Here is a 60,754-nt window from a genome sequence, read left to right as displayed (position 1 = left end):
ATAAATGTGCCGAAAATCCCTTGATCTGGGAGGAGTCACAGCTCTTATTCCAGTCTTTCCTGCTGCTGTGGGTGGTACCTCCACCCAGTCCCAGCCTGATGCTTAGCTGTGGGGCCAGCATGTTGCAGCTTGTTCCAGGCTGACATGCAGGGAACATTCTGGGGAGATACACACACATACACAGAGGCTTTATTCTGAAGCCCTATTTGTGCCCCCCTGCTCCACCAGGCTCTTCCACCTCTCTGTCATCAACCAGCCTGTATGCAGAGAGAGGAAGAGAGGAAGGAAAGAGTGAAGTCAGGCTCCAGTCTGGGAAGTATGTGCGTCTATGGGCAGGGCTGGGGGTGGGGAAATGGGCAGGGGATGGGGAGAGTAGGGAGAGGGAGGAAGTGAAACCCTAGGGCTGGGAGCTCTATTCCTCCTAAGCTGAGGGCTGGCCACTGTACAGCCTGGCTGGGGGTTGGGGGGAGCAGGTGGAGGGGTGGGCAAGGATAAGGTAGGGAGGAAGATACTCAGAAAAGCAAGAGGAGGGGGAGTCAAGGAAACTAAGTGAAGGGCAGTGGCCCTGGCATGTGGGATGGTACCTGGTTAAGGATGTTGATGTCTCCCTGGCCCCCTCCAGGAAAGCTTCCTGGATGGCACAAGCCTCAGAAGTGAGACTGTTTGGGCCATCACTCCTTTCTCTGGTGGGAAAGTGGTCAAGTATACTGCTGGGGTGCTAGCTTTGGGACTACAGATCTTGTTTGAGGGAGGACCTTTTCATGACAACCACTCCCCCAATTACCACACACCCAGAGTGGCTAAGATGACCTGTTTACACTTAGCTCTCCGGGAACCCTTCGAGGGTTGGGATCCTTGTGGTTTTCTGTGTTACCAGAGTCCAATCTGGTGCCTTGAATGAATGTCTGTAGTAAGCTCAGCGGACTGTACATCCACGAGAGCGGGCACCCATTTCATTAACCAACAGGACGGAAAGGCCCTTGTCTTCTTAACTCGCTTGCCTATTGGGAAGTTCTTTTTGATCACCGACCCACAGTCTTCCACCACTGAGGGGGCTGCTGCCCCATTTCTTTTATGCTAGTGTTGATTTCCTTTAGATCCGATGCCTGTTTTTTTTCCCAAACCCACCACTACTTTCCCTTTGTCCCAAATCTTTGTTCTTCTGTCTCTGCCCAGAATATTTGCTTTTGCCTTTCCCGCCACCCCTCCCCGCTGCTTTTGACATTTTATGTCTAAGCTATTATTCCACCAGGGGCGCATGCGTTTGGTGGGCCTTGAAATTAGAAGAAAGGGGTGCTAGTGGAGGATATGCCACTTTGTTGTTTTGTGACTTCTCTGAATTTCAGCTTCCCCATCGTTGAAATGAGGCTCGTTTTGTTGTCCTAAATTTTTTTCAGAATTGTCGTGAGAATTAAAAAACAAAACAAAAACCCTCCATATCTTTAAATTCTAACATTTAGCGGTTGTCCAAATGATTTCACAAACCTTAATTTTATTCCCGCACCCCCCATGAGACCTACAGCTAATGTACCCATTTTACAGATGAAGAAAAACAGGATGAAAGATGAGGTAACTGGCTGAGATCATACAGCTACTAAGTGGCAGAACCCAAACCCAGGCCTTCTAATTCGAAATCTCACGAGCACTCTTGTCTTTGGGGGAAAAATCCCAACCTAGAAAAAAAAAGCCTATGAAATGCTATACAAATATGTTATTATCCCTCTGTGGCAAGGGTGAATAAGCCCAAAGAAGCATCATGCCTGACGCTGAGTTGGCTGGCCTGTAAAGGCGTCTGTCCTTTCCCATGGCGCCTCCTGACTCACCTGTTGGACAGGTAGGGGGAAGGGGAGAGTAATGAGTCTCACCTGCTCAGAGTTAGGGTGGGGCAAGACACACCCCATCCTTCCCATTGGTTCTTTCCTTAGTCTTACTGACAATCCCTTGCCCAATCAGGAGGAAGTAACCTTCTATCTGCCAATAGGTGCGGAGTGAGGATGGAACCTCAAGTTGGAGGCCGTCCCCAGAGCCGACTAGCAGTCCCTGGGGCCAATGGCCAGCGGATAAACAGAGGCGGCGGTGGAAGAGGACTGGGCGCGAGGCTCCGCCCCTCGATGGGACAGTCAGGAGAGGCAGCCAGTGAACCCTCATCAGCGGGTGGGCGTTTCCCTCGGGGGCGGAGCTTCGAGGGGGCGAGAGGCGTGGCTTGGCTGTCAGGTCCTTTCGCCTTTTGTTCGGTTACTGAGTTGCTGCCTTGGCCAGAGTTCGGAGCAGCCGCCGACCGAGCGCGCCGAGCTCAGTTCGCTGCCCGCGCCGGCTCCCAGCCCGGCCCGACCCCTACAGCCAGCCCGGCCAGGCTCCACAAGCAGGTGCGGACGATCGGGGCGGGGATCGCTGGGGCGAGGGAAGGGCGGCGAGCGGCCGAGAGGCCGATCCCCGCCGTCTCCGGGCAGGTGAGGGAGCGAGCCAGGGAGCGCCACCCTGCACCGGCGGCAGGGGGCGCGCTGGGGTCCTTGGGCGCGGCGACTCAGGGGGCGCGAGGTTCCGGCCTTGTGCGCTGGGGGCTGCGTGAGCTGGAGATCAGAGAAGGGCGGGGAGGGATGAGGGCAGGTGCCTCTGGGGTCGCGCCTGACCTGCGGCCGGTGGAGCTCGCCCGACGCCGCATCCCCGACTCTTCGCCCTGACTCTTGTGAGGGAGACTTTGCCCTGCTCCTCTGCGTCCCAGGGCTCACTCTGTAGTCAGGAATGTACAGTTCGGGAAACTTGCTGCCGCTGCTGTCTTTGGGGCCACCCTCACCCCATCTCACGCGTCATCTTCGCTTTCCCTCCCTCTCTACTCCCCCAGGCTTGGGTGGGGCCCTATTGTCTGCGCCCGGCTTGCCCGACCGTGGGGGCCGAGCGCACATTTTCCCAGCGTCGCGGGCCCCACCTGCGGAGCAGGTGAGCACTCGGAGTGCAGAGGCCCAGCCCTCCAGCGCCCCGGTCTCGTCGGTACTGTACCTGCGGCGCCTCTCTCCGCCCCGGTGGGTGCCGGGCTAGGGCTCCGCCATCCGAGGTGGGATGGGATGACAGCGGGACTGGCGCAGGGCCCGGCTGCGCGCCCAGCTGGTGTCTGGCACCCGTGGCTCGGACTGGGGTCTGAGCGGAGGGGTCGTGCCTGGTTGGAGAATTCCCTGGCCCAGTTTCCAGTAGCTGCTGCTTCCAGAACGTCGACAGGGGAACAGGACTACTCTTCTTCTCTAACCTCTTATTGTCGAAAAAATCACCCCAAACAAACTTTCTAGGAGGAAGTATTCACGGCAGCTTTCTCTGCGGGTTTAACTGCCTCCTTGCCCAAGGGCTTTCCCCCCAGGCTTAGGGGGTCCGTCTTGGGACAAAGCCCCCTCCCCCAGTTGGCCCGGCTGAGCCCGGGCCAGTGCCTGCGCTCTGACCCTATCCTCCCTGCCCCCACCTCCATCCTGTTTGCTGGGCCCCTGGGGCCCGGGGTGGGGGCAGGGGTGGGGGGGTGGGCCAAAGGGGAAGCAGCTTCTTCCTTCTCTTCCTGCCTCCGGGGACCACCACACCCCCTCGCTTGAGGCCTGCGCCAGTGGCTCTCTCCCAAGCTTTGCCCCCTCCCCAGGAATGGGGGTGGGGCGGCCAAACTGAAGAGGGTGGGGGGAGCGATTGTTCTGGCCTTTTCCCCCCTCTGCCCCATCCCCCACCTTATATAGCTGGCTGGTCTTTGAGGCCGGAGAGTGTGGAGCTTGGGGTTTGGTTTCCATTTGATTTCTGGGTTTTGAAGGTGCATTCCTTCGGGAGGCTTTTGCAGTCAGTCTCCCAGCCACCTCTTTCTGAGAGAGCTGGGTGGGGTGAGTGGGACAGGCTATGCGGCAGAAGGTTTCGGGAGAGCTGCAGGAGGGCTCCCTTCACCCCAATTTCCTGAGAGCCCCTTCCCTGGGCAGAGTTGGAGATCACCAGGCTTTCAGCACTGGTTTTTAAAAATCTGAAGTGTGGTCTTTCTGCAGGGATTTGGACGCCAGCCTCCTTGGGGACCAGAGGGGAAATATAAGAGCCAGGCTCTCCCTTAGTTCGGGGGTGAAGGGAGTATGGAGGGAATCAGGGTTGCTTGGCCTGACTCAGTTGGGAAGACCCTACCACCTCTTTCCTGGTTGTAGTTGGGGGAGTGGGCAGGGGTCAGACCCGTCCCCGTGGAGTGCCCTGAGTTAGGGGGAGGCTGAGGAGGGAACCCCATCCTTCTTCTCTAATGGGTAGTGTACCTCTGGGGAGCCAAAAGGTCATGGAATTTGGGCAAAAATAACCTGTTTTCCCTCTTCTGTGTGCCAAAGTGGAGGAGGGGAAGGCATTGTAATTACATTGGTTAAATGATTAGTTTAGCTAATCTGGTCTGTGACTGTGATCAAAAGATAATACTGAGGAAGTATTGCTAGGAGGTGCCTGGTGGCAGCTGGTGGTTCTCGGACGGGAGGTAGAAGGGGGAAAAGGTAGGATCCAATGAGTCATTTCTTGCTAGATCAAGCACCAGCTTGGGTGACAGGAGCCCTCTCCACCCTGCCCCACCCCCATTCCCTCTGGAACCTCTGTTCTGGCTGCCAGCGCTGAGGCTCCCCGCTGAGGCTCCCCGCTGGAGGCTGGAGGGGCAGGTCCTGATGAGGGGTTGGGGAGAAGAGCCACCTGAGAATGAGATGGGGTGATTGACTGTCAGTGGAAGGGCCGTGGGCCAATTCTGAGCACAGTGAAATGGGCGTGGACTGAGCTGGGTTTGAATCTCAGCTCTGCCACTCATTACCTGTGTGGCCTTGGTCAGGTCCCTTCATCTCTCTGAGCCTCAGTGACCTCTGCAAAATGGGAGTAATACCCACGACCCAATAAGTGCTTGACAAATGGTAACTAAAAATGCACGGGAGGACTTTACAGATACCAGCACTTTTCTTTTTTTGAGTGTTTTCACTTATTCCTGACGACAATCCCTAGAGGCAGGTATCATTACCCCATTTGGCAGATGAGGAAACTGAAACTCAGGGGAGTTAAGTAACTTGCCCAAAGTTGCACATCGAGACCCAAGCAGGGTCAAGACTAGCCTTTGGGTCCTCTGGTTCCAAGCCCAGAGCCCATCCTGCTGTATCATGTATGACCCAACTGCAGCTCTGGGAAGAACCTGCTCCTGCTCTTTGAGAGCCTCTGCCTGGGAGTTTGGGGAGAAGAGAATTCTAAATGACCCAGCCAGGTTTGTGTGGGTGGTGAAGGTGGGGGCAGGTTGGTCAGGAGGGGGTGACTCATGTCCTAGCCTCCAGCCCTCTGAAACTTCCATGGCTTGGATTTTAGTTCCTGGGGGAGGGGGCCATCTCCCCAGGGCCAGGGGCTGTGGCCATGTGTGGAGGAGGCTGGTGGGGCAGAGGAGGGCAGGGGTCAAAGCTGCTGCTGCCTCCTGGCTTGCGCCGGGCCAGATCCTGAGCTGTTCTGGGCTTGTCCCTGTATAGGGAGTGGGGCTTTCTGCTTTGCCTGGGGCTGGGGCTGTGCCAACATAAAGGGGAGCCTGGTCCCTGGGGAGGAGAGAGAAATGAGAGTCAGATTTAGGACTGGGCCACTGGGCTATAGGATTGTGCCAGTCAGTACTGCTTGGCTGCTCTGGGGCCGAGAGCTGGCTGTCCTCTGCTTGGGGGCCTGGGAGCCTGCAAGCCTGGGAGACTAGGAGACTGGGAGCCCGGGAGCCTGGGAGACTGGGAACCCGGGAGCCCCGGAGCCTGGGAGCCTGGGAGGGCCTTTCTGGTGATGGGGTGGGGTCATCCAGAGCCTTGGTCCCTGAGGGAGGGGCTGGTGTCACTGCCCTCTGAGACCTGTCACCTCTGCCAACCGGGCACCTGACACCAGATGGGCCTGGAAAATGGGGCTTCTCTCTGTGTGGGTGCAGCCTGGGCACTGAGCCTGTCAGCACTGGGCTTTTGGATCCCTTGAGGTCAAGAGGGGCCCCTGGGCATGGGGATTATTGATCCTGGAGAAGAGAAGGCTGAGGGGACTTGATGTGACAGAGAAGGAAAGAGAATGATCTCAGTCCTGACTGATGCTATAAAGAGGGTGCTGAGCTTGTGGTTTTCCATCACCCTTGGGGACACAAGAGCCATGGGGACTGATGCTCTTAGGGAACGAATGGAGGCTAGACAGGAGGAAGGACTTCCTGTCTGTTAGAGATGAGCTCTTGCATTGCTGAGTAAGAGGGAGAGATGGAAAAAAAAAAACAAACAAACAAACAAAAAAAAAAGAGGGAGAGATGGAAGGTCAGAGGCGACTCTTCTCTGAAGAGGAGGAAGCAGGGTTCTGTCTGCGGGAGTTGGAGGAGGGCCATCGTGCCCGGGAGAGAGGGCAGGCAGGAGTCAGTACCTTTGGTGCCAGTCTGAGGTTTGTTGGGGTCCCTGGGAAAACACGCAGGGTGTGTCTTCTGGGAGAAGAGAGTCCTGGCGGTAAGAGGGACAGGTATCTATGAGCCGGCTGGCCCAGTGACCCCTGTGAAGAGAAAGAGAGGTGTGGCTGGGGCAGGCCACCCAGCTTTGTGTCCCTGCAAGTGACATTTTGAGGCCTCTCTCCTGGGACATGGTTGAATCTGATGGCAGTCTGGGGGCATGGACTGCCCCAGTTTCTAGCAACTTCCTTGGCCAGGCCTGAAGAGAAAGCTCTTTGCTCAGCCTCCTGGCACCTCAGCCTTTGGGGCCCTCAGGACAAGAAGCTCAGCTCTCTGTGACCTGCAGAGTGTGGGTTCACAGGTCTGCTTTCCTTCTCCACTGTAGGGACACTGGGCTGAGTGTCTGGGACAGGCAGAGTTGGGATGGGGCTGGGCAATCAGTATGCTTATTTGGGGGATGCTGAGGAGGCTGGACTCTCTGACACCTCCTCCCTGTTGATTGAAAAAGTAACATCTGATCATTGTAAAAAATAACTGGAAAGTTTAGAAAAGTTTACAAGAGAAGAAAAAAAAAATCATCCATAATCCCAACACTAACATTTCTTTCCCTCTCTTTTCTTGTTTCTTTCTTTCTTTTTTTTTTTTTTTAAAGATTGTATTTATTTGACAGACAGAGACACAGCGAGAGAGGGAACACAAGCAGGGGGAGTGGGAGAGGGAGAAGCAGGGTTCCCGCTGAGCAGGGAGCCCGATGCGGGGCTCGATGCAGGGCTTGATGCAGGGCTTGATCCCAGAACCCTGGGATCACGACCTGAGCCGAAGGCAGACGCTTAACGACTGAGCCACCCAGGCGCCCCTCTTTTCTTGTTTCTTAGCCTCTATCTTGATGATCTCACGCTCTGTAGACAATAACAAATTTTAACCAAACCTTTATCCAAATCCTAGTTTTCTCCAGCAAATGCAGAACAGGGAACTCAGGGTTGGTTCTTCCCTGTACTTCCGGGAGAGGGTCAGGCAGATCCCTGCAGAATGAAACCCTGGGGGATCACCCCCTAAGGAGAGGATGCCAGCTGGGGTCAGGGCTGCCCAGCCCCCCCGGAGGCCCTGGTGTGTGAGGCCCCACTGACACAAGTCACCCTTTGCTGTTTCTTGAGGCTGGGTGCGGTGTGTTTCCACTCTCAGGAGCCCTGGTGTGGGGTGATCCGCCAGTTTGGGTTTTTGCCCACAGAGGGTCACCAGCAGAGACGGGAGCTCCAGCTGGAGTCCTCCGCAGGGGAGCCCGGAGGTCCTCAGGGTCGAGCCACCTGGCCCTGCATTTCCCTCTCCTCCAAGTCCCCTTCATTTTCCCACCCTGGTTTGTTTGCTTTGGGAAGGAGCCCAGAAGGAAGAAAACAAACAGCAGCTGGGATGGCCTGACCTGAGCCTCCCCCACCCCCAGCCAGTCCTGGGCCGCAGCTTGGGCTGTCCTCCAGACCGGAAGTGAGGGTTTTCCTCTGGAAGCATCCAGGAGGATGGGCTCCTCTGTCTTCTCCTGTCCCCAGGGCCCTGGCCATATGTAGTGCCCATTTCAGTCTCTGCTTGGAATGACCATTCTGAAAGGAGAGACTACGGAATTCTGTCAAGGAACCTCTCGTCTGTGGGGTGTTTGCTGCTGAGGCCACCAGTCTGAGGGGAGAGGCCTAGCTGGGAAGCCCCAGCCTGATGGGGGAGACAGGGCTCTCAAGGGAAGCAGTCACGTCTGTCTCTACTTTTCTAGGGTCTGTTTCTGTCTGTTCTTGGGACCGCTGGCCAAAGCTCTGCTGGAGTCAGAGGCAGTGCGGAAGGGTGGGGGCTGGTGACCCTGCTCAGCCCAGCCTCTCTCCTGGGACTGCTATGTGGGGAATGTCCCGGCCTGACTGGCCTGGCCACCCCTGGATGCAGGAAGCAGCTCATGTGACTGGGGAGAGAGGAGAGAGCAGAGGGCAGTGGGAGAGCAGTGTCTCCCCTCCTGGACCGGACATAACTCCTTCTCCCCAGCCACACCCCACCCCACTCCTGGGGCTCGGGCCTGGGGCTGGGAGGCAGACACCCTCCCTGGTCCTGGGTCCCAAAAAGCAGGCTGGCTGCTCGCCCCCTTGCCAGGCCCGACTCTGCCGGCCTCCTCCTCTGCCATGTCTTGGCTTGGCTAATAGAAGAAAGCTGGCCTGGGCCTTTACTGTGGACAGAGGGCTTCCGTGGTCACGGCTGTGTGAGATCCACGAACCACACGTGGTTTCAAGAAAGGAGTGCTTGATCATCTCTACTTTGCAGATGAGGAACATGAGGCTTAAGGAAATCGGGTGACTTGTCCGAGAGCACATAGCCAGTGAGTGGCGGGGCTGGAAGGATCCTCTCCCCTGACTCCCAGGCTCTCCTGCCCTGCCCACAGGCCCCCTCCTCTGTCACTGAGCCCGTGTCACTGAGCGTCTGCATGGCTGCTGGCCTCTGGCCCAGGGAACTTCTGGAGGGCCCTGCCTGCTCTTCTAGCTCCCTCGTGCAGTGTGTCTAAGCCTCCTTCCAGCAGGCCTCCTGGGCGGCCCATTCCGGCCCTTGTTTCTAGGTGTTTTACTGACCCTGTTTTACTGACAGCGGTGCTGGTGGGGGGCAGGTGCCGGCGGTAGGTTGGTGGCAGGGTGTTTTTTTTTTGTTTATTTAGTTTTTAAAAAAGATTTTATTTTTAAGCAATGGCTACACCCAACATGGGGTTAGAAGCTACAACCCCGGGGTCAAGAGTTGCTCGCTGCTCCGACTGAGCCGGCCAGCCCGCCCCGCCCCACCCCGTGGCAGTAATTTTGAGTGTCAGGACTGGACCACACTGTCCCGGGACCATCTTGGACTTAGGGTGCCCAGGGGCAGCCTGCTGAGGTGGCCACGCTGGGGAGGAAGCAGGAATGAAGGGCAGGGTGTGTCCAAAGCTCGCCTGCACACTCCTACCCAGTTGTGGACCTCTGTGGGGAGGCTCCTCGGCGCGCCTTCTCCAGGGCCCAGGCTCCTCTTCCTGTCGCCGGTGCTGTCCCCACCCCACGCTGTGATCTTGTTGCCCACAGTAGAGCATGCTGCTAAACAAAGGCCCCCCGTGTCTGGCTCTGCCCGGCTCTGGCCGGAGCGCGTGGGCAGGGCCCGTGCCTGTCTCGCCTGCTTCCACCCTGGCTCTGTCCGGGGGGCATTGGGGCAGGTCCCGCGCCGGGTCCAGGGTGGAGAGGGGTGAGACCAAGCTGGGCGCGGCCCCCTCCACCCTGGGAACTGCCCAAACAGCACTTTTGTTTCTTGGTGATAGAATTCCCCTGGTTCTCCTGGGAGCTGGTGAGGAGGAAGGTGGGGCGGCCTGACAGTCCTGCCTGAGGTCTGACTCCTAGCCTTCCTGCTGCAGGAGGAGCTCACCCCGGGATCCTTTCTTCGAGAAGCGTTCTGGTGTGTGTCCTCTCTGAACTGTGTGCCGTCCCTCCCCTGGTCCACCCTCAGCCTTCTCTTGTCTGTCGTGGGAAGCCTGAGTCTTAGGTATCAACGTTCCTCTGAGATCAGCTGGGCCACTCTTTCTGTGGATGAAGCACAGAGGGCAAGTAATCGTCTAAGGACACCAGTAAGCTTGTGGCAGAGCTGGGACGCCTGATTTCGTAGCCGGTGCTCTGCCTCCAGCTGTGAGTCCCCTTGGCCTCCCCAGCCTCTCCGCCCACTCGTAGGGGCTCCGCTCTACCCACACCCCAGCCGCCCACTCCCCTTGACCGCAGGGCGTCCCCTGTTAGGAGCCAGGGGAGCAGCCCTGTTTAGCGGGCTGGAGGCCGGTGTGCAGCGAGGCTGACCCGATCTGAGCAGAGCACTGCCCTGTTCTCAGGGTGGTGTCTCAGTCTTCTCAACTGGAAATTGGGCGTGGATAAATGCCCGCCAGGGTGGCTTTGAGGGAAGCGTGAGATTCATTTGACAGTAAAAGCAGCTGAGTGTCCCTTCCCCCATGGATCCTTTGACCTCCCTGTGGCTTCTGTCTCGCCCTGGGCAGCCGCCAGCCCTCAGCTTCTCTTGGCTCCAGGCCTGCGGCTGGCGGGGGTGGGGGGGTGGTGAGGGGCCTGCTGGGAAAATGCCCCTCCTGTGGCCAGCCTTGACCTCGGTGGTCCCCGTGGATATGGGGCTGGCAAGTGGTGGTGGTGGGGGGTGATCTCTGAGGTTCAGGGTGAGGCCTGCGCCCCTCTGGCTGGGCTGAGAAGCCCCAGGGGTAGGCGGCGGTCTCTGCTGGGGAGGGGCTCTTCCTGGCTCAGATGGAGCGTTCTTATGATCGGGGCTGGAGATTTCCAGTTTGTCCTGAGCAGATCTGACTATACGGCTCAGCGCCCAGATGGGGGCTCCGCCCTCGGCCTGGCGTAGTGGCATTTACAGGGTCAGCGCAGCTGTGTGTCCTGATGGAGTTTTACCTCCCTTCGGCAGCGCTGGGATGTCCAAGGCCTCCTCCCCGGGGTTTTCTCCTCCCCAGGGGCGGCTCTGTGACAGGCTTGCTGCTCCAAACTTCTCTATTCTTTCTCTCTCCCACCTCCAGTGTGTGGTTAGGGCGGGGGCGGGGGGCTCCTCCTGAAATAGCCGGTGCCTGGGAAGCAGCTGGGTGCAGCTGGTGGCACCCAGCCTGCTGTCTGGTGCGTTCTGGGCCTGCTTCTGTTTATCAGCTCGAAACTCTGAGTCACTTGGGGTGAAGGGAGGAGAGGAAGGAGGCGGCTGGGAGCCAGTCTGGCTCCTGCCTCTGCCTGTTCAGGTACGCTCACAGGCAGGGAAGGAGCCCGTGTCACCATAAAAGGCAGGGAGGCCTGAGGATCATTCATCCTCCTCCTTGAGGGTGGCCCTGGGAAGACATACCCTGCTGATCCTTGTTCCTGGGGTGGGGCCTGCCTGAGCCAGCCGAACCACCCTGGGCCTTACCCAGTTCCCCGTCACGATGGGCACAGTAGGTTTGAGGGGCTGCGTCGCGTCCACCTTCGTGGGTGGACCGGCCTGTGGTCTGTTTGCTGTCTGAGGCCACACTGCGTGTGCAGAGGCCACAGACTGGGGTATCCCTCACGCCTCTGCCTGGTCCCAGCTCTGCCATTTCTCTGCTGTGCCACCTCCCCTGGTGGAGCCTCAGTTTCCCTGTCCGTAAAGGGGGGAGGACCACCCTGGGCTCCACCCTGGGCTGCTTGTGCGGATGACGGCGTTCCTGAACGCTCTGGCACGGGGCAGGCCCTCCCTGGAGCACAGCTTCCCTTGCCTCTCCTCCCAGGGGTTGGACTCTGGAGGTCAGCTCCCGAGACAGGGAAGCCCAACAGACCAAGTGAGAATTCACCAGGGGTCCGCAGTAGGGCCCAGCAATTCGTGAACCTCAAGTGCCCCCAAGTCTCTGCAGGGGGAGGAAGGGGTACCCGAATAGCAGTGACCCCCCTCCCGAGGCCTGCCCCACCCCTTATCTCTAGTCTGGGTTCTAGGAGGACAGGAAGTGAGAAAACCCCTCCGAGGGAGAGACAGTGTTCCTATATGGCCACGGCCACGTGCATGGCCATGGCCACCAACACTGAGCACCTACTATGTGCCTGGCACCAGGCTGGGTCTTTTACAAATCCAGCCTTCACGACAGCCTGCGAGGGACGTGGTATTACCCCATTTTGCAAATGAGGGTTGGGCTCTACGGAGAGGTGAATTGGCCCAGTAGTATGTGGCTGATACTGGAACTGGTCAGTGGGGCTCAGAATTCTGGAAAAGGCTTCTAGGAGCTGGGGTGCTGGAGAGACAGGGATCTCAGGGCTTGGGCCTCTGGGGTCACTTGTGATCCTTGCCCCATCTTCAGGAAAGATCCTGAGATCCTGGAGTCTCCAAGGGAGCCTTTGACGGCTCCCAGCAGCCTCCGGGGCTCTCCAGAGAAACCTGTCAGACTGCCTCCCTGCCCCACCCAGTTTCCTGTCCAGTGCTTGGGGTGTAGGTGCCTCACCAGAGACCTTCCCAGAGAGCCCCATGCATGGGGGTGGGTGTGCAGGACCCCAGAAGCTGCTGGAGGTCCTGAGTGCCTTTTGCTCTGGGAGTGTTGGGCGGGGACAGCAAGGTGAGCGAGCCCAGGGCTGGGTTGGGGCATCTGGCTCTTCACTGCCCCACTGCCCATAGGGCTCGCTCCACCCTGGGCTGGAGGTTAGAGATCTAAGCCCAGGACTCACACTTGGGTATCCCATTGTGGGCAGTCCCTCCCTGGGCCTGGGGATGGGCTGAAGCTGGGGGCTGGGCCAGATCCTGGGATGCCTCCCTGGAACCAGCTGATTTCCTGTCCCTTCTTTGTGTCCCCAGCAGCCGCCATGGAAGTGATGAACCTGATCGAACAGCCCATCAAGGTGACAGAGTGGCAGCAGACGTACACCTATGACTCTGGCATCCACTCGGGTGCCAACACCTGTGTGCCCTCGGTCAGTAGCAAGGGCATCATGGAAGAGGATGAGGCCTGTGGGTGCCAGTACACGCTCAAGAAGACCACCACCTACACCCAGGTGCCCCAGAGCCAAGGTCAGGATCCCCGGGGACTCTTGCATGGAAACTCTCCCACGGAAATACTTCAGCAAAAAACCAGCCTCGGCCCTGTCGGGGCAGAGGGAGGCCGACTTTAGGGGGCTCCTGTCTGAGGGAGGAGGCGCAGCTACTTCAGGGTGCCCCCATCTGAGAGGGCGGCGGATTCCTCTTCCTTGAACCTCTCGTATGGAGAGGAAGCAAGACTCTTCCTGCCAGACTGAAGGCACGGTCCTGGTCCTCGATGAACTTATAGTATAATGTCGAGGCATCACTATTGCCCTCAGGGGACCCATGGACTATCAGGAAAGATGGTCCTTTTGCTCCAGGAGCCTCAAATTTGATGGGGAGGCAGGGCTCCCGATGGGGGTAGGAGGAGACCTGCAGATAGCCTGAGGCCGGGTGGTGGCGTGACAGCCCAGCTGCTGGCTCCTGGCCCTGGGGCTTCCGGCCGGGGCACTGGTCTCTCTGGGGGGAGAGGAGTATGTGGGCCCTAGACCACTGTCCACAGGTGCTTCCAGGGAGCCAAACATTGAGCCGGATGAGCTGTGGGTGCTGGGACAGGTGCGGGGTGGGCTGGCACAGGTGGAGGCCCAGCAGAGCTCAGCCTCAGCGCCCGGGGCTCTCCTCCCTGACAGCAGGCAAGGGCCCATTGGCAGGCCAGTCATTGTGTTGATAGCTCAAAGCCCAGCATTCAGGTGGGAAAGGTCTCTGGGTGTCTCCTCCTTCCCGACTAATTGGAGGGTGGAACCTCTGCCTCTCTGTGTGTCTGTCCCCCAGGGCATCGGGCTGCCTGGGAAGCTTGGGCACCTATATGTGGGACTCTGGACCCACCCAGGGGGTGGAACCCGGAGTCTGAGCTGAGAACCCACCTCCTGCTTTCTGAAACCCACACTCCCGCCTTTCTCTCTGATCTGCTGTATGATACTGGGTGGCCCTCTGGGCCTCTATTTGCTTGCCTATGTAATGGGAGAGTTGGCTTCTTTGGAGATGATGAGGATATAATTAGAATCATGAGATTTCAGAGTTGAGAGGAGACCTAGGTTGTCTCCTGCTACCTCAACCTGATTGTTAAGGGAGGGGCATAGGGTTGGGGTTTGGGCTCTGGAGTCAGGCTGTCTGAATTCAGACCCCAGCTTGGGCTCCTAGAATCTCACCATGCCTCAGTTTCCCCATCTGTAAAATGGAGATAATAACAGTACTTATAGGGTTATTATGAGATAAATGAGAAAATATAAGAAAAGCATTTAATTCACTGCTAAGCACATAGTTAAGTACTCAAAAAATGTTAACTATTCTTATGAATAGTAACATTCACTAACACTTTTGTAGGGATGTGTGTACTACTACATCCTTTTTTTCAGAGCGATTTACAACTAGTATTTAATTCCCATAAGAATTCCCTGTGATGGACAGAACAGGTGGGGCCCCATTTTACAGCTGACATAACTGAGGCAGTGGTGACCTCCCCTGGTTAGAGGCAGAACCGTGCGAGGGGTGTCGCTGGGGCCTTGGGGTGGGAGCTAGCCCCAGGAACCCACGTGGGCTGTCTACAAGGCCTGCCCTGCTCCCCAGTGTCCCCCCACCATTGTCCCCCCCCATGCACCTCCTATGGCTCAGTCCCTGCCCGTTGCCCTCCCCCCCCCAGGCGACCTGGAGTACCAGATGTCCACGACGGCCAGAGCCAAGCGGGTGCGGGAGGCCATGTGTCCTGGTGTGACAGGGGAAGACAGCTCGCTACTGCTGGCCACCCAGGTGGAGGGTCAGAGCACCAACCTGCAGCGGCTGGCCGAGCCGTCCCAGCTGCTCAAGTCAGCCATCGTGCATCTCATCAACTACCAGGATGATGCCGAGCTGGCCACCCGGGCCCTGCCTGAACTCACCAAACTGCTCAACGATGAGGACCCGGTCTGGGAGGGGTCTGGCCAGGGCGGGGGCGGGGCAGAGAGGGGAGAGGTCAGGTGTCTACAGGGGACCCCCTACCCCGGGCCACATCAGCGGGGGAGAGTTTGAGCTGGGTCCGTCTGAACTCTGTGGACGGGCTCACCGGGCCCCTTCATCTCACAGTGGCAGCTGGCCCAGCCCATCTGCTCACTTTTTCCCATCCCTCCCCCTCCCCCTCAGGTGGTAGTGACCAAGGCAGCCATGATTGTGAACCAGCTGTCCAAGAAAGAGGCGTCGCGGCGGGCGCTGATGGGCTCGCCCCAGCTGGTGGCGGCCGTGGTGCGCACCATGCAGAACACCAGTGACCTGGACACAGCCCGCTGCACCACCAGCATCCTGCACAACCTCTCCCACCACCGCGAGGGGCTGCTTGCCATCTTCAAGTCAGGCGGCATCCCTGCCCTGGTCCGCATGCTCAGGTACCCACCCCTACTCACTGTGGGATCCTGGGGACTCCCCTCCCTTGGGCTTCCATACAACATTTATCGAGGACCTACTGTGTGCCAGGTGCAGCCCCATGCCCAGTCCTGGGGCTCAGCTTCTCACGGCCTAGCAGGGGAGACGGCATGTAAGAAACTAGCAGGTTAGTTCCCAGGATCCGGTATAGGCTAGGGAGCGGTCTGCCCAAGATTGCTCAGAGCTCTGTGCACTCTGACAGCAGGGTGCCGACGGATGAGTGGGGTTTGGCCCGGGTAGATGAAGGGAAGAGTATCCCAGGCAGAGGGAACAGCAGAGAGAGTTCCTTGCCTCCCATATCTTTCGCAGCTTGCAAGGTTCATTGGTCTTTCTCCTTATATCCATGCCAGGCTGTGAGTTCCTTGAGGTTGGAGATACTCTGATCCCCTCACAGGACCGCTCTAGCACATGGCCTGCCATGTGGTAGTTCCTTAGTAGACCTACTGTGCGCTCAGCCCTGGGCGCAGGGGGAGTCATGGTCCTGGTGGAGAGAGGAGCGGTGCGCACTGTGCGCTCCGTGCGTAAGAGCGGGGCCGAGCAGGGCCGAGCGGGGCCGAGCGGGGCCGGGCTCAAGGGACAATGATGTTTTCGTCAAGGGCTGTTTCCACAGGGGTGTTGGTATGGGGAAGGCTTCCTGGGGAGGGGGGTAGCCCACATTCACGCCAGGCCCTTGGGACCCGACTCGCATTAACGCCCTGCCCGTCGTCCCAGCTCCCCCGTGGAGTCGGTCCTGTTCTATGCCATCACCACGCTGCACAACCTGCTACTCTACCAGGAGGGCGCCAAGATGGCGGTGCGCCTGGCGGATGGGCTGCAGAAGATGGTGCCCCTGCTCAACAAGAACAACCCCAAGTTCCTGGCCATCACCACCGACTGCCTGCAGCTCCTGGCTTACGGCAACCAGGAGAGCAAGGTGGGCTGTGCGCCGCCCCCAGCCCAGCCCCGCAGTCTTGCGGAGCATCACCTTCTGTCCAGCTGCAGCTTCCGGCCACTTTTTAGGTTACCTCCTTACCCTTTTTAGGTTAAATGTATGAGTATGCGCAGCTGTACATCTTTCATCATATAGCTGAATATTTTGAGGAAAAGGAAAAGGAAAAAATGTCACCATCCTCACACAACCACCGCTATCTCCATGTGCTTCCTGCAGGGCCGTCCTGTGGGCGTATTTGTACGTGGTTGTAGCCTTGGCAAATGTACAACTTTGCATCTGTTTTCTGTATGTTTCTTTGAAAGATTTTATTTATTATTTGAGAGAGAGAGTGAGTGAGAGAGAGCACACAAGAAGGGTCAGAGGGAGAGGGAAAAGCAGACTCCCCCTGAGCGGGGAGCCTGATGCGGGGCTCAATCCCAGAATCCTGGGATCATGACCCGAGCTGAAGGCAGAGGTTCGACCTACTGAGCCACCCGGGTGCCCCTGTTGTCTATGTATTTAAAATTTTTTTTTCTGTATCTTCAGAATCACCCTGTATCTTCAGAATCACCCTCTATCGTGGCAAATAGCATTTCATGAAGTGGGGGCCCCAGACGTTATTCTTAGGGAGGGCATTTAGAGTGCTCTTGATTTTCTACCTTTATAAACAATGCTGTAATGAGCATCTTTGGGCACACAGCTTTTCCCAAAGAGTGGACAATTTTTTCAACAGTGGGGCTGAGGGTTTTTAATATTTCCTTACTTCCAGAAGGATTGTATCACTTACAGCGTTGGTAGTGGTGGTGTCTGTTAGTACAGTTTCACCTCATCCTTGTCAGCATTGTGTATTATCCTTTTTTCAAAATTTTGGCATTTTTAGTTGTCACAAAAGCTATTCAGGTTTTCGCTGAAGTTCAGTAGTGACAGCTCTGTCACCCCCTCTCCTTTCCTTGTTCCTTGTCATACTTCCTGTCTGTCTCACATTCGTTCTCCACCGTCTCCCCCTCAGCTCATCATCCTGGCCAACGGAGGACCCCAGGCCCTCGTGCAGATCATGCGTAACTACAGTTATGAGAAGCTGCTCTGGACCACCAGCCGTGTGCTCAAGGTGCTGTCCGTGTGTCCCAGCAATAAGCCTGCCATTGTGGAGGCTGGTGAGTATGGCCTGCAAGGATGGCCCACGTGGCCAGGACGGCTGGGGTGGGGGCCTTGTCCAGCAGCCAGGCTTGGTGAGCCATGCTCCCCATGGCCGACGTGCTCCCTGTCCCATGCCCCAGGTGGGATGCAGGCCTTGGGCAAACACCTGACAAGCAACAGCCCCCGCCTCGTACAGAACTGCCTCTGGACCCTGCGCAACCTCTCGGACGTGGCCACCAAACAGGTGAGGGAGGCGTTTGGGCCTGGGTCCACCTCTCCAGCCACCTCGTCCTCCCCTCTTGCCGCACGCAGGCTCCTGTCTGCAACTCTGACCTTAGGAGCCGTGGGAGGCCTGAGGCCAATAAATCTTGCCCCGTTGTGGCTGAGGCTGGAAATACCCTGAAATCCCTCCTCCCTTTAGCTTAAGGCTCTAATGGCTGTTAAGGATTCAGGAAGGGAAATAGAAGAAGGGGCTGATGTTCCTAAGCTGCAGTTCAGGTGGTCCCTGGGGAACAGTTTTGACCTAGATCCTGCGGCGAGCAGCAGTAACGTACCAAGAGATAGCTTGGGGGCTCTGGTGACTAAACACACAGTTTAAGGAAAAATGCAGTTTTAGGACAAGACTCCTGGTCCCTCCTTCCAACCCGACTACCATTCCTAAGAGGCCCCCTGCACCCCATCAATAGGCTGTTTATTCAGCCCCGGCCATGTGCTGGACCCTGCTAGGCACTTGTGGACATTGGCTCGCTTACCCCTTTCAACAGCTAGAGGTGGAATAGGGGACCCAGGTGGTTAGGTGAAGAAACAGGGGCCCAGGGGATTATGTAATGGCCTTTGGTCACAGCTAGTAAACGGCAGAGCTGGGACTCAGCAGTGTCATCCCAGAGCCTGGAGTCTTCCTGTTCTACCACAAGGCCCCTGGGGCTCCCCCTGGGAGAAGTGGGGCTTCTGGGTCAGTGATGTTCCCTGAAACTACATTTGGCCTGGGGACCACTGAGAGGGCAGCACGAAGGCCCAGAAAGATGAGAAGCCGGGAAGAGCAGGCCAGCTGGGCCACGGAAGCACGTGGCCTCAACAATTTCCTCCCGGCCCTGCCTGGGTCTGAGGACGCAGAGGGGCAGGGGGTGGGAGGGAAGAGCACAAGCTTAGAGACAGGCCTGGGTTCACAGCCGGCCCGCTGGCTGTGGGTATGTGGGCAAGCTGCTCTGAGCGGCAGCTGCCCGGTGGGATAGCCGCATGGGGATGGGGGCTCCGAGGCACGCGGGCAGGGCCCATTGACTGTCAGCTGAGTGGGCTTCAGACCCTGTCAGGCCATCCCCACCCCGCCGCCGGACAGATTTAGGAAGACTCCTGGGAGCGGGGAATCTCCCTCACTCTCCGTTGCCTCCCCCACAACCTACAGGAGGGCCTGGAGAGCGTGCTGAAGATTCTGGTGAACCAGCTGAGTGTGGACGACGTCAACGTCCTCACCTGTGCCACGGGCACTCTGTCCAACCTGACGTGCAACAACAGCAAGAACAAGACGCTGGTGACCCAGAACAGCGGCGTGGAGGCTCTCATCCACGCCATCCTGCGTGCCGGCGACAAGGATGACATCACGGAGCCTGCCGTCTGTGCCCTGCGCCACCTCACCAGCCGCCACCCCGAGGCTGAGATGGCCCAGAACTCCGTGCGCCTCAACTATGGCATCCCGGCCATTGTCAAGCTGCTCAACCAGCCCAACCAGTGGCCGCTGGTCAAGGTGCGGACTGTGGCCGCAGGAGGGCTTCGGCAAGGGGAAGGCGCTCTCTGCGGGCGGGATTAGGAGCTGTTATGGCTACAGGCAAAGCTGCTGTGACCCAGAGGCCCTGAGTCCCGAAGGCTGGGCTCGAGACGCTGCATTTCTAACAGGTTCCAAGGCGATGTGGCTGGTCTATGGGACACATCACTTCTGCTCACACTTCGGGTCTTGGTCACGTTGCCACATCTAGATACAAGGAGGCTAGCAAAGTATCCTGTGTCAGAAGGCCATGTGTCCTGCTACAGTTCAGGGGGGACGCTAACAAGACAAAAAATAGGGTTCTGGGGGGACATTTAGTGTCTGCCATACGGAGTTAAGGGTGTGAAGGGGGCTGCCTGGGTCGAGGAGAGCCAGCTGGCGGGGCTCCCATTGGTGAAATTTTAGACAGTTGGACAGTACAGATAAGAATGGCTCTAAGGAGTTATACATTGAATTTTTTTTTTTTTAAGGTTTTATTTATTTGACAGAGAGAAAGACAGCCAGAGAGGGAACACAAGCAGGGGGAGTGGGAGAGGGAGAAGCAGGCTTCCCGCGGAGCAGGGAGCCTGATGCGGGGCTTGATCCCAGGACCCTGGGATCATGATCTGAGCTGAAGGCAGACGCTCAACGACTGAGCCACCCAGCCGCCCCTATACATTGAATTTTTAAAATCCATAGTGAGAAAACAAAAACATGTGGTCCCTCCTCGAGGTTGGTCCCTACTGCAAGCCCGAGGTGGGGGGAGGGTTTGACCTAGCAGCTAAGTGCCAAGTGGCCATGGCAGGTCATCTACCTTGTGCTCATGTCCTCACCTCTCATGACTTTTGTCGCCGCCTTCCTGGCTTCTTGTTTTGAGGGTCAGGTGAGGTGAGAGCTTGCTTTGCAAGAGCCTGAGGGACCGTGGCAGGCCAGAGTGGCCCCTGGGAGATGGGGTGCCCTGGGGAGGAGGCTTCTTCCCAGAACTGCCTTGCTGGGGATTGATTGTAATATGAGTATCACTAAAGCAGGAAGCTTTGGGGTCAGCCATAGCAAGGCTGATAATCAGGGTTTGGGAATTATCAGAAAAGCAAGTAAGACTCTGGTGTCTGGGGGCGGGGGAGGTTGTTAAGAGAAAGGATGGGTGGGGGCAGGGCACGGGGCTGGTAGAATGTTCTGGAATGGGATATCATTTTAGCAGGGGCTACTAGAGTTGAACATGAGGACCCACAGATCCTGTGGAATAAGGGACATGGGCTGGGAGTGGTCTCATGGTCTGGAGATCTTCCAGCATGCCTGTGTCTGGCCTGGGGGATGGAGAGATGACAAGGGAAGGAGGAGATGATGCTGGGAAGTTGGGATTCTTCAGATGTCCACGAAATGTCCCTATTATCGTCCTTTTTCTTATCAGGCAACCATCGGCCTGATCAGGAATCTGGCCCTGTGCCCAGCAAACCACGCCCCGCTGCAGGAGGCGGCGGTTATCCCCCGCCTCGTCCAGTTGCTGGTCAAGGCTCACCAGGATGCCCAGCGCCATGTGGCAGCAGGCACACAGCAGCCCTACACGGTGAGCGAGCCCTCCCTGGGGGTCGGAGCTGTCCTGTTTGTGCACGTATGTGTGCGCGTGTGTGTAAGTGGGGAGGCAAGTTGTCACGGAGGCGGACTCTGAGGCCCCGTGAGGTTTGTCAGATTGTCATGCTGGGGGTGTGTGGCCAGGTCCAAGGGCCATTAGTTGCCACGTCCCCAATGCCTCGTCTTGTGCAGGACGGTGTGAGGATGGAGGAGATTGTGGAGGGCTGCACCGGAGCCCTGCACATCCTCGCCCGGGATCCCATGAACCGCATGGAGATCTTCCGACTCAACACCATCCCCCTGTTTGTACAGGTGAGTCTGGGGCAGGTGGACAGGAGAGGACCCTCCAACCCCTGCTCATCCTCATTACTGAAAGGGGAAGCTTGGCAGCCATGGGTTTGGTGGGTCTGGGCCACGCAGCAAGAGGTCTTTGGAGGAGTGTGGAGCAAAGTGGCCACACCAGGAGTGACCACTTAGCAAATCCCTGCATGGGAATGGCTTTCCAAGCTCAAAACCAAGGAAAGCGGGGCGCCTGGGTGATTGAGTCGGTTAAGCGTCTGCCTTTGGCTCAGGTCATGATCCAGGGGTCCTGGGATCGAGCCCCATGTCGGGCTCCCTGCTCAGTGGGGAGCCTGCTTCTCCCTCTCTTCCCCGCTCATGCTATCTCTGTCTCTCTCTCAAATAAATAAAATCTTAAAAGAAATTAAAAAAAAAAGCAAGGAAAGAGATCACAAATAAGAAAAATATCTCCAGATTCAACCACATAAACATTAAAATCATCTGTACATCAGAAACAGCCTAGGGGCACCTGGGTGGCTCAGTTGTTGGGTGTCTGCCTTTGGCTCAGGTCATGATCCCAGGGTCCTGGGATCGAGTCCCTGCATTGGGCTCCCTGCTCAGCGGGAAGCCTGCTTCTCCCTCTCCTACTCCCCCTGCTTGCGTTCCCTCTCTCGCTGTGTCTCTCTCTGTCAAGTAAATAAATAAAATCTTAAAAGAAAACAAAACAACAGCCTAAAAAGCATGAAAAAGTCAGTAGCAAACTGGGAACATGTTTGCCAAGTATCACAATAGACAAGAGTTTAATACCTTTCATATGAAAGAGCTCACTAAGGCTAGACCCCAGTGGTTAGATGGGCAGAGGCAGAAGCAGTCCCCAGGTTGCTCATAAACAAGCAGTGCTCAACCCCAGGAGTTTAAAGAAATGAAGCTGATGCTCCCAGTGAGATCCCACTCTCCACTATCAAATTAGGGGGGAAAAAGGGGGGGTGGGTAGTGCCCTGGGCTGGCAAAGGTGTGATGAAATAGCCCCAGAAGGCGATTCTGCCGTCTATATGGAGAGCCTTGGAGATATTCATGTCCAGGGCTCGTGGGTGGCACCTCCGACTCTTGATTTCCGTTCAGGTCATGATCTCAGGGTCGTGGGATTGAGCCCTTCGTCGGGCTCCACCAAGTCTGGGACTTTTTCCTTGTGACATCATTTTAACATAATTTAAAACATGGCAAAAATTTATACCTACAGTCAACAATCACAATGCTACTTACAATAATTGAAAACAAAATGAGTGGCCAATGATAAGGGAGTGGTTAAAAAAAAAAAAGAATGATCTGTTATATCATATGGCTGTATACCGTGAGTTGAAGGATTTTTTGCTTTTGAAATCTTTTCCCTTTAAGTACTAGAGTTCAGAGTAAGGGATCATCGGTGCCATTGTGACCCCCAGTTGTGACCCATGAGGGGTTTTGTTTGTTTGTTTTTGTTGTTCTTATTGTTTGGCTTTTTAGTATTCTCTTTTTTACCAGTATGGACTCATAGATTTCTAGGAAAAATTTTTTAATAACGTAGGAAAATGCCTTATGTTACAGTATGAGGTTAAAAAAAAGACAACCAGGAATCAAAATATCAAAATATATGCTGCAGGGCACCTGGCTGGTTCTGTTGACGGAGTGTGCGACTCTTGATCTTGGGGTTGTGAGTTTGAGTCCCATGTTGGGTGTACAGATTACTTAAAAATAAAATCTTTTTTGTTGGTTTGGTTTTTTTTTTAAGATTTATTTATTTATCTGAGCAAGAGAGAGAGAGAGAGAGAGGTGCGTGCTAGTGAGCACGTGGGGGGAGGGGCAGAGAGAGTCTTAAGCAGGCACCGCGCTGAGGGCAGAGCCCACTGCGGGCTCGACCTCACGACCCCGAGATCATGACCTGAGCCAAAACCAAGAGTCAGATGCTCAACCGTCTGCACCATGCCGGCGCCTCTACTTAAAAATAAAATCTTAAAAAAAAAAATGCTAAAAAAAAAGCAGGGATCAAAATTTATATAGATAGGCGTAAAACAGGACTATGATAAAAACCTGATGGAAACTCGCCAGAGGCCGTAGGTGGGTAAGGGAGTTGTGGCTGGTTTTCTTTCCTTTTTCTTTATACTTCCCTTAGACTTTTCCACACTTTCTAGTAGGAGCCTTGTGTTAAATCCAGAGAAGGGAGGTGGAGTTTTCCACACTTTCCAGTAGGAGCCTTGTGTTAAATCCAGAGAAGGGAGGTGGAGGTGGACAGGGCTGGGTGGTGGGCTGCCCTCCTGCCCTACACCTCACCCACCTGCACCCCTCGCCCACCCCCTGCGCCCTCCCCCCAGCTCCTGTACTCGTCCGTGGAGAACATCCAGCGCGTGGCCGCCGGGGTCCTGTGCGAGCTGGCCCAGGACAAGGAGGCTGCTGATGCCATTGACGCTGAGGGCGCTTCGGCCCCACTCATGGAGCTCCTGCACTCCCACAACGAGGGCACTGGTGAGGGGCTGTGCTCTGGGCAAGGGGGTGGCAGAGGAGGGCTGGGTCTTGGTCCTCCAGCCCGGGTGGAGGCAGGCGCTTGAACTGGTTTTTCCTTTTCTCTCTGTTCAGCCACCTACGCTGCTGCTGTCTTGTTCCGCATCTCCGAGGACAAGAACCCAGATTACCGTAAGCGCGTGTCTGTGGAGCTCACCAACTCCCTCTTCAAGCATGACCCCGCTGCCTGGGAGGCTGTGAGTATCCTGGGCTGGACTGCAGTGTATGGTTGTGCAAGTTGCACACTGCACAAGGACAGCACTTTTAAGGGGGCTCCTACTACACTATCAACTTTGTAGATTTTTATTTTATAACTGGATCATCGATGACAATTTCTAGCAGATGGAAGTAGTAGGTTAAACTATCTGTTTTTGACCTGCCAGAGTGGCAATTTTATGTTGTCTGATCCTGGTGCGGGGGTGGGGGGCAGCTCCTGGTACCTGCTCTCAAGACATCCCATGCACTGCTGTCCCCAGGGCTGCTCTAGTTCTGTGGGTGCCCCCAAGCATGAATGGTGGGACCTTCCCTAGGGGGGGTGCCTGAGGAGAGGAGCCCATTGGGGCACTGTGTAACTCCATTTCATCCTCTGTTCCTTTGAGGGGTCATTGCTTTTCCGTGGCCCCCTTTCTAGCAGCCTCTCTAGCTGTCCACCCCCAGCCCAGAGCCTACATTTTCCACCCTTCCCCCCTCCCCCAATGTCTCTCTGTGTCTTTCCTTAGGCCCAGAGCATGATCCCCATCAATGAACCCTATGCAGATGGTAAGTGTGTGCAGAGTTCCTCAGGGACCACTGAGTGCCTACTAAGGTGTGGGATCTCTGTGGACGTGAGCGAAGGAGCGAAGGAAGGATGTGAGCTCCAGGGCCAAAGGACCCATGGCAGCCACTGTGTAGTATCCACACATATTCCTGTCTAGGCCCCCTGATGTGGGAGTTTGGAGAGGGGGTCAGGCCCACTGCAGATGGACCGAGGACTGTCCAGCAGGGTGGTCTGCAGACCGTAGAAGGTCCTCTTGCCTTCTTCTCCTCCCCAGACATGGATGCCACCTACCGCCCCATGTACTCGAGCGATGTGCCCCTGGACCCCCTGGACATGCACATGGACATGGACGGGGACTATCCCATCGACACCTACAGCGACGGCCTGAGGCCCCCCTACCCCACGGCGGACCACATGCTGGCCTAGCCGGCTCCACTCCAGTAGGCTTCACAGCCCTCCCTCATGCCCGCGGGCTGTTGAGATAGGCTTTTCCTCCCCTCTAGAACCTGCTTCGCACGGAGGCCCTGTCATGTTTCCTCTGAAACCCTGGCTCTTTTCGGGGGGGATCGAGTGTGGTGCCTTTTGCTATTGAGCTTCCCCAAGGAAGGGGTGCGCCTTGGCCTGCCTTAGTCCCTTATCTTGCTGGGGGCAGGGAGTCCTGCCCCTCCTGAGGGTAGTGGGTAGGTGACGAGCTCCTAGGGGCCACAGGCCTGCCTTGACCCCTCTGTGTCTGCCTCACCCCCAGGTGCGGTTCCTCATCTGAGAGGCTCTCCGTGCAGGCGATGGGGCGAGACAGAAAAGTGCCTGAGCCCAGGGGAGCAGGGCTGCGACTTCTCGCCGAACCCCACGCCTCCAGAGGTCCTCTGTAGGGTCTTTCTTGGGATGATGATCTGCTCCTGCTTTTCTGTCTTGGGCTGTGGGTCCAGGGCCAAACACCCCCTCCCCACCTCTGTGGCCCCGGCACTAAAGCTTTAGACTCAACCACCTGCTGTCTTCCCCCACCAGCAATCACCCCCCACCCCCACCCCAGGTGGCCTGACTCCAGCGGCCCGGGCCCCACAGAGCTTTGATTCCTTCTCTGGGCCTGATTGTCTCACTGAACTCCAACCAACCAGCTGTTCCGAGCCCCTGGGGTGTCCAGGACCCAGGTTCAAGGCCCAAAGCCCAGAATCCAAAGCTTGTTTTTGAAAAGTTCAGGGACGGACCACAGAGATGGGACAGAGATGCAGAGAGTGAATCCTCCACTCCAGGACCCTCCTGCTCCTCTCTCCAGGACATTCAACCGGCTTTGGCCCCTTCCTGGGAGCTCTGGGGATGACGCCCTCACACCCCGTCCCACCCACAACCGCCCTAGCTGACTCCTGAGAAGTGCTCTTGGCTGACCCCTCTGGTGTGCGGTGAGGGGCTTTCTCTTCCCCTTCCTGTTTCGAACCCACCACCACCTCCTGCACGTGGGTGTGGGGGGCTGGGGGAGGTCCCAGCAGAGAGTTTTATTATTCTGGCTTTATGTTTTTGGTTATTGGTTTTTTTGTATAGACCAAAGCAAAGAAAATAAAACTAACACACAGATCTAATGGAGGCTGTGCGGTGGGGTGGGGAGGGGGGGTTTAGGGGTGGGATGGGGAGTTGGGGGCTCCCCTAGCAGCCTGATGCCTCCTTGGCTGGGTCTCACATGCACTCATGGCCACCTTGTGTGTAGCAAAGACACAGAGGGGAGTCAGGGAGAAAGGAGTGTTTAAGGATCTGGAGTAGATTTAATTCAATGCACAAACACACTCACAGGCCTCCAGCTTGGAACCTTGGAACCCTAGGAGGTGGGAGGGGTGAAGAGATGGCTGGGCATGAGTCCCCCCTTCAGGGACACCAGGCCTCGTGTGTCTGTCCAAGGGGTGGCCTCCTTGCCAGCCTCAGCCTCCAGCCCTACCCCGTCCAGCCTTAGCGTACATGTGGTGGATTTCTCCTGGGCGGAACATTCCCTGTGGCCTATGGCTTGGCGTCCAGACCCCTTTTTGGTCTGGGGTGAGCCACCCCAGCCCCTGCCCATCCCTTCTGTCCCCTCAGCCAGCATCCTCCTTGCTGGCTCTTGCCTCCTGATCTTTGTCCATGCTGTTCCCTCTGCCCAGGATGCCTTCACCTGCTCACTCACTGGGACCCTGCTCAGACCTCCCTCCGGGAACACTTCCTCCATGACTTCCCACTGCTCCCAGCCAGGCCGAACTGGGGCCCCTTCTCTGCTCTGTAATGCCCCATGCACACCATCATTTCACCCATCCCGATGTCGTGACTGTCCGCTTATGTGACGGTTCCCCACGTGCATCCCCCATCTCCCTACCCGTTGGCCCAGCTGCAACGTGCCTGCCAAGCCTGAGGACCTGTGGCACCTCTGGGCCTGCCATGGCTTCATTTCCTCACCTGCCTGAGGCTGGGTGGTGGAGGGAGGCCGTGGCCTAGTCTGCACAGGATCTCTGGCACTGGCACGGATGTGCTGGGGGCAGGCGCGCGGAGCCCAATTGAGAGGCAGGTGTGGGGTGCAGGCAAGAGGTGATGAGATGCAGGATGCTAAGCCGAACTCTGCTGAGGGGAGGGGACTGGACAGAGTTTTCAGAATCACAAGGGCTTTTAACAGTGCACTTCCTCTGCACTCTGTGTTTGGGGCTGTCTTGTTCTGCCGGGGCTGTTGTAACAGAATACCATAGGCTGGGACCTTAAATGTCGGACATTTATTTCTCACAGTTCTGGGGGTTGGAAGTCTAAGATCAAGGTCCCAGCAGATTCCACACCTGGCGAAAGCCCACTCCTTGGCCTGTAGACAGCCACCTCCTCCCTGAGTTCTTGGTGCAAGCTCAGGGAGAGATCTCTCCCTCTTAGAAGGGCACTAATCCCATCACAGGGCCCCACCCTCATAGCCTCATCTAAACCTAAATACATCCCAAAGGCCCCACCTCTAAATATCACCTTGGGGGCTAGGACTTCAACATGTGAATTTGGGGGGAAACAGACATTCAGCCCATGACAGGGCCCTGGCAAAATCCACTCAACTTGGGTAATTTGAGAATTCGGTCAAGGGACAGTTTACAGAGGCGTGGGCAGGGGAAGGGACCACAAGTCTCATTAAGAGGCAATGAGGAAAAGGGATGGGAGAGGGCAATGAAGCACCAGTGTTAAGGGTTAATACTAGTCATGATTGAGCTTCACATGAGGCGCTGAGCTTCCTGGCAGCCTGGACAAAAAGGGAAAGCTTAAGCTGGTTCATGAAGTGAGTTGACACTTCAGGTTTTTGTGTAGGAGCTAACTGAGCCTCGACCTTGAAAAAATCAATTCATTTCTATGAACCTCAGTTTCTTCCTCTGTAAAATGGGGATAATGCCTGCTCTGCCTCCTGCACATGAAGACGGAATGAGAGCACAGTGATTCCAGGCAGGAGGAAGGGCGAATGGCAAAAGGCTTTTTCCCAGAGGAGTTTTGCCTTTCTGTTTTCCAGAAGGGACATCTACCCCCAGGGATATTGGCAGGAAACTGTCGCATGACCCTACCTTGCTGCAAGGGAAGCTGGGAAATTGAGGATATTTTATTGCACACATTGCCCCCTTGATAAAATCAGGGTCCTGATGGTAAGAAAAGAAGGAGGCGTGGAAGACGGGGTAGATCTCCCGACGTGTCTGCTGTGACTCGGAACTAGTCTCCCCGGCTAATCTCTTCCACTTAGGTAGGCTTATTCCAGGGAGGCAGCCGAATTGCTGAGTGCCTGGGTTTCAGCAAAGGAGCCGACCAGAGGGGGAAGTGCAGGCTTAGGTGATGTGGGCAGACCTGACTGAGCGGCCACACCCAAGGAACAGGAAGCCCGGCCCTGGTGGTCTGGGCCAATGTTCGTGTCGGCCACCCACCACAGACAGGTCTACCTCCATGTCACCAGTACCAGTGGAGAGCGACACCCACCTATCACAATGGCAGGTGCCACGCTGAAGACAAGGGAGGCAGCACCAAGCGCCCCCAGAAATGGCAATGAGCCAGAATGAGGGGCAGAATCCAACAAGGTGGTGGTGGGCAGAAGACCTTCCTCTGCCCTACGTCCTGCCAGCTGGACTTAGAATCAAATTGACACGAGAAGGATTAACAGAGGAAAATCAAATTTAATCAAATTTAATAGGTGTACCTATGGGGAATCCATGCAGACATGAACTTCCAAAGACAGTGAGGCAATGGGAAGCTTATCTGAGCTAAGGAGAGGGGAAGGGTCTGAGGATACAAAGGGGAGAAAGCTCACTAGCCGGAAAGTGAGAGGAGAGGTTTGGAAAAACAGGAAAAATTTTGGTAGCTGAGGGGGAGGCAGAGAGCTTTTCCTGCATCTGCTGGGTTTTGATTATTTTTACCTTGAAATAATCTTTATGCCCAAGTGGCGCATTTTGGGGAAGCCTGCCCTTGGCCCCTACATTGGGATTTCTTTTTTTTTTTTTTTTTTAAAGATTTTATTTATTTGACAGAGACACAGTGAGAGAAGGAACACAAGCAGGGGGAGTGGGAGAGGGAGAAGCAGGCGCCCAATGACTGAGCCACCCAGGCGCCCTACATTGGGATTTCAATATCAAGTTATCAGGGGGCACCTGGCTGGCTCAGTCGGTAGAGTATGCGACTGTTGATCTCGGAGTTATGAGTTTGAGCTCCACGTTGGGCATAGAGATTACTTAAAAAAAAAAAACTTAAAAAAATCAAGTTATCAAAATAAATCCAAAGTAATTATCATTTGTGAACCTAAAAGTACTGTTAAAAATGCAGTTTGTCAATTTAAAATGTTCTTAAAAAATTAAAAATGTTTTTAAAGTATTAACAGGGCGACTCGCTGGCTTAGTCAGTGGAGGATATGACTCTTGATCTCAGGGTTCTAAGTTGAAGCCCCACATTGTGTGTAGAGATGACTTAAAAACAAAATCTCTAGGGGGCGCCTAGGTAGCTCAGTTGGTTAAATGTCTGACTCTTGATCTCAGCTTGGGCCTTAATCTCAGGGTCATGAGTTCAGGCCCCCACATTGGGCTCTATGAGTGTGGAGCCTACTTAAATAAATAAATAAATAGGGCGCCTGGGTGGCTCAGTTGGTTAAGCGACTGCCTTCGGCTCGGGTCATGATCCAAGAGTCCTGGGATCGAGTCCCACGTCAGGCTCCCAGCTCAGCAGGGCGCCTGCTTCTCCCTCTGACCCTCTCCCCTCTCATGCTGTTTCTCTCTGTCTCTCAAATAAATAAATAAAATCTTAAAAATAAATAAATAAATAAAATAAAATCTTTTTAAAAATCAATTAAGAATGAAAAATAAATTAAGTTTTACACTAAAAAACTTTGAAAACATGTCTATACAACCTCATCTAAAAAGCATGTAAGTTGGCTAAAAAGATACACTCAACAAGATAACATAAAGAAGTAGGAAATAATTAGATGGAATCCTAAATCCTATGCTTGATCCAAAACATCTATGCACATTTAGAGAACATGGGGAAATTTGGTAACCCCCAAGACACGTGGGAAAGATTTGAGAAATTCAGTTAGTTGACCCCAGTTCCCAATAATTACTAGTACAATGGAGCTGTGGAAAATGTGTCCAAATGCAGTCCCGGTCTCTGGAAGGAACAGGGGCACTCTTCATGGGCTAGATTCGTGGGTCATTCGTTCCTTCAATCACCAAAAGCTTCCTAAGGACCTTTTCTGCCAGGCTTTGCTCACAACCCTAGGGATAGAGATGCCCCACATTCTTGTCTTCCGGGTGTGAAACAGACAAGAAAGCAATGGTAGCAGGAGAGTGCGCATGTGCTTAGGAGTCTCAGTGGGTTCAGCAAGCCCATGGAGGGAGTGGACGACATTTGAGTCGCCTTTCAAATAAGGAAGTGTTCAACGGAAATCATGGAATGTACCTGGGATTTCCTGGCAGTGGGAGCAGCAAAGATGTGAGGATGGGAAAATGAGCACAGAGTTAGGAGAAATGACACCCCGTCTGGGAGCAAGGAGGGCTTCTCAGAGGAGGAGGCCAGCCTCAGCAGGAGAGCCAGAGAGGAGCAGGAGTGAGCCAGCAGGCTCGCCCGCTGACCCCCACCATCACCCCAGGTACTTCCCCTCTGCTTTCTCTCCTTCCCCTCTCCTGACCAGCAGGGGGCCTAGAAAACCAGAAGACACCAGGCTGAGAGGCTCAGGCCCCCAGCATCCCCACTTCCTCAGCGCAGGCCCGGGAGAGGCTCAGAGTGTTCAGTGCCCAAGAGTCTGACCAGGGTCTGGGAAGAAGGAATAAAGGAAAGGGGGCCTTACGTTGTGGAGGGGCCTGGGCACTGGTGGGGAGAGGGATGAGGGGTCCCAGGAGTCCCACAGGAGGGGAGCGGGAGTGGGGGTGGTGAGGCGGTTCCCCTGGCCCATGTCCAAGGCACTCCCTTCTGCCCTGTTCCCAGTCTGACGCAGAAAGTGGTCCTGGGGTCTGACCCCACGGGGATCCTTGGCACTGACCCTCAGCGGCTCTTGCCATGGGGTAGCCTGTCCTAGGTTCATTTTCCAGGATCAGGCCAGGCAAGGTGGCCTGAGCCGGGGGTGCACTGAGGCTGGGTTTGGAGTGACTATGCTTGGCCCCAAGTTCATGGCTGTGGTGGGTCGCAAGCCCCTTCCTGTCCTCTCTAGTTCAGCAGGGTGCATACTGGGAGGGAAGGAGGAGGTCTATGGTTTCTGTTCTGCCAACCTCTCTGGTTAGAGCAGCAGAACTGGGCTGAAGGACTCCACTGGAGAGGGGCCCACGGGGTCTCTTGGGCTGCCATGGGCTTATCAGCCAGGCCAAAATGCTTACTTGTGGAGTGACCAGGGGTCTGAGCTTTGGCTTCTCCAACCGTCCAATGAAGTTGCCATCCTTACTGTGCCTCTTCTGTGGGGTCACTGATCCCATGCGTGAGGGCTGGCTGGGTGAGGGTAGGGGGTATGCGGGCTGGCACCGCCCTCTGGTGGCTATAGCTAGAGTTGCCTTGCAAGGTGCGGGGGGAGGGGGTAGAGGGTGCAGTCTACTGGCTGCCTGAGGGTCCCCTTCAGCTCTGTCTTCACTCCACTTTCTTCTTCTTCACCCCAAACTTCCCACGGTCCTCAGGGCTGCTTTCTCATGGAATAATTCAATTCAGCAAACATCCATTCAGCAGGAATAGAATGGGCCCCTATTGTATGTCCTGTTCTGTGCACGCCCTGTATCTCAAACGAATAAATAAATCTTAAAAAAAAATAAAGGTACACAGGGGAAAAAAGACAAATTACATTCAGGAAAATAAAGAGAAGAATGAATTCGAGTCCCAGTTGAAATGTGCTTTAAGAATAAAATGCCCAGGGTGCCTGGGTGGCTCAGTCAGTTAAGCATCTGCCTTCTCTCTCTCTCTCAAATAAATAAATAAATAAAATCTTTTTTTTTTTTTAAGATTTTATTTATTTATTTGAGAGAGAGCGCGTGAAAGAGCACCAGCAGGGGGAGCAGCAGAGGGAGAGGGGGAGAGAGAGAGAGAGAGAGAGAGAGAGAGAGAGAGAGAGAAGCAGGTCCCCTGCTGAGCAGGGAGCCCAGACTCTGGGATCATGACTTGAGCCGAAGGCAGACGCTTAACCATCTGAGCCACCCAGGCACCCAATAAATAAAATCTTAAAAAAAAAAAAATGCACAGTCAGTTTAGTATAAAGAATGTAAAAATATAATCTCATTAATAATTTTTTATGTTGATTACATGTTGAAGTGATAATGTTTTGGAGATACTGGATTAAATAAAATATATTATTAAAACTAATTTTAGGGCACCTCGCTGGCTCAGTCTTGATCTCGGGGTCATGAGTTTGAGCCCCAGGATGGGCGTGGAGTTTACTTAGAATTAAAAAGAAAAAATTTCAAAAATGAAATAAAATAGGGGGCACCTGGGTGGCTCAGTTGGTTGAGCATCTGCCTTTGGCTCAGGTCATGATCCCAGGGTCCTGGGATAGAGTCCTGCATAGGGCTTCCTGCTCAGCGGGGAGCCTGCTTCTCCCTCTCCTCCCCCTGTTTGTGCGTGCTCTCTCTCTGTGTTAAATAATCTTTTTTTAAAGGATTTTATTTATTTATTTATTTTATATTTGTATATCGTAGGGACTCAGTATATATTTGTCAAATGAATGAATGGACCCAGATGGAAGGAAACATTCTTACCACAATGCTTCTCCATGGGAAAGCTGGTGGACAGGGCAGTCTGATCCTCGTTCCTGGGTTTTGTCTCTTGTTCCATGCTGTGTCACGGACATCTGGCCCGCAAGGCACGTTGTCAGCACTAGAAACCTCTGTCCCAGGTGTAGCCCTTGGGCAGTAGCCCCTTGTCCTGGGCTCAGGCTTAGCGTGATGGCTGTGGGGAAGGGGCTCCTGGAATTCCTTAGAAATGGATTCATGTGGAGGGGGCAGGGAGGTTATCACAAAAATCTAGAAGAGAGGATGAGGCCTCAACAGCAGAGGGACTGACGAGGAGACTGGTCATTTGAGAAATATTTAGGAGGTAAATCAAGCAGGACAGGTGATTGATGGGTTATTGAAGGGAAGAAAATTTGCGCACCAAGAATGATTCTAAGGCTTTAAAAGAATTAGTGCCGCAACCATCTCTTTCTGGCCGGCAGGTTCTTCCAGTCTAAAGGGACAGAAATGGCCACCGACCGACTCCTCTGCCGCCCCATCCAACTCATTGTAGGTACCGTCTCCCATTGCGCACTCTGCGGGACACGCTCAGGGGCCATGCGGGATGAGGTCCGAGGGGTCTTCACCCGGGAGACCTCTAAGCGCAGTCTCCAGGAAGAACAGGTGTCTGCCAGGGCGGGAGGAGGTGGGCAAAGCCAATGAGGGCTGGAGGTAAAGCACAAGCAAAGGTAATAAGACGAAGTAAGAAATAAGGAAGACGGCTGTCGAGCGGCTGGAGCACAGGGGTGTGAGCGCAGGGACCAGTGTGACGCGCCAGACTGGGCAGCGCGTTGAGACAATACTGGAGTTTGGATTCATGTCCCAGCTACCGGAGAAAGCACAAAACTGCCCTAACTCCCAGGTCATACCCAGGGTGGGCAGCCGGCAACCCTGGCCGGAGCGGAGGGAGGGGGTGTCCCCAGTAGGGACTTCGAAGTCTCTGTACTCGAATTCCAGGGAAGCGGCGACTTGGGGCAGAACCATTCTCGGGAGGTGGAGAGGGGAGGAGAAGCCCTGCACTCGGAACCCGAGCCCACGGAACCGGCTGGAACCGCCATTCGACTCTTCCCCTTATTCTGATTTTGGCGCTCTGCTTCGCCACCAAGAGCTCCCCTCGCGCGCGACCCCCAGTCCGGGGCCTCACTGGTTGCTCCCGGCCGCCCACTCCCGCGCGTGGTATGGCCCGGCGGGCGCCCACTCCGGGCGCTGGTTATAAAGGCCCGGCTGCGGCAGCCGACTGCGGACTCAAGATGCGTCCTAAAGAGTCGGGGCCCGGCTACGCGAGGCACCGGTTCAGACCCCGGGATCCGGCGGGAATCACCGTCGCACCCCCACTCGCAGCCAATCCCGCTCCAGAGCCCTCTGCGCAGTTTGCAGCCGCCCCTGCGCGGGCACCCGCGGCCGGACAGGGAGCAGGATCCAGATCCCCTTCCGTCTCGGGACGCCCAGCCGGAGCTCGCCCGACCTCCAAGGCTGGATCGGCGGCAGGAGCCCCACGCGTGTCCGCATTCTCAGCCGCCCAGCGGCATGCCCAGTCCGTGCCCGGCACCTCGGACGCCCCATGGACCCGCTTCATATTCCAGGGGCCCTTTGGTCCCCCGGCCACTGGCCTGGGGACTGGAAAGGCGGCGGGCATCTGGAAGACGCCGGCCGCCTACATCGGCCGTCGGCCTGGGGTGTCGGGCCCCGAGCGTGCCGCCTTTATTCGGGAGCTGGAGGAAGGTAACCCGGGTCCCCGGAACCCCAGAGCCGGTGGGACGTAGGCATTTCCGTGGAGAAGGGGGCCCCGTCGGCTCCGAGCGCCCCGCCCCCTCTGGCATTCAGTCTTATCGCTCTATCGACTTGGCGATGTCACTGTCTGCGGTCCCTGTCGGGTCGCCTCTTGCCCATCTCCTCTTCCCTTCTGTGGTGTCCTGATCGTGGTCGGGGGGCAGGTCCAGGGGCTCTGCGCGCCCGTTGCTCCGCAGCTCTGCGCACTCTCAGGGCACCCCTCCCCAGGCTACCGCAGTGCCAGGAGAGGGGCGGGGGGCTGCGGGAGGGCGCTGCCCCGTGCGCTCTGAGCCTGCGCTGGCCCGCCGCGCGGCGCTGGGGAGGTGGGTGGGCGGAGGGGGAGGTTTTGTCAACCGTTTGGCTGCGGGGGGTCAAAGCCGTGTTTTCCCCAGCCTAGGGATGGGCGGGGGGCTCCGATTTCGTCCCCTCGTAGCTTCTCCTGGGTGGCAGGAGATCTCTGGATTTGGGTTTAGAGGCTCACGGCCCCCCTCCTGCAGTGCTGGAAAAGTCTCTTCCTGCTCTCCACACGCAACAGGTGCAGGGTGGGTGACTGTGTCCGTTTTATGACCCACGAGGCTCCAGTGAGGCGGCCAAGGCTGCCCTCTGGGTAAGGGGTGATGAGCCAGTCTGTGGCTGCTTCCACTAGCCGCCTGCATTCTCCTAGGTGCCAGGGACCCAGGCGGCGGAGAACTCAGTTCCACCTGAGCTTGGAGGACTGGGATCCTTCACCTCGCCCAGGCCCCTCCAGAACAAAAGAGTCCAGTTGGTCCTGGGAGCAGGGAAGGGAGTGCTGGGACCAGGGGGTGTGTGTGGAGACGATATTGGGGGCAGGAATGGAGCTCAGTCTTCTCCTCCCTTGTCCCTGACTCCTGTTGCTGGAGGAGAACTGGGGATAGGGCAGGAAACAGTGGGATGTGGGGTAGGATATGCCCCCCTTTTCCTGACCCAGGTGCATCACTTGTTTTTGCAGCGCTGTGTCCTGACCGAACCCCACCAGTCAAGATCACCCAAGAAGATGTCAGACTGATGTTAAATCTGCTAGAGGAGGTGTGTACTGCCTTCCCTAGGGCCATCCTGAGCCTTAGCCAGGCCTCCGTTTTAATTCTGCCTGGGAGGGGTAGGAGTCCTGTCCGTTCCCTGCTTGACTATTTTTCTCGGAGCCAAGCTGGGGGTCCCTCTTATGATGTCTAGGCTGGAATTGCTGTTAGAGCCATCTGGTCTGACCTGCTCTTTTCTATAAGGGGAAACTGAGGCCCCCACAGTGGGTTGATGGCAGACTCTTTTCTAGTACCCTGGAAAACTAGGGTGTGGAAGGGTTTCCCTTAGTGGCCTTGCTTCCCTTTGACCCCTGTGTACTCCCTAGCTTCTCCCAGCTGTCTGGGAGATCCCAGAAAACAGGAAAGTATTCCCCATGGATGGGGATCCCCTCTGCAGAGAGAGCGGGACCTAAATACGGTGGCTCGCATTGGCCAGTCCCTGGCGAAACGGAACAGTGTTCTGATGGAGGAGAACAGCAAGCTGGAAGCCATGCTGGGCTCAGCCAGGGAGGAGGTAACTGGGCAAGGAGGAGGGGTAGGGCGTGCGCCATCTCAGACCTTCCTACATCCCCTTCGTGCCAGGACCTGTGCCTGCCCCCATCCCCCCCGCCTGCCTTCCAACAGGGATCCTCTCCCCCACTGGCAGATTTTACACCTCAGACGCCAGGTGAGCTTGCGAGATGATCTCCTCCAGCTCTACTCAGACTCTGATGAGGAGGAAGAGGAGGAGGAGGATGAAGAAGAGGAAGAGGGAGAGGAAGAAGAGGAAGAGCAGCAGCATGATCATCCCTATGGAGCCTCTGAGCCGTGAGTGTCCTGCCTTTTCACCGGGGCAGCTCCTTCTCTGTGCCTCAGTTTCCCCATTTGCAAACAGGGACACACACGGTGTACCTGCCAGCAGGGTTGCTGGGGCTACGTGAGACCACCACACTGAGCCCGGGTGGGCTAACCCTGGGTGGGCTGGGACCTGGGTTCCCCCCCTCCCGCCCCCGTGCTGGGCCCTGACCCCCATCGCTCCCACCGCTAGGACTTCCGTGCAGGAGTCCGAGTCGCCGCACTACTGCCCGAAGCTGGAAACCCTGCAGGAGCAGCTGAGGCGGCTGGAGGAGGAGAACGAGCAGCTGAGAGAGGAGGTGAGGCTGCGGCAGGAGCACGCAGCTGCAGGCGGGGGCTGTTGACACTCCTGCTCCTTCCTCTCTCCCTCCCTCCCTCCAGGCCTCTCATCTCGACGCCCTTGAGGAGGAGGAGCAGATGCTCATCCTGGATTGTGTGGAGCAGTTTTGTACGTGAAGCTGTAACTTGGGGGTAGAGGGCTGTCCCAAGGAGCCGAGGGAAGAACTCAGAACTCACAGTTTGGAGACCTGAGTTCGAGGCCCACCCTGGCACTTCCCGGCTGTGGGAACTTGGACAAGTTCCTTGAGGTCTCTGAAACTTCATCTTTAGAATGGGGAGGAATAATGTCAGCCCTGCAGACCTCTCCAGAGGCACAGCTGAGAACGTGCTTTGCACACACTGGAAAGAGCTGTGCAGAAGCTGTGGGGCCCCTCTAAGCCTGTTTCATTTTGTCATTTGGGGCTTGGGAAGGAGGGACCTGGAAGCAAGGAAGAGAAGGAGCCGTGAGCGGCCAGACACCAGGCGAGGCACTGGGTCTGGGGCAGTAGCGGGTACCGTGTGTTGAGGAAGATGAGGGAGGCACAGGGTTTGTCCCTGAGAAGCTCAAGTCTAGCTTTGAGATGCAGGTGCAAGATGGGAGCGGCTGAACTCATGCTGCTTGCCTCCCTGCAGGCCTGACCTTCCTTCCCTCTGGGTTCCCCAACTCCCCGAATGGCCAGGCCCCTGGCATAGGAGCTGGGCCCCACGTTCGGTTGCTTCCACCTCCTAAGGAAGGCTAAGTCTCTTTGCTCCTCCTCACCCCCCTGACTCTAGACCAGGCTGGGTCTTAACTGGTCTCCCCTCCTGTACTGCTGTCTTTCCAGGTCTTTCTGCACACAGCCCAAACTCAGTTTTCTAAAACCAAATCTGACCCATGTCATCCTCTGCCTAAAACCCCAAGCTTCCCACTGGCCAAAGGGTAACCTCAGCCCCCTCCCCCAGCCCCTGTGATCTGGGCCCTGCCCAGATCCCGAGCCCTCCCTCCCAGGGTCTTGTGATTGGCCCCTCCACATCCTGTCTGGGAGGCTTGTTTGCCCTTCTTGGCCTGGCTGAGTCCCACTTACCCTGCAGAGGCCTTAGCTTCGCAGACCATGTAAGGCAGGACCGGGTGCCACTGTGACCCCCAGCACACCCTTTACATGTGTTGCATCCTAGCCCAGAGTAGGCCCTGGTGGGATTTCCTTGCCCATCAGCGTCCCCACTAGACTTGAGCTCTGTGTGCGCTGGGACCAGGTCTCGACGGCCGCTCACCCAGGGCCTTGCTCCATGTCAGTCAACAGACATTTATTGGGATGAAGAGCCAGGGAGGAATATGAAGTCCTGCGAACCCAGAGTCCCCCGCCCCAGCTGAAGGGTGGGGTGGACAGAGGCCTCGGGAGGGCCAGACCGGTCCCCGGAGGCCGGGTGAGCCAGCGCTGACCTTCTGTCCCCGCGTCCCCCCAGCTGAGGCCAGCCAGCAGATGGCCGAGCTGTCGGACGTGCTGGCGCTCAGGATGGAGACCCACAACCAGCAGCGGAGGGAGGTGGCCCAGCTGCGGACCCAGGTCCTGACGCTGCAGCAGCGCTGCCAGACGGTGCGTCCGGGTGTGTGCAGGGCTCCCTGCTCCTGTCATGGCCCCCGGGGCACCCACGCCCCCTCCTCCCTGCCCTTGCCTCGCGGAGCCCTCGGCTCAGCCAGGCCCCAGGCCCCGCTGTGCAGCAGTCAGAGTCGGAGGAGATGTCGGAGAGCATCTCGTTCTGCCCCCTCGTTGTCCCAGGGAGGGGACGCAGGCCCAGAGAGGGTCACGGGGTGTTCTAGGATGCATGACTCTCCCACCTGATGGGGCCTCATTCCATGTGACTTCTTTTTTTTTTTTTTTTAAGATTTTATGTATTTATTTGAGAGAGAGAGAGAGAGCACATGAGGGGGGGAGGGTCAGAGGGAGAAGCAGACTCCCCGCTGAGCAGGGAGCCCGATGCGGGACTCAATCCCGGGACTCCAGGATCATGACCTGAGCCGAAGGCAGTCGCTTAACCAACTGAGCCACCCAGGCGCCCTCCATGTGACTTCTTGCTTCAGGGGTTGCCAAAGGCTCAGCCATGTGCCCGGGAACACTTGCTGGAGGTGGTAGGGAGGCCTCGGGTGAGGCTGACTGGTCTCGGGTCTGGCTGACCAGTCTCGGTCCTTCCAGTATGGAGCCCAGACGGAGAAGTTGCAACGGCAGCTGGCTTCGGAGAAGGAAATCCAGATGCGGCTGCAGGATGAGGTGAAGCTCCCCCTGGCCCAGAGCTGGGAACTCAAGGCCCTTGGTCAGCTGGCTGACTCTCCTGGGAGGACGAGCTCCTTGAGCAGGCTCTGGGTCTGTCCCTTTGCACACCCTGGGTGTTTGGCGAGGGGCCTGGCAGGTTCAGTTGGGGTCTGAGTGGAGTAGAGTCCAGGGACCTGCCGGGGGCACCCTGCATGTCATTATGTGGGTCTAGAGACTGGGCCGCTTGCCTCTTAGCCCAGGCTTCCTGGCACACTGGGGAGAGGGTGGGCGGGGTGTGCTGGGCGGGTGCGCCTGGGTCCCAACAGAACCTGCAGGTGGCTTCCCAGCTGCAGGACCTGCGGGAGAGGTACACGGAGTGTGGGGGCATGCTGACTGAGGCCCAGGAGGAGGCGAAGACCCTCCGCCAGCGAGCCCCGGTGTCCACTGGCCCTGTCACCCACTACACATACATTGTACCCGTGGTGAGGACCCCCAGCCGCCCGCCTCCTGCCCTCTGTGTGCTCATGCCTCAGCCCTGCTGGCTGATTTCCATCCCCCGTCCCTTTCTGTCCCTGGAAGTAGGGGTTGGAGTTCTGTGGGGATGCCCTGCTAATATGCACCTCTCCACCACAGGAGGCCCTTCCTGGTTTCCAGGAGACCCTGGCCGAGGAGCTCAGAATGTCTATAAGGAGGATTATCTCAGACCCTGTGTTTTTTATCGAAAGGTGTGCTGCTGGGGCCCCCAGGCCCTCGCCTGACGCACACTCACCTGCCCGGAGCGTGGAGGGGGTTTGCTTCTGACTTCTTCCTTCACTCGTGACGCCCCCTTGTTAGCTGCCCCGTCCCCTACCCCCACACCCTTTTTTTCTGTCCACGTGTGTGGGCCCCTCATTTTTCCCTGGGATTTTTTCCATGCTGGGGCCCCAGGGACTTTGCAGTTTCAGCTAATGTTGCCTTGGGACAGTGATGGCCCTTTCTCTGTTGAAGGAATCACGGAACTGCTGCAGAGGAGATGTCACACCTGGGGTAAGCTGGCCAGGGGCTCCCCCATCACCGCCCTCACTTTCAGCAGCCAGACAACCGTCTATGACCCTGCCACCCTGGAGAACGCCCCGCTCTCTGAGCTGGCTGGGCTGAGGTGTACTGGGAAGCGGCGGCCCCCTTTTCCTTCTGATCTTGCCCCATAGTTGGCCATCTGACTTAGGCTGTTCCCAGTGGGGACTGAAGCCTTCCCTTCACCTCACCAGAGACTGAGAGGAGAATGAGCACTGGCCCAGGAGCCGGGAATGTCTGGGACTTGAGTCCCCACTTGATCCCTTTAATTGGCTGTGTGTCCTTGGGCAAACTGCTTGACCAGTCTGAGCCTTACTAAAATAGATTTGTTCCTATGGGGCAACTAGCTGTGGGCTGGGCTGTGAAGGTTAGATCATGGAGAAGAATATTATCCTTGCGGCTCTGGGTTGTGCACAGGGTGGTGGTGGGGGGATGGGGTGTACCAGGGGAAGGCGGGGCTTGTGCAGTGTGGGTGACCATTCTCCCTCCTTCTTACCTGGTGCCTGGGCTGGGTGTCTGAAGCCTGGAGGCTGGTACCCAGCTCCCCTTTCCCCTGGCTGGGACAGAAGTGGGGAGTAGCCGTCGGGTCTTGTGGGTAGACTGGGGCAGAGAGCAGGGGAGCTCCTCCACCCTGGTGGCTGGAGGTGTCCCCGGGGAGCGGAAGAACTTGGCTTTCAGGGGCACAGAAGGACGTTCCTGTCTCCCTGGCCAGGTACAAGCTGTGCTGCAGTGAGGCACGAGAGCAGGAACGGGGGTTCGAGGCTGAGAAGGGGTTAATGACAGCAGAGGACTTTGTGCCTTCGGAGGAGCGGGGGGCCACAGAAGAGGGGGTGTCAGCTGAGGAGGGGTTGACAGAAGAGGCGGAGCTGGTGTCGGAGGAGGCTGAGGCCTGGGAGGAGGTAGAGCCGGAGCTGGATGAGGCGACGCAGACGAACGCAGTGACCTCAACCCGGGCAGCCAGCGGCTTGGGCCCCTCTCACCTCAGCATGAGGCGTGTCCTCCGGCAGCTGGCTAACTGGCAGGACTCGGGGTACAGGTGGCAGCTGAGGCAGAAGATGCTCCAGGAAGGTGAGTGCTCCCGCAGGGGCCTCCCTCTGGCCAGCCGGACAAGCTGCAGATCATCAAGCCGATGAAAGGGGAGGGTAGGTGAGCCCCCCAGGTGCTCACTTACCCCGGCCAGGCCCCACCCAGCATGCTGATTTGCATGGACTTTGCATATCATTTCCATAGGCACCGGGGATCTGTGGCCCCAGGGCTCATTTATGTGGAACTGGCATAAGATTCCAGAGCTCTACCCCCTTTTCTCCTGGGAGGCTGGGCTGGGGGTCAAGACCGGGACTGCTGCCCTCCGTTCCACCTCAGCTTCCTGTCTCTGCCGCCCCCAGCCCCAAGGCTCCCCAACCCTGCACCAGGGCAGCAGCAGGCCAAGACAATGTGGGGGGTGGGGCGGCAGAGCAGCAGCCTGGGGTGCTGACCCAGGACTTCCAGAGACTGGAGGAGGACAGGGCCAACCACCCTCCCAGGGCCTGGGAGGAAGACGGGGGTGTTCTGGGGCCACCCAGGCCATTGGGACAAAGGCCTCTGCCAGCAAGGGTGGTCGGACCAGTCCCCTGGGTGAGTCTGAAGATGGGCTAGGGTCTCCTCCAGGGTGGTGGGGGGTGGGTCAGGGTCTCCTCTCCCCAGCTAGAAACCCCAAGGTTTGGGGAGCTACACCTACTGAGTGCAGGCTGCCTTCAGGGAGCTCACAGAGACGCCTTTTTTCCTTTAGTTGTCACACCCTGTAGGTAGGAGTTCTTGTCCCCCTTTGTTAGGTGAGAACAGAGCTAAAGTAACTCGCTGGAGGTCACACAGCTGGAGTGGATCTGAGCCTGTTCTGTTCACTGCTATGCCATAATGACTCTCCTGGCCTATCCCTCCCCTCCGACCCTGTCCTGGTGCCTGCCTAGCCCGCTCAGTCAGCTGTGAAATTTAGAGCCTGTTGCTAGCCTCACCATCGTAGGTGGCCTGCCCCCACTCTGATGGCGCTTTGGTCACTGCTGGGCAGCCTCATCAGGGTCACCATGGAAGTTTGTATACTGAACAGTGACCTCTATGGCGGGCCGGTGGGCAGCCTGCACAACGATCAGTCGTGGCTGTCTTTCTCATATAGCTGACAAGGCCTCAGCCCCTGCCCGCTCTCCAGGCCCCCAGTTCACCTCCACTCCCCTTCTCTTCCAGGCTTTGCTGTGTCCCAGCAGCCTGCAGAGGCCCCACAGACAGCCTGAGGCCCCTCCTTCAGCCGCCTGGCCAAGTCCCACCTGCCCCAGAAACCTCCTTCCTATCCTCCCAAATGGGACCCTCCTGTCTGTCACCAGTGCACCTTCCGTCCTGATGAACCTGGGCTGGGGCTTGAGGACTTTTCCGAGCTAGGGGACCCCGGCCCTTGCTCTCCAGCTGGTGCAGAATCTGTGGTGGCTGGGGCTGGAGTCACGTGCTAGCCCAGGGGCTGGTGGAAGCCCCGGGGGGAGGCCTGTCAGCTGGCTGACCAGGCTCTGAGCTGGGCTGGGGGTGGGGCTCCGGCCCTGGTGCGGGAAGGTGTTCTGATGACCCTCCTGTCAACATGCCCTTGACCCCCAAGTTCAAGGTGGCCCCTGAGTCCTTGCTGACTTTCAGGGACCTGGCCCTCTTCCTCCATTCTTGGCCCTTCCTTCTCAGTCCCTCACTATTGTTGGTAACCAAGAGTGTCTCTACGTGTGGGTGAGGGGTCCCTCTGTCCCCTGGGGGCCTCCTCCCCGCCTCCCTGCCTGTGGCCCTTGAGTGTCCAGGCTCCCCGCCCAAGTCACTCCCTCCCTGCTGTCCTCCCCTCAGTGCTCCTCGTTTCTTCATTCCAGATGTTCTGCCCTTTCCCACTCTTTACTCCTAAACAGCTGGAGTCTGGGGCTTAGGACCCCCGTTGGTCTGGCCCTGCCCCCTGTTGTGCTACTTGATCTTCTGTTCTTCTGTTGCTTGTCGGCCCGTACACCTGCCAGTGCAGGAAATAAAGGACTTGTGCGCTACCTGGCCCGCGCTCTGGCGTCCTTCTCTGGGAGTGTGCGCGCGTGCATGCAGCTCTGCTGGGGCAAAGCTGTGGAGAGACCATGGGCTCCAATACTGCATCATGTGCCACGGGCTTTTGTTAAATACATGACCTGGTCACATCAACAACCCCTGTGGAGTGGTGGGTGATCTGATAAACAGTTGTTGGAGGAGGAAACAGGCCCAGGCAGGTTAAGTGACCCTCCCAAGGGTCTGAGAGCGAGCTGCGGAACTGGGATGTGAACCCAAGCTTTCAGGCCTCCCGAGTCTGTGCTCAGAGAGACTCCCTTCCCTATTTTTCTGCTCCAGGGATTCTGGCCTGGTGCCCTGGCTGCGAGGGGTAAGGCACGGGCGAGAGTCACCCACTGTCTTAGGTAGAGGGCCCTCAGACCTGGAGTCGGACCTGCAACAGCATTTGAAAACAAGTGGTTTGTTTGGAAGCTGATCCAGGAAGCATTCCTGGGGGGAGTGGGGAATTGAGAAGGAAAAGGGTGTGCTTGTCACTGGGGTTTAATCCTACTGGGGAACTCTGGGAAGAAGTATAGCCCTTTGCTACACGGGTGTGGTCTGTGGACCAGCGTCATTGGCATCTCCTGGGAGCTTGTCAGAAATGCAGATTCTCAGGTCCCACCCCAGACTTATAGAGTCAGAATCTGCATGGTCACAAGGACCCCAGGGGATGCACGTGCATGGTAAAATTTGGGACCCACTGAGATGGAGCCATCTCAGTTATCCCACTCAAGGGGTGAGGAAGCTGGGCATGCACCGCCCAGCTGACATTTGTCACTGAAAGCCTTGGGCATTAACATCACACTCTGTGCCCCGTGTGTGGGTAAGGAAAAGCCCCCTGGCAGAGAATTTTTTTAAAAGATTTATTCATTTATTTTAGAGAGAGAGAGTGTGAGCAGGGAGAGGGGCAGAGGGAGAGAGAGAGAGAGAAGCAGACTCCCTGCTGAATGCAGAACCCGATGACAGCTGAATCAGATGCTTACCCGACTGAGCCACCCAGGCGCCCCAAGACTACTGATGCTTCTAGTGGACCATGGACAGCACATGCGGGAATGGATATTTTTAAATGGTTACACTTTATGTATGTATGCATGTAGCCTCCATGCCCAGCATGGAGCCCAATGTGGGGCTTGAACTCACGACCCTGAGATCAAGAGTCCCATGCTGTACTCAGCCAGCCAGGCGAGGCGCCAAAATGCACTCTCTCTTGAATGTGGGTGGAGGCGTGATGGCATTTGGGGTTCTCTGGTGTGGCAGCTCAGGCCCTGTACACAACGGCTTTTTTTTTTTTTTTAATTTATTTGACAGAGAGAGACACAGTGAGAGAGGCAACACAAGCAGGGGGATTGGGAGAGGGAGAAGCAGGCTTCCCGCTGAGCAGGGAGCCCGATGCGGGGCTCGATCCCAGGACCCTGGGACCATGACCCGAGCTGAAGGCAGACGCTTAATGATTGAGCCACCCAGGCGCCCCTACACAATGGCTTTTGAAATATCTGCGTGTGCCTCCTTCCCCAGTGTACAATTACACTGATAAATGGCAACTTCTGAGAATTGATACAGATTTGGAAACCAGGCAATGGATCATGATTTTCCATTTTGGCAGCTGACATCAGCCTTGGGCTCATTTGCTCTTGATCCATTCTCCTTGTATAAGGCAAACAGTGCCCTTCTTGGCCACCCATAGATCACAAGTTTTTTTTTATTTTTTTTTTATTTTTTAAAGATTTTATTTATTTATTTTGACAGAGAGACAGCGAGAGAGGGAACACAAGCAGGGGAAGTGGGAGAGGGAGAAGCAGGCTTCCTGCTGAGCCGGGAGCCCGATGTGGGGCTCGAACCCAGGACCCTGGGATCATGACCTGAGCTGAAGGCAGACGCTTAAGAACTGAGCCACCCAGGTGCCCCAGATCTCAAGTTTAGGGGCACCATGGTCTGAGCCACCGCTGCAAACCCTGTGGGTTAAGGCCCCCTGGTAATTATGTCCACCTTGCCTCTGAGGGTTAAGTGCTGCCACCGGGTCCCCTCTGTCCTGCAATCTTCTCATCCCCACTGACACTAAGTAGCCTGCGGCCCCAGGAGCGTCTCCTACATCAACCCGGGCCCACAGAGGACAACCTCCGCTGAGCTCAACAATGCTTACTTGTCCTCACTAACAGGTTCCTTATGTCCTCTGGGAAAGGACTGTTCTCTGGACCCTTGCAGGGACTGTAATCATGTGGTGGATGCTCTCGTCTGACTCGACAATTCATTCTAACATGCCTACCCGTCTTTTGACTCCTTCCCCAGTCCTCTGCTGGGGCAGTTCGGGCACTTCACTTGCCACAGACTTTCAGGGAGTCGCTCCCAGCAAGGCATTAGGACTGGCTGTGCGTGTCCTCGCCAGGAGCTGAAAGCCTGAGTAATGGGAGACTGTCTCCCTCTCCCATATCAACAAACTCTCCCTATCCAGTCTCCAGCCCGCCTCCTTGGTCTGCCAGCCTTGAAAATCCCCTCCTGTGTGCTCTCCCGGTTCCTGCTGCGACATGTTATCCGGCTTATTCAGGTCCTGCAGTATTTCGGGTGAATAATCCCTTTTCCCCCATGTTTGGGACAGTGCTTCTGCACATCCTAAGACTTGACCCTAGTTTTTAGTGTAGAAACCCTGAAGGGAGGCAGGGGCAGATCTTGAGAAGCGAGACAGGGAAGGGAGGGCAGTCAACAAAGGATGTCCTCGAGCAGGTACCTACTGTGGGTAAGTGGGGCTCAGTCCTGCGGGGGAATTCTGGGAGACAGAGCTGAATACATGTCCGAGTCACCCCGCCCAAGGGGTGAGGGAGCTGGGGTATTGATTCTCCCGCTCTCATCTGTCACTGACTCACAGCTGCTTCTGGAGGTGCTAACTCTGCAGCCTCTGAAGCCTGCCTTGCACTCGGAAGGCCCTCGGGGGAACAGTGGCACGTGCTTGTGGAAGGATGCTGCTGACAGGCAGAGAACTAGGAGGGAATATGGGCGAAACATCAACAGTGCCCGTGCTGGCCGTTCACCCGGCCATCTGACGAATATTTATTGGATACCTCCTGTTCTTGGAACCAGGGATAGAGCAGGGAAGAGGGACGTGTGGTCCCCACTCTTACAGAGTTGCCCTTCTAACTGGGGAGGCGGACAGTAAAGTAGCTAACGAGACAATGACAGGGTGTGAAATGTGCTCTAGAGAGCAACGTCAGAGACTCTGCGGCCGTTAGAGAGAACCGGGCGCTGTGTATGAAGCGGGAGGAGAAGAGCAGGTGGGTCTCTCAGGAAGAGGCGTTTCAGCCAGGACCCCAGGGAGAAAAAGGGGAGCCAGCCATTTTTGTGCCTGGGAAAAGCCTTCGGGGCACAGGGAATGGCGAGGACAAATGTTCTGAGCAGGACCGAGCGCAGGTGCATTTGTGTAAGGGAAAAGGGAGAGAGGAGGAAGGAACATGGCACCTGCCGTGAGGACAGCAGGGCTAGTTTAGGGCTTTGGCAAGGAGTTTAGGTCTTATTCTAAGTGTGACAGGAAGTATTGGAGGGTTAAAACCTGGAGTGGCACCGTTTGATTTATCTTTTAGAAAGCTGACTCTGCTTGCGACCCCACCACCATTTTCCACCTGCACTAGTAGATTCGGGGTCAGTGTTAGGCTCTGGGCACACCCAGAAGAATGAGTCATGGTCCCTGCCCCCAGGAGAGTGCTCAGTTCTCCCCACTGCCTCAACCCTGTCCCCACTAACTCCCCTCTCCTGCCCCACACTTGACACAATGTGATCCATTGGAAGCTAATTTATTTTGAGTGGTTTTTCATGGGGCTGGGCTGGGCTGGGAGATGGCTGGGCTCTGAAGCTCCGTTCTAGGGACGCTGGTCCCCTTCCTCCGCACTGCGGCGGCCGAAGTCCATCCATCCGTAAGCTGCTTCTTCTTCCTCCACCCACGGTCCCTGCTTCTTGGACAGGTCTGAGGGTCAGAGCGGGGAGAGGACGTGAGGATATGGGAAGGACATCTAGCCGCTGGAGACCAAGGCCAGGGTCAACCTTGGCTGGGCGAGACAAGCAGGGACAGCTGTCACAGCTCCTACCTGCCACCAGCTGTGGGGGACCCTGGAGCCCTAGCTGCCTTCGCTGGTGAGAGGCTGCGCCCAGCCGGTCCAGCCAGCGTGGCTCCAGGCCCCTGTTTGCCCCTGGATCCGAGGGTGCCTCCTGCAGCTGGGAGCGGGGCCTCCAAGAAGCTTCAGAGGAGGTGGCCAGAGCCAGCGCCAAGATCAGCACGTACACACACAGTCGCTGCATCTTGTCTGCAAAGGAAAGAGGGGCAGAGCTGAAAGATGGGGCCATCCAGACACCCAAAGGCAGGGGCCTGGACCAGATGGACTCTGGGTCCCTGGCTGCTGGCAGGTGCAACCCTGTGTGGGGTTGTGGACTGTTCCTCAGCTTGCTTCTCCAGTTCCTGCCAACTCCCCCGGCTCCCAGGCCTGCCCCCCTTTCCTCCTCACCTACCTTAGTTACAACGGTGGCTTCTCTCGGAGGAGGAATTTACAACCGAGAGTGATGGTTTCCAAATTTCTGCAGAATTTGAGGCTACGTGAGCTGCTCTGTAGATGTTTAATTCTTTGTAATTTAAAGTGAGCTTTTCAATAGTCATACCAAAGGGCACGTTACAGACGGCCCGGTACCTCTGTGGAGACCACCAGCGTATTCACCGTGTGGTCGGGTCCCACCGTTTCTGCACGGCCCCTGGAGGGAAGCTTCTCCCGCCATTTTTGCTTAACTGAGGAATATCCTGTGATTGTAGTTAAGCAGTTAAAAATTAAGCTGTTACCATTTGCACCTGTGTGTCAGGGTGACCTGAGTTTGGGGAAGCCATAATACAGAAATGAACTGGATACTCAAAGGAATCTAAAATTCAAATCTAAAATTCTATTCTCAGCACTTGTGTTCTTTCAGCCTCATTATTCTGATTGGCTTTACCTTTCAGGAACACATTCATATTAATAAAATACTACCTTTTTTTTTTTAAAGATTTATTTATTTGACAGTGAGAGACACAGCGAGAGAGGGAACACAAGCAGGGGGAGTGGGAGAGGGAGAAGCAGGCCTCCCGCGGAGCAGGGAGCCCGATGCGGGGCTCGATCCCAGGACCCTAGGATCACGACCTGAGCCGAAGGCAGACGCTTAACGACTGAGCCACCCAGGCGCCCCAATAAAATACTACTTTTATCTGTTTTTCATAGGAAATCTCTTAGATTTCCTTTGGAAGAGAAAGGGTTCTTGGTGCTAAAGAAACAAGGTTGAAAAATCAGTGATCCAGAGCTACGGTGGCCCATACGAGCCACGTGTATCGTCCTCCGTGGTAGCTACCGGCCTCATGTGGCTCTTTACATTTAAATTAATTAAAATTAAAAACTCCTCCCCCAGGCTAGCTACCTTCCCAGTGCACCTGTGGCTGGTGGCTACCATATTGGACGGTGCAGATAGAGACCCCATCATCCTGGAAAGTTCTTTCAGACTGCGCTGGTCTAGGAAAAAGCTCGAGATGGGATCCAGAAGCCTTGGATTCCAGTTCCAACCCTTCCTTTGTCCTTCTCACCTCGCAGGACTGGGGTGAACATGGAGTAAGGGAGTTGAAGTGGCAAGTCAGCTCAAGGTTTGGGAATGCCAGGGTGGGTTCTAGGCCGAGACCTAGTCTGGCCCTGAGCTAAGAGAAGGGTGGCAGCCCTGGAGACACCGAGGCGTGAGCCTGGTACCTTGATGCAGGGAGTCGTCCCATCAACCCTCTTCCCCGCCTCTCCACTCCCCTCCTGGGTGCTCTCACCTGCAGAGCCGGGACGTGGGCGGTGCTGTAGCCCTCCTGGTGCCTTTCCAGTCCCTGCACTGCTTGGTGCTCCTGCCCTGCCTTATAAAGCCCTCAAGGCCCCTCCCAAACGCCCATGCGGCCAGCAAGACAAAAGAGGGCGGGCACAGGTACATCACCGGTGCCCTGCCCTGTCACTCAATCAGTCAGTCATCCACATGAGGGGGAGGGGCGTTGACCTTCATGGCAGTGAGGGGCTGGTGTGGGGTCGGGGCAGGTCTTCAGCTGGGTATGAGGGCAGGCAGGAGACAGGCTCCCCGGGATCAGAACAGTGCCCCCCACCCGGTCCTTGGGGTCAGAATCCTGGTGTGCCCTCCGACTACGTCCCATTGGGGGGCAGGGGAAGCGGGTGCACCGAATGACCCTGGATTCAGAGGAAGCATGTTTCGTCATACATTGGTGTTTGAAGAGCAGGGAGTGTGTGGATGTGGAGAGCTGTATTGATCCCCTGTCCCCTCTGCTCGGCTCTGCAAACAGGACGTGAGGTAGTTATCGGGGGCAATGGGCCATGGGCTGATGGCCCCACTCTCTCTGCCTGGTTGCCTCTTCACCTCCCTTGCCTGGAAAACCCTGAGCGTCCCCCGCCTCCTTGTGCCCTCTGTGCTGGTTGGGTTCCTGCTTGCAGCTCCCCTCCACCTCGGGTCCGCTTTTACCCCCTGCCTCTTGCAAACCCCCCACCCAGGGCTCCCTGCACTTGGAGGCTCCCTCCTTTTGTTTTCCATGGGAGAAAGGGATCTGCGTGACGCATTCACCACTTTCCAATATAAAAATACATCTTAAAATGGTAAGCAAAGAGACTAAAGGGCTTGCCCAAGATGTGCCAGAAAACCAAATAGTGCGCTTGTTGACTGATTTGATAAATTGCCATCTCGAGCTGGTTTTGATTTTTCCACGGTTGGCATTAGAGATTTTGCTCTTGTTCACACATCATCAGGCCCCCTCCTTGTCTGGGGGAGTTTTGATACCCCTTGGGTCCTGGATAAAGGGCAGTGGTACCCATGCTCACAGCCAGCCGTGCTGAGAATTAACAGGTGATGCCGCAGGCTGTGAGTGTCCATGGCAACCAGCAGCCGAATGTTCTGGTGAATAACCACTCTAATCCAGGGCAGGGCTCAGTGACACAGCAAATGGAATTAAGTGAAAACGACAAAACCAGTGCAGGCATTGGTGATAATGAATCGAATCCATAATCTTTGAGGGGCTTGGGAGACGGTGGTGTGGGGAGCAGCTCTGTTCATGTGTTAGAGGAATAGAGATGTTCGTGTTACCATGGTGATGGGAAATGATAAGCTTTCTGTGGAGCCTGAGTTGCACCAGAACCCAAGATCTCTGCTGTGGAGGGGGTTATGAACCGCCCTCCCCTGGCCACCTTGGCTGTTCTTGGCAGGCTGGTCACACCAGGGCTGGTGATAGCAGCAAACAGAAGCGGGTACCCACTCAACAGGCGATGAGGGGACCCTTGTCCGATGGGAAAGGGAAGGGATTCCGGGCCTTGCCCTTTTCCAGATGTTGAACTTTGAGCAGATCTCTCCTCTTCTCTGAGCTATTTTCTTCTTCAAGAAATGAGGAAAATAACTGGGACTTGGGGGGAGTCTTGTGAAGGTGATGTACGTAAAGCACCACGCACTGTGCCCAGAACATTGCAAGTCCCTAATTTGTTTGCACCTTCTCCCTTATCCTCTTTGGGCCTCAGTTAGCCTCAGCTGTGAAATGGGAATCATTCATTCCTACCTCATTGGGCTGCTGCGAAGGGGAAATGTAACAAGGTCTGCGCACACACTTGGAACACATCAGAGCTTCTCCTTTCCCAAGACTTAGGAGGGTGATTCCCTAAAAAGCATCATCTGTGAATCTAAGCTTTTCCCTCCAGTTGGCCATGACTCAGAGGGACACTTGTCCTGGGTTGCCACTGAAAGAGGTGGCAGAGATGGAGCCTATGGAAGTTGGACCTCTCAGAGGCCAGCACCGACTGGTATACAGAGGATTTGGGAACTGGTGAGGCCAGGAGAGACTCCCGGCTCCAACACTTTGACTCGCTGGGTGACCAGAAATTTCAGAGTCTACCAAATTGAAGACCGGATCCCAGACCCTGGGGCCAGCCCCCTCCCTCTCTCTGTGGACCCTGCCCCCTCGTTCTCACAATAGTGACAACGCTTTGTGCCAGGCTTTTTGCATGAATAAATGTAGTTGCTCTTCACCATGGTCCTTGGACGTAAGTACTAGTGTGTCCCTATTCCACAGATGAAGAACCTGAGGCTCACACAGGTGAGCAATCCCTGTCCTGAGTTTACAGGACCAAGGAGTCTTGGACCTGAAATCCTGGTTCTGGGATCTTTTTCCTCCCAGGAGAGGTGTGGTGGGCAGAATAATGGTGCCCCAAAGATGTCCATACCCCAATTCCTGGGACCTGTGAATATATGAGGTTACATGGCAAAAGGGACTTTGCAGTTGTAATTATAGACTTTAAAGTAGGGAGCTTATCCTGGATTATCTGAGTGGGCTGCATTTAATCAGATGAGCCCTTAAAACATTCTTTGGCAGGACGCCTGAGTGTGAGGTCATGATCCCGGGGTTTGGGATCGAGTCCCGAGTTGGGCTCCTTGCTCAGCAGTGAGCCTGCTTCTCCCTCTGCCTCTCCCCCTGCTGTGTGCTTTCTCTCTCTCTAACAAAGAAACAAAAAAACAAAAAAGTTCTTTGGCTAGAACGTCCTTTGGCTAAAGGCGGAAGTGATATGGCTGAAGGATGAATCAGAGATTTGAAGAATGAGGAGGATTCCACCTGCCGTTGCTGGTTTGAAGATGGGAGAGGGAGGGCAGCAGGCTGAATGCAGGTGGCCTTCAGGAGCTGAAAGAGGCCCCCAGCTGAGGCCCTGGACCGCAAACAACTGAATTCAGCCAACAATCTGGATGAGCTTGGAAGCAGGTTCATCCCCAGAGCCTTTAGAAAGGAGCACAGCCCTGGTGACGCCTTCATTTTGGCCCAGGGACCCACACTGTAATTGAGACTCCTGACCTACGGAACTGTCAGAGAATGAATTGGTGTTGTCTTGTAAAGTTTGTGGTAATTTATTATGGCTGGAACAGAGCACAGATACAAGGGGTTCTGGCCTCATGAAGGTTTCTGTCCGTAAGAACTGGCCCTGTGTGAATTTGCATGTGATTTTTCTTTCTTTTTTTTTTTTTAAAGATTTTATTTATTTATTTGACAGAGACACAGCGAGAGGGAACACAAGCAGGGGGAGTGGGAGAGGGAGAAGCAGGCTTCCCGCTGATCAGGGAGCCCGATGCGGGGCTTGATCCCAGGACCCCGGGATCATGACCTGAGCCGAAGGCAGACGCTTGACGACTGAGCCATCCAGGCGCCCCTGCATGTGATTTTTCAAATACAGGTAAGGCGGATGTTGGTTAAAGTATCGGGCCATTCATCCATTCCATTTTCCTTCTAGTTAGTGAGCACCTGCTGTAAGCTGGGGGCAGGATGAGGCCCCCGGGATAAGAGGTGAATATGATTGGCCCTTTCATGGCTTGCTGGCATTTGGATTCCAGGGGAGGAGGGCACAAACACTAGACATAATAACAACAGTGGGGAGCGCGTTCCCTGGGGAGGGAGACTCCCCGGGGGCAGCTCTGCACGCCTGGCCACACTCCCACCAGCCAGGGCTGGCCCTGGCAGGCGGCGGTCCCGGGGAGCTGCAAACCGCCGTCAGAGGCCGCCCGGGCCTCCTCATTGGTTATTGATGGCGGACAAGGGGGAGGCTGGGGATGCGTCTCTGCCCCAGGCAACGCGGCCTGTCGGGGGGTGAAGGTGCTGGGACAAACAGGGACACCTGGGAGGCGTTCATGTCAGCATGGGCATCCGTGGTCCCTCCCGGGGTGGGGGGCTGCAGAGGAGGAAGTGGGTCCACGACTCTGCTCTCCCAGGGTGGTCAGGTAGCAGGACCACAGGGACGGTCGGCGGGCTGCTCTCGGGCTGAGCCGGAGAGGGTGCCCTGGGATGAGCTCAGGGGCCATGTGACCCACCCGGCTGCCCAGGAGGGAGAGCAGAGGGCACCCCCCGTTCCAGCCTCCGCCTCCTCTCCCCTTCTCTGATGCCCACCTGTGCCTTAGGAGCGGTGGCTCTGGATCCACACCTCATGTCGGGATCTCGTGTGGAGCTCTAAATGCACCTGCACGCCCAGGGTGCTAATCAGAAGTCTTCTCAAATCAGAAGCAGGGGGGAGACCCAGGGAGTAGCTGGAAGTCTGTGCGCGGGCCTGGCCTTTGTGTATGTGGGAGGCCAGGACAAGGAGGTTTTGCTGCCCTGGGCTGAATCCCAGCTTTGACACTTCCTAGCTGTGATCTGAGGCAAGTCACAGACGGAGGATGCGCCCCATACTTACCGGGGAGGGCCACAGTGAGGGATGAGACACCCGCAGCATTCACTTGGTCTCTGCCGCATGGGAAGTTCTCCGTAAGGGTCTGCTGTCCTCATTGGTATTTTCAGCACCACAGCCTTACCTGCCCCTCATCCGTGCTGCTGCATCCTGCTGACTTCCAGAATATTCTACCCCACTTTCCTTGATTATTTTCTTCTCCACTCTTTCCTGTAATAGTCCCTGGAGCCTTCCCTCACAGGTTAACGCCGCCTCCTCCATGCAGGCCTCACCCTAGCCCCTCAGGTACACCTACCTTCTGCTTCCTGCAGCCTTGGCTCACAGCCTGGCTCCCCCCCTGGGGATTGTTTTGCCTCCCATATCTTAACAGCAACACCTTCTGCGGTTGCATGAGTGCTGACAGGGCCTATTATCTCACTTAACAATCAAAATCAAGCCCAGAACCCTGTTTGCAGACTGTCAAAACTCATTGAATGCACACGTTTGTCAAAACCCATTGAGGGCACTTAGGATTGTGCATTCCATTGTACATAAATTTTATTAAAAAAAAAAGAACCATAATGAAGTTGAACTCTAGTTAATACAGTATTTAGGGCAAAGTGCATTGTATTTTTTATTTTATTTTATTTTTTTAAGATTTTTGTTTATTTATTGAGAGAGAGAATGATAGAGAGCATGAGATGGAGGAGGGTCAGAGGGAGAAGCAGACTCCCTGCTGAGCAGGGAGCCCGATGCGGGACTCGATCCCGGGACTCCAGGATCATGACCTGAGCCGAAGGCAGTCGCTTAGCCAACTGAGCCACCCAGGTGCCCCCAATGTATTTCTTTTAAAATGCATAAAAGTAAGATGGATAGATAGGAGATAGACAATAATAAAATTATAGAATCTAGGTGGTGGGCATATGAGTCTTCACTTTAAAATTCAACTTTTCTGTGTATTTGAATATTTCTATAATAAAATATTAGAAAGTATTTTGTTTAGCTCTATCAGTGGTTTTAAGATGGGAAAAGGATCCTAAAAGCACCAGTGTGAGCGGAGTCTTTACTCAGGGGCATTTTAGAGTTGAGGGTTGGCCAGGTGAAGCTGCTTGCCCATGCCTGACAGCTGAGGGAGTGGAGCTGCACGCCTGGCCGGTCTTCTCCGGACTCTGTGCTACTACCACTCCTGGGCCCCAGCCTCTGTCCCACTCTCCCTCCAGAAGCCTAGCTCCTGCTGAATTTGCCTTTGCTGTGACTGCCGGTTCCTCCACCTGCCTTGGTTCTCACAACCCACCTACCCTTCCTGGTCTCACTTTCCTCCCTCCCCAGCCTGGCCCCACGGTTTTTTTACTTCATTTATGGGCCATGTACCTAGATCGCTACCCCTGTCCTGCTTCAGAACCTGCCAGGCTAGTCCCCAGCCACCGCCCCTTCCTCAGCTCCTGCCTCCCCATCCCTGCAAAACAGGAAAGTTCCTGAAAGTGGCCAGTTGATTCAATTGTAAATTAACATTCTCAGCTGGATGGTTGCCTGGCAACCTAGTGAGTCAGGTTCCCTTCACTCCCAAGGCCATCTGACGTCAGCCCCCTTCTCCCGGCCGAGTGACCACAGTGGTCTGGGTCGACCTTCTGCTCTTTTCTCACTGGAGGGTATGCAGCCTTATCAAGTTCAGCGCCCCCACGATGGACCTTCATCCCAGACCCTCCTGCCTGCTCAGAGACCTAATGCCTTCCCTTTCCGTTCATTCATTCCTAAGTACCCACTTTGTGCCAGGCACTGTGTTGACCCTGAGAACACAATATTGATCAAGACGGTCTTTGTTCCTTTTCTCTTGGGGAGAGACAGTGTGATGATGAGCTTAAGGTACCATGGATGGTTGGGGAGGGAGGAGGTGGGTGGGGAAGGCTTCTCTTTGGCGTGGCCCTTGAAATTCTCTTAAATGCAAGCTTTCTGATGTCTATAACATGTTTTCACCTCCCTCTTCCCCTAATAATGGTGATTTTTAAAATTTACGGAGCCCTTCCATGGCCAGACCTCCATGCTAAGCACTTTAAGGGCATTATGTCTTTTTTTTTTTTTTAATATTTTATTTATTTATTTGAGAGAAAGAGAGAGCACAAATGAGTGGGTGGGGAGGGGCAGAGGGAGAGGGAGAAGCAGACTCCCTGCTGAGCAGGGAGCCTGACGTGGGGCTCCATCCCAGGACCCCGCGATCAAGACCTGAGCCAAGGCAGATGCTTAACTGACTGAGAGACCCAGGTGCCCCGGGTATCATGTCTTTGGAGTCCTTACCACAACACCACGAGGAGGGTAATGCTATTGCCCCTAGCTGAGGAAACTGAAGCACAGAGAAATTGGTGAAGCAATGAAGCAGTTCACCATGGGCTTTGAGCATCCCTGAGTCTTGCTGAGTATGCCAAGAGGGTAAGGTCACAGCAGCTCTTTACTCGGGCCATTTCTCAGGGTTGTATTTTCAGTGAGTGACCTTGAGGGACGAGGTCATGTCTCCCTAGGGGACATACAGCAGCCTTGCTTACTACTTCCTACAGAAGCAGTAGCTTCCCAGGGTCTGTGTCCTTGTCTGCCTCCCAGCTGTGGCCTGTGTAGCCTCTGTGTGGGTCTGTAATGTGTTACCACCAAGGGCAAGGGGGATTGATGCAAAGTATACTGCTAGCTGGGTTGTGAGTAATAACGTTACTTGTCTCTGATCCAGGGGTCTTGTGTCTTCTGCCTGCGTTGATGAAAGAGTAATAGGATAGCTTATCTGCTTGTGAGTAAGGCGAAGTCAAAATCCCACACTCAACCCAGTGACTAGCCCGGGGCACAGAGCCCATCAGATGTATAGTTGAGGCTTGAACCTAGACAGTTGGATTCTATAAGCATAAAGAAAAGCCTTTCCTTGTTGAGGGCTGCGTCCTCTATAGCGAACCTTCTCTTCCCTGCACGCTGTAATCTGTTGAGCCAGTGAGTGGGGTTGCTTGGGGTGGCAGACTGGGGCCGGAGAAATGAGGGAGGTTTCGGTAGCTGAATTCACCTGTAGTCTTTTTTTTTTTTTTTAAAGATTTTATTTATTTATTTGAGAGAGAGAGAATGAGAGACAGAGAGCATGAGAGGGAGGAGGGTCAGAGGGAGAAGCAGACTCCCTGCTGAGCAGGGAGCCCGATGCGGGACTCGATCCCGGGACTCCAGGATCATGACCTGAGCCGAAGGCAGTCGCTTAACCAACTGAGCCACCCAGGCGCCCTGAATTCACCTGTAGTCTTGCTTGGCTATTAAGAAAAGCTGTTTCAGCAAAGGGAGAAGGGGAGGTGCGTTTCTTTAGGCTTTACTGAAGTTCCTCCTGTTTTATAAACCTGCCTAATTCCGAACTCTCCCTGGCAGAGGGTAAGGACATTTCTGTTCACCAGCCCAAAGTGGTACTTCCATGTGGTAAGGGCAAAACCCCTGCTCATAATTTGCCTACCCAGCCAGCTCTGCCGTGATACAATTAAAAATACATATATAAGGGGCGCCTGGGTGGCTCAGTTGGTTAAGCATCTGCCTTCGGCTCAGGTCATGATCCCGGGGTCCTGGGATCGAGCCCCGCATCAGGCTCCCTGCTCAGTGGGGGGTCTGCTTCTCCCTCTGCCCCTCCCACCCCACTCATGCGCGCGCTCTCTCTCTCTGTCTCAAATAAATAAAAAATCTTTAAAAAATACATATATAAGATCTATTTATTGAGATATAGTGCACATATCACACCATTCACTTTTTTTTTCACACCATTCACTCCTTTAAAGTACACAAGCCAGTGGCTTTCAGCACATCCACAAAGTGGCACAACCGTGACCTTTATCTAGTTCCAGAATATTTGCATCACCCCAAAAGGAAAGCTCCCATACCCATTTGCAGTCACTCCTCATTCCTCCCCACCCCACCCCAGGGAATGACTAGGAAATGAAAAGAGTTTGTGAGTAACTGTTCGGGGAACTGGCAGCACCGAGATCACCTTACAAGGAACTCCCTCCTCATCGACTGTTTGAAATTTAAAGTTGCTCTCTCAAATAGCACGTAAAAAGGAAACCCAAACCACAGGGTACTAGAACATTACAGCCACGAGAATTCTAAGAGATGGGAGTAGATGGTCAAAATCAAACAAAGATAAATTATAGGCTTGTCCAGGCGGTCCCTGTCATAGGCTGACTGTGACCCCTTGCCTAAGTATGGCTGAAATAATTTAGGTGTTTGTACCCTGGTTTAGTATCTGACTCCCCGGCTAGAGTATAGACTCCAGGAGGAAGAAGGTGGGCTTTGACTTGTTTGTTGCTGACCTGTACTGAGTGAGTCCTCCAGAAATGGGAATGAATGAGTGAACACGGCAAAAGAGTGGGCAGTGGGTTCTGGGCTTGAAAGAGAAGTTGAGGCTGGAAACAGTGTTAGGATCATGAACACTGAAGGAATAATCAGTCATGACCCAGGGTGAGGCTGCCAAGGGAGAGGCACTGAGGGCCAAGACTGTCGTCATCCCTTTGGAACTCCTACACTTGGAGAATGGAGGGATGGAAGGTCCAAGCAGGTGGAGAGGTCACAGGGTGCCGAGTGGGAGACCTTACTGGAGAATCAAAGAGGGCTGGTGTATGGTGCCCAATGCTGCAGGAAACAATTGTAGGACACGAGGACATCCAAGGCCCAGTCCGTCTTCCCCTACTGGAACGTAGTGTCCATATGGGCAGGGATCTCTGTTCAGTGCTACATCCCCAGCGCCTCAAAGGGTGGCTGGTCCATACGCTAAATAAATGTTTACTGAATGAATGAATGACTCATGCTATGAGAAGTTTAAAATTAGCAGGCTTAGCTTTTGTAACATCATGATTTTCTCTCTTTCCTTTGCGTTTCTACTTGGCAGAGCAGGAGGGAAAGGGTGAATTAAACCAGTGGTCTTGGGGGGATGTGGTTTTGCCTCCCAGGGGCATTTGACAATGTCTGGAGATAATTTTGGTTGTTGGGCGTTCGTGGGAAGGCGTGCTATCACCAAGTAGTGGGTGGAGGTCCGAGATACTGTTAAACATCCTACGATACACAGGTCAGCCCCCTCTTCCCCAACAGATAATTATCTGGGCCCAAATATTAATAGTGCTGAGTTAAGTGAAGCCCCCGGTTACACAAACCCATGGGAATTATCATAAGCCTGGGCAAGCGCTTTGTGAAGCCGTCCACATGAATGTCTTCTGTCCTACATCCAACAGTAAAGCAACTAAAGCTCTGTCTCAGCGAGTCTTGATTCCTTTGGACTCAAAATCCCTGTCATACCAATCAATAATCTAGAGGACCAACTTGGGAACTTTAGATCTTTTTCATCATATGCCAGGTGTATGTCTGGCATTTTAAGTAAAAAAATATTTGAAGTTGGTAAATTATGATCGGTTCCTTTAAAGTTCAACTTATAATCTGTAATAATCATACCAGGCAAAGACAGCTTTTGACTTTCCCCAGTAAAGAAGTGACGAAGCACTGTTTAGATTTAATTAGAAGGAAAAGCATGACTTCAGACAAATTAAAAAGGGATACTGCATCACGTTTGGTTCTGAGAACAAATGTATATTAAAATGTAGATTTAGGTTTCATTATGTACTTAAAAAGCAATCTAATGTTCATTGGGATCCCCTTATATTTGTTATAGCTTTTGTATTATTTTTCCTAGGGGGCGACAGGAGAGAGTTTCAGGCTACTCACATGCAGGCACATTACAAATGGCACTTGAGAGATGCAGGCTGCCTTCGGTTCCAATGAAGGAAAAGTCAAATTAGTTCTAGCTGTCACTGTATTTTCTCCTTTGGCATTGTTTTTGACATCCTGGAGACCTCTGAATCAGATGGATGGGACCTGCAGGTCTGGTGGACTTCGATGGAGGTGAATGGCTAGATCATCATCACTCATGGGCCACCCCCAGGGGTTCTGTCCTGAGGCTCTGGGGGCTAAGCCCAGGCTTGGTACCACTGCAGGGCTCCCCAGCTGATCCCAGTCACAGCCAGGTCTCTGTACCTCTTAGCTAGTGCAATGAACTCTGTCCATATGCAGCTCATACGGTTGCTTTCCACACTTCAACAATTTTTGTGTGTTTTAAATGCACATCTAAAACCATAATGGAGGGGCGCCTGGGTGGCTCAGTCGTTAAGCGTCTGCCTTCGGCTCAGGTCATGGTTCCAGGGTCCTGGGATCAAGCCCCACATCAGGCTCCCTGCTTGGCGGGAAGCCTGCTTCTCCCTCTCCCACTCCCCCTGCTTGTGTTCCCTCTCTCTCTGTGTCTCTCTCTGTCAAATAAATAAATAAAATCTTTAAAAAAAAAACCATAATGGAAAATGCACTTATAAAAATTAGAAGTCCATAAGGCCCCCAGCTGGCTCAGTCGGTAGACTCTGTGACTCTTGATCTCGGGGTTGTGAGTTCAAGCCCCACGTTGGGTGTAGAGATTACTTAAACATAAGATCTTAAAAAATAAAAGTCATGTTACTGTCTTTTTTAACCAGCTTGCGGACCTCAATATGAGGTCTCCTAATTTTATGGTTCAAACCGGTGCTTCTCAAGCTTTGTTAAATGCCGATTGTTAAAATGAAGATGGCTTTATGGGGTCTGGGGTCGGGCTTGAAATTCTGTCCTTCCAACGAGCTCCTAGGGGACACTGAGCTGCAGGAGTCTATAGTTCTGTCTCTAAGGTGGACCATGGAACCTACGTCGGTCACGTCTCTCTGCATTGGCCCTGTCCTTGGGCTTGTTTTCTCCTGTTGCACAGAAATGGAGAATCAATCACTTGACACACACGGAATGATGGTCATGTTTATGCTCCACGTTAACACTTTCAACCTCTGTGCTCCCTGTGCTTCCTGTTTTCAGTCAATTGCCCATTCTGGGTATAAACTGGCCATCAAGGACTAAGATTAAAGACAATTTAAACCGGGCAACGGCCCTGGCTGCTGACGCGGGGTGGTGGCTGGTGACAGTGGCTAGGGGACAAGGGAGTCATGCACAGGCTTCTGAGGCTGTGGTCCGGCTGCTGTGTGTGTCCCTTCTGCCCAACACACACTCGCTTCTGGAGCTGTTTAGAAATATCTTTAAATAGTTATTCATTTTCAAAGTCGATATTGGAACAGGCACGTTTCTGCTTGCGATGCTGTACCTGGAAGAACTTCGTTAATCCTGGGGCTTTGTAAGCCTGGGAGGAAACCACAGACCCGTGATTCTTAGCTGGTTTGGGTAGTGGGCTCTTTTAAGAATCTGATAAAAGCTGTGGACGGTCTTGCCAGAAAATAACCACATGTACGTTACACACAAAACCTCAGGGGTTGGTTTCTCAGATGCTGGTAACCAAGTTCTGACCCTTGGCCACCCCCTTCTCAAACCATCTTAAATACAGTACTCCTGATTGCTTTCCCTGAAGCTTAGCTCTGGTAATGCTCTCTCCACCGCATGTTTCCTCAATAGCTCCCCATCAGCCACAGTAGTGTTTCCCCAGTGTGGTTTGTGGCCCTCCCATATGAATTGGCCAATGCTGATGCTGGTTAAAACAGCAGGTTCCTGGGCCCCACATCAGAAGAACCTCTGGATCAGAGTCTCTGGCTCTAGAGGGGGGCATTTCCTGGAGCATTGTGGGCCAGGCATCCTGACCTCAGAGGCTCTGTTGTACCTCACACCAAGTGAATAAAATGCATCCATGGGCCAATAGACATTTTCTGTAGTTTTTTGTGAAAGACATAAATTTTATAAATCTGAGTTTTGTTAAAAATAATATCGTTCTTGGGGCGCCTGGATGGCTCAGTCTGTTAAACATCTGCCTTCGACTCAGGTCATTGTCCTGGGGTCCTGGGATCAG

The 60,754-nt window shown here is 55.1% G+C and overlaps 3 protein-coding genes and 1 long non-coding RNA gene across 12 annotated transcripts; 2 read left to right on the top strand and 2 right to left on the bottom strand.

Moving 5' to 3' along the window:
• Window positions 1–1,472: 1,472 nt before the first annotated feature.
• Window positions 1,473–3,645, bottom strand: LOC118520908 (uncharacterized). Its single transcript, XR_004909874.2, has 2 exons — window positions 2,998–3,645; window positions 1,473–2,730 (listed from the first exon to the last, which is right to left on the bottom strand). It is a non-coding gene; the product is annotated as an uncharacterized LOC118520908 (long non-coding RNA).
• On the top strand, window positions 2,212–25,801 carry JUP (junction plakoglobin). Of its 5 annotated transcripts, none has more exons than XM_036069128.2 (15): window positions 2,212–2,366; window positions 12,695–12,907; window positions 14,556–14,815; window positions 15,032–15,270; window positions 16,019–16,220; window positions 17,227–17,371; window positions 17,495–17,598; window positions 18,757–19,095; window positions 20,501–20,656; window positions 20,854–20,973; window positions 23,289–23,439; window positions 23,551–23,672; window positions 24,195–24,234; window positions 24,507–24,672; window positions 24,978–25,801. In XM_036069128.2, exons 2-14 carry the CDS (start codon window positions 12,703–12,705, stop codon window positions 24,656–24,658), a joined length of 2,235 nt encoding a protein of 744 aa, XP_035925021.1. In that variant the 5' UTR covers window positions 2,212–2,366; window positions 12,695–12,702; the 3' UTR covers window positions 24,659–24,672; window positions 24,978–25,801. The 5 variants fall into 5 exon arrangements, with proteins under 5 accessions (XP_035925021.1, XP_035925022.1, XP_077921855.1 ...); XM_036069129.2 differs by having other exon boundaries at window positions 2,219–2,366; window positions 12,698–12,907; XM_078065729.1 differs by lacking the exon at window positions 2,212–2,366 and adding an exon at window positions 2,916–2,937.
• Window positions 25,802–25,858: 57 nt separating this feature from the next.
• HAP1 (huntingtin associated protein 1) lies at window positions 25,859–42,692 on the top strand. Of its 5 annotated transcripts, XM_078065725.1 has the most exons (14): window positions 25,859–32,926; window positions 33,370–34,134; window positions 35,153–35,229; window positions 35,617–35,733; window positions 35,866–36,026; window positions 36,247–36,352; window positions 36,435–36,501; window positions 37,815–37,945; window positions 38,543–38,617; window positions 38,935–39,081; window positions 39,233–39,324; window positions 39,587–39,625; window positions 40,365–40,720; window positions 41,870–42,692. In XM_078065725.1, exons 1-14 carry the CDS (start codon window positions 32,881–32,883, stop codon window positions 41,914–41,916), a joined length of 2,226 nt encoding a protein of 741 aa, XP_077921851.1. In that variant the 5' UTR covers window positions 25,859–32,880; the 3' UTR covers window positions 41,917–42,692. The 5 variants fall into 5 exon arrangements, with proteins under 5 accessions (XP_077921851.1, XP_077921853.1, XP_077921850.1 ...); XM_078065727.1 differs by lacking the exon at window positions 40,365–40,720; XM_078065724.1 differs by having other exon boundaries at window positions 38,947–39,081; window positions 40,365–42,013.
• Window positions 42,693–46,509: 3,817 nt separating this feature from the next.
• GAST (gastrin) lies at window positions 46,510–46,996 on the bottom strand. Its single transcript, XM_036069126.2, has 2 exons — window positions 46,786–46,996; window positions 46,510–46,664 (listed from the first exon to the last, which is right to left on the bottom strand). The coding sequence occupies exons 1-2, from the start codon at window positions 46,994–46,996 to the stop codon at window positions 46,561–46,563; spliced, it is 315 nt and encodes a 104-aa protein (XP_035925019.1). The 3' UTR covers window positions 46,510–46,560.
• Between the last annotated feature and the right edge of the window lie 13,758 nt (window positions 46,997–60,754).

The sequence above is a fragment of the Halichoerus grypus genome, chromosome 2 (genome assembly GCF_964656455.1).
Source record: "Halichoerus grypus chromosome 2, mHalGry1.hap1.1, whole genome shotgun sequence".
In the NCBI taxonomy this organism is placed as follows: domain Eukaryota; kingdom Metazoa; phylum Chordata; class Mammalia; order Carnivora; family Phocidae; genus Halichoerus; species Halichoerus grypus.
Note: the sequence above shows the minus strand (reverse complement) of the source record. Positions and strands in the feature narration are given on the sequence as shown.

Coding starts and splice junctions, on each gene's coding strand:
- JUP (XM_036069128.2), top strand. CDS start 12,703: ATGGAAGTGATGAACCTGATCGAACAGCCCATCAAGGTGACAGAGTGG. Junction 14,816..15,031: donor TGCTCAACGATGAGGACCCG/GTCTGGGAGGGG, acceptor CCTCCCCCTCAG/GTGGTAGTGACCAAGGCAGC. Junction 24,235..24,506: donor CAATGAACCCTATGCAGATG/GTAAGTGTGTGC, acceptor TCTCCTCCCCAG/ACATGGATGCCACCTACCGC.
- HAP1 (XM_078065723.1), top strand. CDS start 32,881: ATGGCCACCGACCGACTCCTCTGCCGCCCCATCCAACTCATTGTAG. Junction 36,027..36,246: donor CCCTATGGAGCCTCTGAGCC/GTGAGTGTCCTG, acceptor TCCCACCGCTAG/GACTTCCGTGCAGGAGTCCG. Junction 39,082..39,232: donor ACACATACATTGTACCCGTG/GTGAGGACCCCC, acceptor TCTCCACCACAG/GAGGCCCTTCCTGGTTTCCA.
- GAST (XM_036069126.2), bottom strand. CDS start 46,996: ATGCAGCGACTGTGTGTGTACGTGCTGATCTTGGCGCTGGCTCTGGCC. Junction 46,665..46,785: donor TCCCCCACAGCTGGTGGCAG/GTAGGAGCTGTG, acceptor TCTGACCCTCAG/ACCTGTCCAAGAAGCAGGGA.